The sequence below is a fragment of the Trichechus manatus genome, unplaced genomic scaffold (genome assembly GCF_000243295.1).
Source record: "Trichechus manatus latirostris isolate Lorelei unplaced genomic scaffold, TriManLat1.0 scaffold00041, whole genome shotgun sequence".
Taxonomy (NCBI): domain Eukaryota; kingdom Metazoa; phylum Chordata; class Mammalia; order Sirenia; family Trichechidae; genus Trichechus; species Trichechus manatus.
The window spans coordinates 10,285,111-10,349,936 of NW_004443977.1; the positions used below are offsets into that span (position 1 = coordinate 10,285,111).

The 64,826-nt window shown below is 49.8% G+C and overlaps 7 protein-coding genes across 28 annotated transcripts; 3 read left to right on the forward strand and 4 right to left on the reverse strand.

Annotated features, from left to right (window-relative positions):
- Positions 1 to 15,848: 15,848 nt before the first annotated feature.
- Positions 15,849 to 21,505, forward strand: ZFAND2B (zinc finger AN1-type containing 2B). 5 transcript variants are annotated; one of them, XM_023731317.1, is made up of 9 exons: positions 15,849 to 16,022; positions 16,295 to 16,389; positions 16,626 to 16,757; positions 16,892 to 17,043; positions 17,324 to 17,419; positions 17,497 to 17,557; positions 17,641 to 17,708; positions 18,041 to 18,113; positions 21,401 to 21,505. In XM_023731317.1, exons 1-9 carry the CDS (start codon positions 15,968 to 15,970, stop codon positions 21,503 to 21,505), a joined length of 837 nt encoding a protein of 278 aa, XP_023587085.1. In that variant the 5' UTR covers positions 15,849 to 15,967. The 5 variants fall into 5 exon arrangements, with proteins under 5 accessions (XP_023587085.1, XP_004376387.1, XP_023587082.1 ...); XM_004376330.2 differs by lacking the exon at positions 21,401 to 21,505 and adding an exon at positions 18,328 to 18,743; XM_023731314.1 differs by lacking the exon at positions 21,401 to 21,505 and adding an exon at positions 18,328 to 18,724 and having other exon boundaries at positions 17,641 to 17,735.
- On the reverse strand, positions 18,866 to 26,670 carry ABCB6 (ATP binding cassette subfamily B member 6 (LAN blood group)). 2 transcript variants are annotated; one of them, XM_004376332.3, is made up of 19 exons: positions 25,752 to 26,670; positions 25,276 to 25,413; positions 24,843 to 25,029; positions 24,536 to 24,637; positions 24,149 to 24,332; positions 22,900 to 23,021; positions 22,360 to 22,469; positions 22,077 to 22,142; positions 21,780 to 21,905; positions 21,533 to 21,609; positions 21,380 to 21,443; positions 21,193 to 21,278; positions 20,919 to 20,976; positions 20,631 to 20,735; positions 20,046 to 20,220; positions 19,805 to 19,917; positions 19,475 to 19,569; positions 19,325 to 19,393; positions 18,866 to 19,138 (listed from the first exon to the last, which is right to left on the reverse strand). In XM_004376332.3, the coding sequence occupies exons 1-19, from the start codon at positions 26,298 to 26,300 to the stop codon at positions 19,027 to 19,029; spliced, it is 2,538 nt and encodes an 845-aa protein (XP_004376389.1). In that variant the 5' UTR covers positions 26,301 to 26,670; the 3' UTR covers positions 18,866 to 19,026. The 2 variants fall into 2 exon arrangements, with proteins under 2 accessions (XP_004376389.1, XP_023587081.1); XM_023731313.1 differs by lacking the exon at positions 25,276 to 25,413.
- Positions 26,671 to 26,955: 285 nt separating this feature from the next.
- On the reverse strand, positions 26,956 to 36,171 carry ATG9A (autophagy related 9A). Of its 3 annotated transcripts, XM_023731319.1 has the most exons (16): positions 35,989 to 36,171; positions 34,976 to 35,033; positions 34,435 to 34,566; positions 34,285 to 34,328; positions 33,710 to 33,774; positions 32,742 to 32,903; positions 32,410 to 32,551; positions 31,417 to 32,165; positions 31,181 to 31,334; positions 30,909 to 31,088; positions 30,265 to 30,513; positions 29,880 to 30,058; positions 29,657 to 29,774; positions 28,646 to 28,868; positions 28,307 to 28,452; positions 26,956 to 28,018 (listed from the first exon to the last, which is right to left on the reverse strand). In XM_023731319.1, the coding sequence occupies exons 3-16, from the start codon at positions 34,535 to 34,537 to the stop codon at positions 28,013 to 28,015; spliced, it is 2,520 nt and encodes an 839-aa protein (XP_023587087.1). In that variant the 5' UTR covers positions 34,538 to 34,566; positions 34,976 to 35,033; positions 35,989 to 36,171; the 3' UTR covers positions 26,956 to 28,012. The 3 variants fall into 3 exon arrangements, with proteins under 3 accessions (XP_023587087.1, XP_004376391.1, XP_004376390.1); XM_004376334.1 differs by lacking the exon at positions 34,976 to 35,033 and having other exon boundaries at positions 36,078 to 36,124; XM_004376333.2 differs by lacking the exon at positions 35,989 to 36,171 and having other exon boundaries at positions 34,976 to 35,822.
- Positions 36,172 to 36,311: 140 nt separating this feature from the next.
- Positions 36,312 to 45,435, forward strand: ANKZF1 (ankyrin repeat and zinc finger peptidyl tRNA hydrolase 1). Of its 10 annotated transcripts, none has more exons than XM_023731322.1 (13): positions 36,312 to 36,936; positions 37,585 to 37,697; positions 38,077 to 38,179; positions 38,298 to 38,488; positions 38,897 to 39,009; positions 39,103 to 39,250; positions 39,532 to 39,760; positions 39,949 to 40,104; positions 40,791 to 41,271; positions 41,419 to 41,530; positions 41,665 to 41,832; positions 41,970 to 42,055; positions 45,166 to 45,435. In XM_023731322.1, exons 1-13 carry the CDS (start codon positions 36,795 to 36,797, stop codon positions 45,311 to 45,313), a joined length of 2,190 nt encoding a protein of 729 aa, XP_023587090.1. In that variant the 5' UTR covers positions 36,312 to 36,794; the 3' UTR covers positions 45,314 to 45,435. The 10 variants fall into 10 exon arrangements, 8 of the variants coding, with proteins under 8 accessions (XP_023587090.1, XP_004376392.1, XP_023587088.1 ...); XM_004376335.2 differs by lacking the exon at positions 45,166 to 45,435 and adding an exon at positions 42,277 to 42,457 and having other exon boundaries at positions 40,785 to 41,271; XR_002824087.1 differs by adding an exon at positions 43,887 to 44,071 and having other exon boundaries at positions 36,793 to 37,697; positions 45,166 to 45,300.
- GLB1L (galactosidase beta 1 like) lies at positions 42,692 to 49,246 on the reverse strand. 2 transcript variants are annotated; one of them, XM_023731328.1, is made up of 16 exons: positions 48,530 to 49,246; positions 48,181 to 48,347; positions 47,782 to 47,932; positions 47,538 to 47,598; positions 45,975 to 46,069; positions 45,709 to 45,883; positions 45,562 to 45,620; positions 45,333 to 45,454; positions 45,183 to 45,223; positions 44,850 to 44,968; positions 44,463 to 44,537; positions 44,255 to 44,344; positions 43,999 to 44,112; positions 43,594 to 43,725; positions 43,146 to 43,361; positions 42,692 to 42,973 (listed from the first exon to the last, which is right to left on the reverse strand). In XM_023731328.1, the coding sequence occupies exons 1-16, from the start codon at positions 48,596 to 48,598 to the stop codon at positions 42,719 to 42,721; spliced, it is 1,941 nt and encodes a 646-aa protein (XP_023587096.1). In that variant the 5' UTR covers positions 48,599 to 49,246; the 3' UTR covers positions 42,692 to 42,718. The 2 variants fall into 2 exon arrangements, with proteins under 2 accessions (XP_023587096.1, XP_023587097.1); XM_023731329.1 differs by lacking the exon at positions 43,146 to 43,361.
- A 932-nt stretch (positions 49,247 to 50,178) lies between these two features.
- Positions 50,179 to 54,949, forward strand: STK16 (serine/threonine kinase 16). Of its 5 annotated transcripts, XM_004376337.2 has the most exons (8): positions 50,179 to 50,231; positions 50,603 to 50,792; positions 51,338 to 51,557; positions 51,867 to 52,000; positions 52,169 to 52,289; positions 52,414 to 52,509; positions 52,931 to 53,052; positions 53,182 to 53,672. In XM_004376337.2, exons 2-8 carry the CDS (start codon positions 50,707 to 50,709, stop codon positions 53,318 to 53,320), a joined length of 918 nt encoding a protein of 305 aa, XP_004376394.1. In that variant the 5' UTR covers positions 50,179 to 50,231; positions 50,603 to 50,706; the 3' UTR covers positions 53,321 to 53,672. The 5 variants fall into 5 exon arrangements, with proteins under 5 accessions (XP_004376394.1, XP_023587099.1, XP_023587100.1 ...); XM_023731331.1 differs by having other exon boundaries at positions 50,210 to 50,231; positions 51,867 to 52,289; positions 53,182 to 53,320; XM_023731332.1 differs by lacking the exon at positions 50,179 to 50,231 and having other exon boundaries at positions 50,369 to 50,792; positions 51,867 to 52,289; positions 53,182 to 53,320.
- Positions 54,950 to 55,081: 132 nt separating this feature from the next.
- Positions 55,082 to 58,867, reverse strand: LOC101350966 (tubulin alpha-4A chain). Its single transcript, XM_004376338.2, has 4 exons — positions 58,777 to 58,867; positions 56,825 to 57,047; positions 56,372 to 56,520; positions 55,082 to 56,125 (listed from the first exon to the last, which is right to left on the reverse strand). Exons 1-4 carry the CDS (start codon positions 58,777 to 58,779, stop codon positions 55,154 to 55,156), a joined length of 1,347 nt encoding a protein of 448 aa, XP_004376395.1. The 5' UTR covers positions 58,780 to 58,867; the 3' UTR covers positions 55,082 to 55,153.
- Positions 58,868 to 64,826: the final 5,959 nt, after the last annotated feature.

Genomic DNA, 64,826 nt, shown 5'->3' on the forward strand with positions numbered 1-64,826 from the left:
CACATGGGAAATTACCACGCTTTTTAAAATGGTTAAGTGCTTGGCTACTAACCAAAAGGTTAGTGGTTCAAAGCCACCCAGAGGTGCCTTGGAAGACAGGCCTGGCAATCTGCTTCTAAAAGGTCACAGCCTTGAAAACCCTGTGGAGTGTAGTTCTGCTCTGCAACACATGGGGTCGCCATGAGTCAGAAACAACTCTACAGCAACTGGTATTAATAATTAAAGAAAACACATATTTGAACAACTAATAATATACATTGGTTGAGTTATTTAGTGTGTTTCAGTCACAGAACTGAGCGCTTTACACGGATAATTTAATTTTCGGCTTAGCCCTTTAATATAGGATACCATTCTTTTCCCAGTTTTAGAGGAGGAGATTGAGGTTTAGTGAGGTAAACTGACATGCCCAAAGTCACACAGCTGGTTGTGATTACAGTATAAATGAGGTATAGCTGCATTAAGAGTTTGAACACACAAAGATTTGTTTGTTTTGAAAGCATTGTTGCATCCCACAGACTTCAAGGCGAGGGAAAAAATGTCAAGAGACAAAACAAACTTCTCTTGCAAGAGTAATTATTCTAGACTCTTTAAGCAAGTAGAATTAGGAACAGAATAATATTAAAAATTAATGCAATTCTCAATATTAGAATATCAATCTATGTTCAGTGGAAGCAAAGAAGATGGATACAAACAGGAATGCTCCCTTTAAACAAAAACTAAAGCTTACTAGAAATTTTTTAAAAAATCGCATGCAGAGAAACAACCTCCCCCAAAAAATAATATTCAAAAAAGATCTCCTCAAAGTTATCAAACAAGACATGAGATTATTAGAACAAAAAAGACAGAGGACTGTATTTTAAATTAGATTATGCCTATCTCCTTAGCATTCTTCTGAAGTATTATACCAGAAAGAGCTTTTTCAGCAGCTAGAAAACTTTCCACAAAAAATACACTTACAACTCAACAGTGACACCACTGATGAACTTTATTTAAGATTGTTCTTTAGATGAAGGTTTACAGAACGACTGTCTTCTCATTAAACAGTATACATACTCTTTTATGACATTGGTTAACACCACCACCACATGTCAACACTCTCCTTTCTCGACCTCGGGTTCCCTATTACCAGCTTTCCTGACCCCTCCTGCCTTCTAGTCCTTGCCCCTGGGCTGGTGTGCCCCGTTAGTCTCGTTTTGTTTTATGGGCCTGTCTAATCTTTAGCTGAACGGTGAACCTCAGGAGTGACTTCATTACTGAGCTAAAGGGGTGTCTGGAGGCCAGACTCTCGGGGTTTCTCCAGTCTGTCAGGCCAGTAAGTCTGGTCTTTTTTTGTGAGTTGGAATTCTGTTCTACATTTTTCTCCAGCTCTGTCTGGGACCCCCCAGTTGTGATCCCTTTCAGAGCAGTCAGTGGTCGTAGCCAGGCACCATCTAGTTGTACTGGACTCAGTCTGGTGGAGGTCATGGTAGTTGTCATCCATTAGTCCTTTGGACTAATCTTTCCCTTGTATTGTTTTCTTCATTCTCCCTTTCTCCTGAAGGGGTGAGACCAGTGGAGTATCTTAGATGGCTGCTTACAGGCTTTTAAGACCCCAGACACTACGCACCAAAGTAGAATGTAGAACATTTTCTTTATAAACTATGTTATGTCAACTGAGCTAGATGTTCCCCCACACCATGGTCCCCACAGCCCTCAGCCCAGCAGTTCAGTCCCTCAGGGAATTTGGATGTGTCTATGGAGCTTCCATGACCTTGCCTTGTACAAGTTGTGCTGGTTTTCCCAGTATTGTATACTGCCTTACCCTTCACCAAAGTTACCACTTATCTATCATCTGTTTAGTGTTTTTCCATTCCTACTCCTCCCCTCCCTCATAATCATCAAGGATTGTTTCTTTTCATGTGTAAAGCTTTTCATGAGTTTTTATAGTGGTGATCTAAGAGATCACTTTTTTAAAAAGAGAAAATAATTTCATTTTCAATGATTTATATTTTCATTTTTATCGGTTTTTTTTTACTTTAAAATGATACTTTATTGATTTTATCTTCTAGTAATGTATATTAAATTGATGGGATGTATATTTAATCTTTATATTTTTATGAACTTTTTAAAAAATATTTTGTTGTTGGCTGCAGTTGAGTTGGTGACCCCATGCACAATGGAACAGTGCTGCCCAGTTTTGTGCTATCCTTGTGATGGGTTAGAGATCAGACCATTGTGATCCATAGGATTTTCATTGGCTGATTTTCAGAAGTAGATTGTCAGGCCTTTCTTCCTAATACATCTTAGTACTAGTTCAGCATCGCAGCAACATACAAGCCTCCGCTGACAGACAGGTGGTGGCTGCACATGAGGTGTATTGACCAGGAATCAAACCGAGTTCTCTCACATGGAACTCTACCACTAAACCACCAGTGCCCTCTCCATATCTGAGCAGAGGCACTTAAAAGCCAACTGGAAGCTCTCTGGGCATAGACAGGACTTGCAGGTTGGCAGCGATGTGGTAGGGACAGACACTTTTTTGGGGTTCCCCAAATGTCAATATCCGTGGATCTTTTCTCTTAGGCTGGTCTGTTCCCCCAGAGAGTAAACTTGTAATCTCCAGCGTGGGAAGTGTAAGCCTGGCTGCCAGGGCTCTAGAAGCCAGACAAAAGGAGGCTTGGGTCTCTTCTTTCTGGTTCACTCTCTTCTCTCCAGAGAGTATACTAGCCTTCTCTTGGGGTGTGAGAAGGCCAGTCACCTGGCTGCCCAGGATTTAGGAGGGAATCTGGGGATCCAATTGCTCTTTATATAGACTTTAAACTCATTCTGTTTTCAGCCGCATCCTTCCATCCCCAGCTTCAGAGTACTTGAGGCTTCCAATTCCCAAGCCTTTTGAGGTTCTGCAGTCCAAACCTGCTTGCTTCTGGTTGGTCAGCATTTAGGTTTTGGCTTCCTCCAATCCCCAGTCAATTATCCCTCTTCTATTAGTTTTCCATCTTCCAAAATGTTTTTTGTTATGTTTCCAGGTGTGTGTCTTCTCCTGTTCTCTTTATTCCTTTATTTACTGTTATTTTAGAGGGGTTTGGGAAGTGAGAAGACATAAAATATGCATGTATAATCTACCATATTTAACAGAAAGTCCCTTTTCCACCTTTCCGGTCTCTTATGCACTCAGTTCCCGTGTGCTGTCACTTGTGAGAATAATCTATAACGTTTGCAATGCTCTTCCCATGCCATTCCTTCTGGCTAGAATACTTTTTCCATCTTACCTGCCTGGAGAACTCCCAGGATCCCTCCCCAACTTCACCCCTGGGCATTACTGGTTCCCATTTCTGTGTTCCCATAGTCCTTTGTACATCCATTGGAGCATGGTTTTCACACTGATGGTAGATGCCCATTAGTGGGTCATGAAATCAATTTAGTGAACCTCAAACAGCAGTTATTTTGTATTTATGTATACTGCAATGTGCTGTAAGATGAGATTACTGTGGATCATGGTTGAAAAAGTTTGAAAGCCACTGTATCATGGCACCTCTCACTTTGACTTGATTCTTTTTGTGTCATTACTACTAGACATTGAACAGCTAAGGATAGAGACCATGAGTTATTCACCTTCCCTATCCCCACAGCCTAGTACAGAATCTGACAAGGCTTGGTCAATATTTGTTGTTGTTGTTGTTAGGTGACATCAAGTTGGTTCCAGCTCATAGTGACCTTATGTACAACAGAACGAAACACTACCCGGTCCTGCGCCATCCTCACAATTGTTATGCTTGAGCCCATTGTTGCAGCCGCTGTGTCAATCCTTCACATTGAGGGTCCTCCTCTTTTTTGCTAACCCTCTGCTTTTCCAAGCATGATGTCCTTCTCCAGGAACTGGCCCCTCCTGATAACATGTCCAGAGTATGTGAGACAAAGTCTCACCATCCCTGCTTCTAAGGAACATTCTGTCTATACTTCTTCCAAAACAGTTTTGTTTGTTCTTTTGGCAGTCCGTGGTATATTCAATATTCTTCACCAACACCACAGCTTAAAGGCGTCCGTTCTTCTTTGGTCTTCCTTATTCATTGTCTAGCTTTCACATGCATATGAGGTGATTGAAAACACCATGGCTTGGGTCAGGCGCACCTTAGTCCTTAAAGTGACATCTTTGCTTATTTAGTGGGATGGATATACATGAAATCGCTGTGTAACCTGTAAAATCTTATAAATTTAAACTATTTGTCTAAACTAGGAGTCTAAAATTAGCTCATGGGAAAGCTAGGGCACCTGAGGACAAATGGCTGAGTATTGTTACAAAGATTGTATATCACATACCTGAGAAAGCAAGGCAGACCTCAGCGAAGACAGAGTCAGAGCCATGCTAGTCTACTAATCTCCTGGAATGTAAAGCCAGTTCCAAAGAGTTCTCCCATCCTGGTTACTTCTCTTATTATTGTTGTTGTTAGGTACTGTCGAGTCAGTTTCAATGTTAGTGACCCTGAGTACAACAGAACAAAACACTGCCCAGTCCTGCGCCATCCTCACAATTGTTGTAATGCTTGAGCCCATTGTGGCAGCCACTGTGTCAATCCATCTCGTTGAGGGTCTTCCTCTTTCTCACTGACCCTCTACTTTACCAAGCATGATGTCCTTCTCCAGGGACTGGTCCCTCCTGATATCATGTCCAAAGTACGTGAGACGAAGTCTTGCCATCATGGCTTCTAAGGAGCATTCTGGCTGTACTCTTCCAAGACAGATTTGTTTGTTCTTCTGGCAGTCCATGGTATAGTCAATATTCTTTGCCAGCACCATAATTCAAAGACATTAGTTCTTCTTTGGTCTTCTTTATTCATTGTCCAGCTTTTGCATGCATATGGGGTGACTGAAAACACCACGGCTTGGTTCAGGTGCGCCTCAGTCCTTAAAGTGACATCTTTGCTTTTTAACACTTTGAGGAGATCTTTTGTGGCAGATTTGCCCAATGTGACACATTGTTTGATTTCTTGACTGCTGCTTCCATGGGTGTTGATTGTGGATCCAAGTGAAAGGAAATCCTTGACAACTTCAATCTTTTCTTCGTTTGTCATGATGTTGCTTATTGGTCCCGTTGTGAGGATTTTTGTTTTTTTATATTAAGGTGTAATCCATACTGAAGGCTGTAGTCTTTGATCTTCATCAATAAGTGCTTCAAGTCCTCTTCACTTTCAGCAAGCAAGGTTGTGTCATCTGCACATCGCAGGTTGTTAATGAGTCTTCCTCCAATCCTGATGCCGCGTTCTTCATATAGTCCAGCTTCTCTGATTATTTGCTCAGCACACAGACAGAATAAGTACAGTGAAAGGATACAACCCTGATGCACACCTTTCCTGATTTTAAACCACACAGTATCCCCTTGTTCTGTTCAAACAACTGCCTCTTGGTCTATGTACAGGTTCTGCATGAGTACAATTAAGTGTTCGGGAATTCCCATTCTTCACAATGTTATCCATAATTTGTTATGGATGCCTTTGCATAGTCAATAAAACACAGGTAAACATCTTTCTGGTATTCTCTACTTTCAGCCAAGATTCATCTAACATCAGCAATGATATCTGTCGTTCCACATCCTCTTCTGAACCTGGCTTGAATTTCTGAACTTCCCTGTTGATGGACTGCTGCAGCCACTTTTGAATGATCTTCAGCAAACTTTTACTTGTGTGTGATATTAATGTATTGTTTGATAATTTCTGCATTCTGTTGGATCACTTTTATTTGGAATGGGCACAAATACCAATCTCTTACAGTCAGTTGGCCAGGTAGCTGTCTTCCAAATTTCTTGGCATAGATGAGTGAGTGCTTCCAGTGCTGCATCCGTTTCTTGAAACATCTCAATTGGTATTCCATCAATTCCTGTTTTTTTTGGCAATGCCTTCAGTACAGCTTGGACTTCTTCCTTCAATACCATCCATTCTTGATCGTATGCTACCTCCCGAGATGGTTCAACACTCACCCATTCTTTTTGGTGCAGTGACTCTGTGTATTCCTTCCACTTTCTTTTGATGCTTCCTGCATCATATAATATTTTCCCCATAGAATCCTTCACTATTGCAAATCGAGACTTGAATTTTTTTCTTCAATTCTTTCAGCTTGAGAAATGCTGAGCGTGTTCTTCCCTTTTGGTTTTCTAACTCCAGGCCTTTGCACATTTCATTATAATACTTTACTTTGTCTTCTTGAGCTGCCCTTTGAAATTTTCTGTTCAGCTCTTTTACTCCATCATTTCTCCCTTTCACTTTAGCTACTCTGTTCAAAGGCAAGTTTTAGAGTCTCTTCTGGCATTCATTTTGGTCTTTTCTTTCTTTCCTGTCTTTTTAATGATCTCTTGCTTTCTTCATGTATGATATCCTTGATGTCATTCCACAACTTGTCTGGCCTTCAGTCATTAGTGTTTAATGAATCAAATCTATTTTTAAGATGATCTCTAAATTCGGGTGGAATATACTCAAGGTCATGCTTTGGCTCTTGTGGACTTGTTCTAATTTTCTTCAGCTTCAATTTGAACTTGCATATGAGCAATTGGTGGTCTCTTCCACAGTTGGCCCCTGGCCTTGCTCTGACTGATGATATTGAGCTTTTCCATCATCTCTTTCCATAGATGTATTCGATTTCATTCCTGTGTATTACATCTGGCAGTGTCTATATGTATAGTTGCCGCAAAAAGGTATTTTCAGTGAAGAAGTCGTTGGTCTTGCAAAATTCTATCATGCGATCTTATCAGCGTTTCTGTCACCAAGGCTATATTTTCCAAAAACTATTCCTTCTTTGTTTCCAACTTTTGTATTCCAATCACCAGTAATTATCAATTCATCCTGATTGCATGTTCAAGTTCAGACCGCAGAAGTTGGTAAAAATCTTCAGTTTCCTCACCTTTGGCATTAGTGGTCAGTGTGCAAATTTGAATTATAGTTGTATTTACCGCTCTTCCTTGTAGGCATATGGATATTATCCTATCACTGACAGCGTTGTACTTCAGGATTGATCTTGAAGTGTTTTCTTTGATGATGAATACAACGCCATTCCTTTTCAAGTTGTCATTCCTGGCATAGTATACCAGTCCATTTCAGCTCACTAATACCTAGGATATCGATGTTTGTGCATTCCATTTCATTGTTGATGACTTCCAATTTTCCTAGATTCATACTTGGTACATTCCACGTTCCTATTATTAATGGATGTCTGCAGCTGTTGCTTCTCCTTTTCAGTCATGCCACATCAGCAAATGAAGGTCCTGAAAGCTTAACTCCATCCATATAATTAAGGTTGACTCTACTTTGAGGAGGCAGCTCTTCCCAGGTCATATTTTGAGTGCCTTCCAACCTGAGGGGCTCATCTTCTGGCACTATATCAGACAATGTTCTGCTGCTATTCATAAGGTTACCTTTCTTAGACATTTAAATATCTTACACTGCTGAAGTATTTGATTATTGATAACCCATGGAAAGATCTGGGGTTTTCCATAAGCACTATGAGAAAATCAGCACTTAAGATTCATTCCTCTTTTTAGTTAAGATTTTGGGGAGGCCATGTTGGACTTAAGTGGCACAAAAATCTGGGTTCAGATCCTGTCTCTGAGCAAGTAAATTAATCTGTCTTAACCTTAACCTTGTCTTATCTGCAAAATGGAGATCAATAACAAATACTTCAAAAAGTTTTCATGAGGAATTACATGAGCTATCATTAAGGGCAGGACATGAAACTACCTCACGCCATATACAAAAATTAACTCAAAATGGATCAAAGATCTAAATGTAAGATCTAAAACTACAAAACATTTAAACAAAAACATAGGAGTAAATCTGTTTCTTTAAGAGTTAATTGAATGAAGCGAAATTATTGGTGAGTGGGACCAAGTCCTTCATAACAAGAGATAGCTAAATGTCCATCAACAGATGAATGAATGAAGAAAATGTGGTCATTCAACAATGGAATATTATTCACCTATAAAGAGAAATGAAGTCTTGATGCATGCCACAGCACCGATGAACCTTGAAAACATGCTAAATGTCTTAGTCATCTAGTGCTGCTATAACAGAAATACCACAAGTGGATGACTTTAACAAAGAGAAGTTTATTCTTTCACAGTCCAGTAGGCTACAAGTCCAAATTCAGGATGTCAGCTCTAGGGGAACGCTTTCTCTGTCGGCTCTGGAGGAAGGTCTGTGTCATCAATCTTCCCTTGGTCTAGGAGTTTCTCTGCGCAGGAACCTCAGGTCCGAAGGACGCACTCTGCTCCTGGCACCGTTTTCTTGGTGGTGTGAGGTTCCTATGGGTCTCTGCTGGCTTTTCTCTTTTATATCTCAGAGGAGATTGGCTAAGACACTATCCAGTCTTGTATACCTCGTCAGTATAACTGCTGCTAATCTATCTTATTAGATCATAGTGATTGAATTTACAACACGTAAGGAAATCACATCAGATTACAAAATGGTACACAATTATACTACTGGGAATCATGACCCAGCCAAGTTGACAGATATTTTTTGGTGACACAATTCAATCCATGACACTAAGTGAAATAAGTCAGTCACGAAAAGACAAATATTATATGACCCCACTTATATGAAATAGGCAAATGTATAGAAACCAAAGTTTATTAGCAATTGCCAGGGATGAGGGGGAGGGGAGAAAGGCGAGTCATTGCTTAGGGAGCACTAAGTTTCTGTTAATGGTGGTAGAAATTTTTGGGAAATGGTAGTGGTAATGGTTGTACAACACATGATGAATGTAATTAATGTTACTGAATTGCACATGTAAAAATCATTGAATTGGTAAATGTTTTGGTATATGTGTGTACATATATATATATATAGCCACAAATAAAAAAGAGAGAAAAGATTAAACTGAAGAGGAAAACTACTGAAACAGATATCATTAAACTAGTATTTGAGTAGAATTGGTGCTGAGACACCCTTCTTGCTGGCCATCTTCACTTTGACCCTGTCTGCTTTAAACCTGCTGCCCCTGAAATAAGAGCTGTTGGGCCATGATTACACCTGCTAATTTGTACAGGAGCCGATTTATGCTGTTCTGTCAGAGGCTACAGCTCAGAGTTACCCACAGCTGCAGCACAAAGCTGCTTAGCAGGTCTTTGTTGTTCTAGAATAAAAGAGACTTAAGCAATGCTGAATTGTTAGTTGATATCTTCTGAAACAGTTTTTTCAAAGTGGAATGTTAATGGATTTCTCTCAGTGTTCCGTATTCAGAAAGCAAAGAACCTACATTTAAACTATGTATTGGGGAATAATAACTGGTTTGGATTGAATTGTGTTGCCCCAAAATATGTGTTGAAATCCTATCCCTTACACTGTGCATGTAATCTAATCTAATCACCATCCATAATACAATCTAATGTAATGTAATCAATCAGTTGAGGTCAATTAGTGTAGGATGGATCCTAAACCTAATCACTTCTGATTTATGTAAAGAGCAGCATAGACACAGAGGGATTCTGGAACATACTGGAGAAGACAAATGCCATGTGAAGATCATCAAGAACCAGGGCATGCCTGGGGCTACCCCCAAGGAAGGACATGGCTGAGACCTTGAGTTGGACTTTTAACCTCCAGACCTGTGAGAAAATCATTTTCTGTTCTTTCAAGCCACCCTCTTGTGATATTTGTGTTACAACAGTACTAGCTAACTAAGACAGTGACTGCGATTTGTTCATTACCCTTTCTAAACCTTGGGAAGATAATACCACCCATCCAGAAAGCTTCTGGGCTATTAATCAGCATGAATAGCTTAGTCGAACTACTACCCATCAGTCAGGAGATGTTTTGCCTGAGTAAACGGATACTGTGGGGGCTTTGCTTTCTCTTGTGGTTGCCAGGGTCTCTGAGGTAAGCCTGTTATGGCAGTTAAAACATTCTGGCTCACTCTTAAGAGAGATCGATTTTATTTTTAGGGTTCCCCAAGCCTTTGTTATCTGAGCATTCACATAGTGGGAAGGAGAGAGGCAGTGTTTTTCTTTGTTTAGTCTGCTCCATACAAGGTTCCAAAAACTGGAAGCCTGCAATTCTAAGCCACTAATGAATGTAGAGAGAGAAAAAACATGAATAAATACAATTTTTGAGACCAAATAATTATAGTTTAACATGAATTATTCTGACGGTTATATATTAAAACAAAATAAAGGCACTTATAAAGCCCTGGAAGTAATTTAAAATTAAAAATAAATTAGCACAATGTTGATGCAGCAAAACATTAGTATATCAGGAGTCTTCCCAGAGCTGAGGGGGTCTCAGTAATCATCTCTTTGCTGCCACCACAGCAGCCACTACAATATGCAGACAATACACCAGGAGAAAAGCTCTAACTGGCTGAATCAAACGCTCATTTTTATTAAAATAAGCTGGCATAATAGATGTATCAGCAAGGAAGTTTTGGGTCACAAAACAGAAAATCTTGGTAACAACAAGGACATTTACTCTGTTACATGACCAGAGTCCAGATGTGGCATCCAGAGCTGGTTAATTCATCAAGAACCCTGAGGAACTTTTCCATCTTCCTTCTCTGCCATCTTCAGCATGTTGACTTGTCTTCTCTGCCTGGCTTCCTCCACGATCACAAAACGGCTGCCCAAGTGCTGGATGTCACAGGTAATGTTGAAAGCAGAAATAAAATTCTCATACAAATAGATAGTACATACATATCACAGAGAACTGGTAGGGAAGATAAAAAGTTGATTTTTTCTTTTTTTTTTTTTTTGCTTTCTGCAGTTGGAGGTTTTATTTCTCCCCCTCCCTTTTTTTAAAATTGTGCTTTAGGTGAAAGTTTACAGAACGAATTAGTTTCTCATTAAATAATTAATACACATATTGTTTTATGGCATTGGTTGCCAACTCTGCAACGTGTCAGCACTCTCCCCTTTTCACACTCAGGTTCCCCATTTTCATTCATCCAGCTTCCTGTCCCCTTCTGCCTTCTCGTCCTTGCCCCTGGGCTGGTGTGCCCATTTAATCTCCTATACATGGTTGAACTATGTGTGTTGTTATTGTTTGTTTTATAGGCCTGTCTAATCTTTGGCTGAAAGGTGAACCTCAGGAGTGACTTCAGTACTGAGTTAAAAGGGTGTCCAGAGGCCATACTCTCGGGGTTTTTCTAGTCTCTGTCAGACCAGTAAGTCTGGTCTTTTTTTGTGAATTTGTATTTTGTTCTACATTTTTCTCCCGCTCTGTCTGGGGACCCTCTATCATGATCCCTGTCTGAGCAGTTGGTGGTGGTAGCCAGGCACCATCTAGTTATGCTGGATGTCTGAATGTTTTCAGGACAGAAATATATACATCAATAAACAAAGAAGAAATTACTAGGTTACATACATAACTGATTAACATTCTATGGACAAAATATCGTAATACCTTTGAGGTTAATTTCTCTTCAAGGCTATTTAAAAACAACTTCTTATCAATTTCTGCAGGTTGATATTATAGAGCTGTAAACTCTCTGCTTTTATCAGTAGTGGATTATTAGTCAAATATACGATGAAAACAAAGTTATATTCCCATGAGTATCAGAAGAAGGTCAAGCAGGCTTCTTAGAAAAACTCTAACATTCTATTTAAAAAAAATAGAGCAATGATTATTTTGCCTTTTTAAGTTTGGGATAAATTTTTATTTTGGAAATAAATTGTATTACATGTCTTAAATTAATCACAAGAGGAATGGAGGCAGTTTAATTGACTCAGAGCAGTTTTTTTTTCAAAGTACAGTTACAACCAATTAATGGGATGGTGGACTAGGAAATCAATGTACTGTGCATGACCAGCTTTTTAAAAAATGGAATAGAATATCAAAGTGTGTCAAACATAATAGGATCAAGTATCAGGTTTGTGTATGTGTATGTACTGGGTTATAAAATGTAGTTCCCTATATGGGTAATGATTAAAAAGTTTGAAAAATATGACCTAGACCATTCAAGTCTCACTGCAGGAGCTGTGACACAATTGCTTAGAGGATAATGATTAAAATCAGAGTTTTGTCCTCAGGGAGGAAGTTGGGGAATAGGCTGGTGGGTAGACAACCAGTGGAGTGGGCTACAGTAGGAGACTGACAGGGTGGTACTTGATTCTGTGGTCCTCATCCCCAAACCCGATGAGCTATTATAAATACTGTACACAAACTTGACTGCTGTCTGACTTTAAATGACCCACAATCACTTCAAGCTCAGGATGGTTCGGTTATCATAAAACCCATTTGTTGTCCAAGTCAATTCTGACTCATGGCAACCGCACATATTTCACAGTAGATCTGCACTTCATATGGTTTTCAGTGGCTATAATATTTCAGAGGAGCCCTAATGGCACAGTGGTTAAGAGCTCAGCTGCTAACCAAAAGGTTGGCAGTTCAAATCCACCAGCTGCTCCTTGGAAACCCTATGAGGGAGTTCTACTCTGTCCTATAGGGTCTTTATGAGCTGGAATTGTCTCAACAGCAACAGGGTTTTTTTGGTAATTTTTCAGAAGTGGATTGTCAGGCCTTTCTTCCCAGGTACGTCTGGGTGGCTTCAAACCGCCAACCTTTCAGTTAGTAGCTGAGCACTTAACCGTTAGCACCACCTAGGGACTTCCCTTATAAAAACCATCCTTTATTTCCTCTTGTGGCAGAGACTACTAGTTGTCTCCCCAATATCTGTTCTCCCTCACTGACATAATTGAAATTGCACCTGAGCACATGGTCACCAGGCCAAACACTACATTTCCCAGCTTCCCTGGAAGCTAGGTATGGCCATGTGACTAAGTTTTGGCCAATGCAATGTGCACAGGAATGATGTATGAAAATTTAAGGTCATGTCCTTAGAGGGTGGGTTATGGTCTCCTTTTCCTGTCCTTCATTCTGCTACCTGAAACACGGACCAGCTGGGACCACATGGACAAAGACAACACCTTAGGGATGGTACAGCAACAAAATAGGAGATGTCCAGGTCCCTGCTGCCAGGTGCTGTCATACCAGTCCCAGATTATTACACAAGCAAGAAATTAAACTACTTTCTTATTTATGCCACTGTTATTTCTGAGTCCCTCTTATGGAAACTTAACCTATATCCTACCTAATACCATTTTATCAATGGAAAGATGGCAGAAATGTGAAGTGTTAAGGTACATAATCAGTTGGCATGTCAGATTTTAAGGTGTGTGGACTTTAAACCATACTCCCAAACAACATATTTGCCTTCCTGTCTGGGCTCCAAAACTCAGCAGGCTGAGGATCAGATAGAGGGTCAGAGAAAAACAACTCTGGCCAGTGTCGTGTACTGCTTATATTAGATTAAACCATATGAAATTGTCATTTTTTTAAGTAAAAAATGGTCAAATATTAGTAATTTCATATGCTTCAATCTAATAGAACTGATGCTGGATCTCACAGATGGTGGAGTCTTAGAATTCACACAGGCTGAGATCTTCAATAAATGTGCTTTCTCTAGATAGTAGACAAGAATTATCTTAGGTGAAGGAAAGGACAACACACAATACGGGGGAAGTCAGCACAACTGGACTAAACCAAAAGCTAAGAAGTTTCCTGAACACAACCAACACTTCGAGGGACAGAGTAGCCAGGGCGGGGGTTTGGGGACCATGGTTTCAGGCGACATCTAGATCAATCGGCTTAACAGTTTTTTAAGAAACTGTTCTGCATCCCACTTTGGTGAGTGGTGTCTCAGATCCTAAAAGCTAGTGAGCGGCTATCTAAGACGCATCAATTGGTCCCAACCTACCTGGAGCAAAGGAGAATGAAGTACACCAAAGACACAAGGAAAGTATTAGCCCAAGAGACAAAAAGGGACACATAAACCAGAGACTCCATCAGCCTGAGACCAGAAGAACTAGATGGTGCCTGGCTACCACCAATCACCCTGACAGGGAACACAACAGAGAATCCCTGACAGAGCAGGAGAAAAGTGGGGTGCAGAACTCAAATTCTAGTAAAAAGACCAGACTTAATGGTCTGACTGAGACTAGAGGAACCACAGAAGACATGGCCCCCGGACTCTCTGTTAACCCAGAACTAAAACCATTCCCAAAGCCAACTCTTCAGAAAAAGATTAGACGGGACTATAAAACATAAAATGATACTTGTGAAGAGTGTGCTTCTTAGTTCAAGTAGATGCACTAGACTAAATGGGAGGCTCCTGTCTGGAGGCGAGATTAGAAGGCAGAAAAGGATGACTGGTTGAATGGACACAGGAAATCTGGGGTGGAAGGGGGAGGGTGCTGTCACATTATAGGGATAGCAACTAGGATCACATAATGTGTGTATAAATTTCTGTATGAGAAACTAACTTGAGCTGTAAACTTTCACCTAAAGCACAAAAAAAAAAAAAAAAGGAAAAGACTAAAATAAAAAATTGCTCTCTAAAGGACCTGGGCAAAAGCTGAATTGCCATAGCCGAGGGCCCTCAGGTGCACACCTGGTCTCCTGTACGTCATTGGACTGACTCCAGGTTATGACCAGAGATTCTGACAAAGCCGTGAGCAATATGCTGAATCTAAGGGGACGACTCAACTGTCTTAAGAGAGACAATAAAAGTGAAGCCAATGAGACAGTAATGGCAGTTAGCCACAGTTTTGTTGGGGGTTGTAAACTTTGGGAGGAGACGAGTCAGGTAATGACATGACTTAAATCCGTGGGTGTGAGCTACACGATCAACCTCTTTTCATGGCGCTCACTGTGCCCTATCATTCAGGGTATGGCTGGTAACGATCTCTTTTCCTGTCCCTCAGTCAGTACAACAGTATGGCAGACAGCCACGTTATAGCTTATATATTACAGGCCCAACAATATGGTGAGCACTGATTCTCTCGTCTTGATTACAAATTCCCAGGAGAGAATCAGACTGACCATATGCAGCAGATGCTCCTGGTGCCCTGTTACATCTGGTTGACTCTGACTTCTGCTGCAGCTATAATGGACAGTTCCTAAGAGCTGAGATTTCCCACCTCAAAGCCCAGCCACAGTATTTCTGCCTCGGGGCTTTCCCCCAAAGACTCCAAAACTCAATCTACTTGCACATAGGAGCAGACTGGCTGTTAGAATGGGGGTGGGGGTAGGGGGCGTGGGGAGGGAGGTTACCATCCCCAGCAGCAATCCTCAATTTGTAGAAGATATGAGTCAGTTCAGCATCCTGTCTTAGAAAATTCTGGGGTGCATTCTACATGGCTCCTCTGCAGGTTCCCAATTAACCACAGTGATAATAACAGCTCAAGAACACACTCTTCATTGGCTTTTTTTCTTCCCTGTCTCCCTCCTCCCCACTATCTTACTCTGGCTACCTAGGTTTACCTCTCACCTGAATTACTGACACTCAAATTCCTGTCTCAGGCTATGCTTTTGGGGAACCCAAACTAAGAGACTCTGTAGAAATGATGTGCAGCTTTGGAGAGAAATCTGCACTTTACAGAGATATGAGAGTCGTTAGCTCGTGGAGAATAAGTGCAGTCGTGGCCACAAACGAAAACGGCCGGAGGGAGGCCGTGGAGTGACAAGCCGGCCAAGGACCGATGGGTGAAAGACCCCAAACCATCCCAGCCCTCCTTTCCCAGAGTTAACATCCGTCCTCGCATTCGCCAGAAGTTTCGCCCATCCTCGAAGACTCAGAAAGACCCCTTTTGGAACTACGCCTGGGCCCTGGATCGTTGGGGCGCTCCAGGCCACCTCCTCACCTTAAGAGAGTCACCTAACTCCCCCGTAGCCCCTGAGGCAGGAGGGGCGGGACTCTGCGGGGGATGCTCCTCCCTCTCGGCGACTACGCTAGACGTGCCTGCCCTGCGTAATGACGTCAGCGCGCTTCGCGCGCCGGGGGAGGAGTGGGAGCGGCGGGGGGATAGGAGTGGAGGTCTTCTGTAACCCGGCCTGGGCGGGGACAGGGCAGGGAACCCCCTCAGAGTCCAGGGTCGCGGCCCGGACCCGAAGCGGGAGCCCTAGAGACGCTCAGTACTCACTTCCTCTCCGAGCAGGCCGCGCCAGGCCCGGCGATGGAGTTTCCGGACCTCGGGGCTCACTGTTCCGAGCCGAGCTGTCAGCGCTTGGGTGAGGGGCGGAGCGCGCGGGGGCGGGGCCGAAAGGGATTTGAACTGCAGGTGGGCGCAAGGTGGGCGCGGGGCTGGCAATGCCTGGGAAGGACGGGGCTCGAAGTTGGGTGCGGTGGCTAAGGAGGCGTGGCTAAGGAGATAGTGCGCTAAGGAAGGGGTGCAGTTTGTTACAAATAGAGTAGGGCTGTAAGGAATGCGTTTCCTTTCCCCGGAGCGATGGGGAAGGACCCGAGGTCCCGCTGGACCTGTAACCGAACCCACTCCCTGCAGATTTTCTGCCACTCAAGTGTGACGCCTGCTCGGGCATCTTCTGCGCAGACCATGTGGCCTACGCCCAGCATCAGTGTGGATCTGCTTACCAAAAGGTGAGGGGGTGGTGCTGAGGGGTCACTGGGGGAGAGGAGAGGATGTATGCAGACTCCGGGAAGCACCCTGCTTCGCTTTCCCTCTCCTTGTCTTTCTGAGATTCATTGCCCAAGAGCCTTGTGCTTGCTTGTGCATTTGTGGGGGACATATCTAGGATCTGGGAGATTCTCTCAGGACCAGAGATTTGGTTGGACTGGGAGTGGGCTTAGAACTGATCCCTGCTCTTTGTCCTTAGGATATACAGGTGCCAGTGTGCCCACTCTGTAATGTGCCTGTGCCTGTGGCCAGAGGGGAACCCCCTGACCGTGCTGTGGGGGAGCACATTGACAGAGACTGTCGCTCTGATCCCGCACAGCAAAAAAGGAAGGTAAGCGATGGAGGGGTAGCCACGACCAGACCAAGCTGGGCCTGTAGATTCGTGGGAACCTGAAAGCTGCTGTTATGGGATTGCGGAAAAAGGTCAGAGTCTCAGCCAAGACGAACCTTCCCACTCCACCTCAGATCTTCACCAATAAGTGTGAACGCTCTGGCTGCCGACAGCGGGAAATGATGAAACTGACCTGTGATCGCTGTGGCCGAAACTTCTGCATCAAGCACCGTCACCCACTGGACCATGATTGCTCTAGGGAGGGGCATCCTACCAGCCGGGCAGGGTAATTGAAACTAAGTCTTCTATTTGCCTTTGGGACAATTTCGTCCTTTTGAAATTGACTTAGCCCCTATCATTACAAGTTTGGCTTTGGCTAAGGGAGTCTTTCAGCTTCCTTTTCAAGCCCATATTTGCCAGTTCTGATATAGAGCCCAGGATGTTCTCCCAGACTCTTTGGAGGGAACTCCCCTCTTGATTTCTTGGGTGGCTAGGTAAGGCCTAGGGGGGAGCATGTGAGCTGATTTATGTTTGGAGGCATGCTAAAGAGTGTCTCTTCCCTGTAGACTTGCCGCCACCTCCAGAGCACAAGGTCTGGCTTCTTCTACAAGCACCGTCCCCAGCCCAAGTCAGACCTTGGCTTCATCTACCTCTCCCAGCAGGTAGGCCTGCCCATTTCTCCTCTTCCTTTTTTTTTCCTTCACACCTCTCACCTCAACCTCTTGAATGTCTGCCATAGAGCCACAACGCATTCTCCATCGCCGACGGCCCCTCCAGTGATTGCTTTACAGAACGGCTTGGTGAGCTGGGGAGAGGTTGGATGGACAGACGCAAACCCACAGAGTAAAGTCAACAGCAACTGGTCTTCTCTTTCCTCTTGCAGAGTGAGGATGAGGCTCTGCAACGAGCCCTGGAACTGTCGCTGGCAGAGACCAAGTCCCAGGTCCCTAGGTACCTACTCCTGGTGAAAAGGGGAAGGTGGGTGGTGGGCAAGGCCTCGGTTTGGAGGGACTGGGGACCACTCTGACCTGATGTAGGATAAGGAACTTGGGCTTACATTTAAGCTTATTAACTATATAACATTTGACAAGTTATTTAATCTATTAGAGCTTTAATGTCCTCCATAAAATGGGGACGGTACTAATACTAATCATCTACCTGGTAGCGTTGCTGTGAAGATTGAGATAATATCCAGAAGTGCTCAGCAAAGTGATGCCTAGCACAGATCAGCTGCTCATATTTTAGATATTAATGTCATCCAACTTAAGCTCCTCCTCCCTCAGTTCTCAGGAGGAAGAAGACTTAGCCTTAGCACAAGCACTGTCAGCCAGTGAGGCCGAATACCAACAGCAGCAGGTATGACAAGGGTGGCATAAAGATAGGGTCCTGCTGCAGGGAGGGAGGAAGAGGTCGTTTCTTACTTGGTTTCTTCCAAATGGTGGAGAATTTGGAATAGTGGTTATGCTTTTGTTTTCAGTATGACTCCAGACCATGATGAACTACTCTGAAGGGCTGTCCCCTCGTTTCCTTGACATCGTGCCCTGTCTCCCTTTCCCCCTCCTTGCTCCAGGCCCAGAGCCGCAGCTTGAAGCCGTCTACCTGCAGCCTGTGCTAGGGCCCTGGGCTTGGGGAGGGAGGATCAACTGAGGAGGACTATGGCCTCACACCTGTAGGGTCCACAGGGAGAGGAGGCCCTGAGCAGCCTGGAGTGGAGAGACAGGCAGGAGTGACGCGGAGGCTGCCTCCACGAGCATCAGGAGAAACAGCCTGTGGAGATGAGCTTACAGGAGGCCCTGTGAGGCTCTCCAGTTGCAAGGGAGAGAGTGGCTCTGAACTGTGCCCTGGCTGGCCCCTGGGTGGATGCTGGCCAGGTCCTCAGCCCCCTTCATCATGTCTTCCCCCCTCACACCAGGGCTGCCCCCATGTGCAGTGGGCAGGGAGGAGCCTGGGAGGAATAAAGGATCTTGGCAATCAATAAAGCATTCAGGTCTGTGCGTTTCTTTCCCTTCTCCACGCAGAATCAGAAGGGTCTTGTCAGGAATGCTCACTTGACCTCAGGTAGAGGCCCACTACAATACCCCACTGCCACAAAGCCACAGTAGTCACAGCACAGTCTACACTTTTATTTATCTGAAGAGGGCTTTTCCTGACAAGGCCCCTTTCCCTCACTCTGGCTAGCACCATGCCTCAAGACCAGGATGAAATATGGCAGGGAAAGGGATCCATGTTATTTCCTTCCAAGCTAACAGCGAAGTGGCCACAACTTTTGTCACCGTGCCATGGTCTGGGGCTTGGTGTCTTCTGAGACTTCTTCCTGTCCCTGCTGCTGCAGCTGCCACATATCAGCATATACCCCGCCTCGGGATAGCAGAGCCTCATGCCTGGGGTAGGGAGGAAAGCGTAAGCCCCAAACATCAGTTTTATCTTAAGGGTCTTCATTACCAGCCAAGAAGGGGGACAAAAGGGATGGGTAAGGGAGATAACCTCTAGAAACCCCTGGGACTTCATAACCTTCTCCTGGAGCTCCAACAGGGAACTTGCCCTACTCATCCCCCAGGGTCCCTTACCGTCCTCTCTCCACGATGCAGCCATCCTTGATGACGAGAATCTGGTCGGCATTGACCACAGTTGAGAGCCTGAGAAGTCACACACCGGTTACCCACCACACCACCAAAAGCAGGCCCACTCAGCTCTGCTTCGGAGCGGTGGTCCTGTACCTGTGTGCCACGACGATAGTGGTGCGGTTGGCACAGACTTTGGCTAGAGAGGCCTGGATGGCCCTCTCATTCGACGTATCCAGCGCTGATGTTGCCTAAAGAGAGGGTCGGGGTTAAATTGCCCTGCTAACCAAAACCCCCAATGGAAGGAGAATGCAGGTGGTCACTGGGCCTCAGGAATAAAAAGAAACTTGTTGGGCTTTGAGAACTGTTTAAGGTGTGCTGTGAAACCCAGATACATGTTCTGTCCTGGGTGGGAACCAGGTCCAACAGGAGTGGTTCAGGCAGCAGGCAGGGGAGGAGGAGGGGAAGGCTGCCGAGGGCCCTCACCTCGTCCAGCAGAATGATGTCAGGAGCCTTGAGGATGGTGCGAGCGATGGCAACGCGCTGCTTCTCCCCACCACTCAGCTTCAGGCCCCTCTCGCCCACCTGAGTCTCGTACCCTGTGGATATCCCCCACCTCCCTCAAGTTACATGTAATAAATTTGGTTTCTGTGACCAGATGAACAAGAAGGGAATGAAACAGGACTACATTGGGTGAGGCTGGGGTCTCTATGCAGGGGACCGTCACCTTCAGGGAAAGTCAGGATGGAATCATGGATGCCTGCAGCCTTAGCAGCGACCTCCACCTCATCACTGCTGGCTGTGATGCAGCCATAGCGGATGTTGTTGGCGATGGTGTCATTGAAGAGGACAGTGTCCTGGGGCACAACTCCAATGTGAGACCGAAGAGAGATCTGGGTCACCTGGGGCCAAAAGACCATATGCTCATCCCTGTGGGACTTCCCCAGGCCTACGAAGCAGGATGGGCAGGTGGGAGGCACGTGGGATGAGAAGCCCTGTGTAAAAGTCCTGCCATTGCCACCCCACTCCCAGTGTGGGCAAATCACTCATCCATCCTGAGTCTGTTTCACCATCTGTGAAAAGAAAATATACTTCCTCTACCTGCTTCATTGGATTGCTGCGGAAGATCTTTGTACCTGGCAGGGGACCACAGAAATCATTCTCACGAATGCTTATGGGCTGGAAAGGCTGGGATTTCCTGTCCCACCTTTTTGCAGAGGTGATATCTTCTACTCTCTCTGGACGCCCAGCACTTGCCATCCTTCCCCCCAACCCACAGACTCCTAAATCCTAGTCTTCCAAACTCCCTTACCTGGGAAATGTCCTGCCCATCTATTCGGATGCAGCCAGAGCTGATGTCATAGAAACGAAACAGCAGGCGCAAAATTGTGCTCTTCCCAGCCCCAGACGGGCCTACCTGGTGCATTGGAAAACAGAGGGAAAACATTCTCAGGCCCACTGGCTTTTCAGGCTCCCTCTCCAAGAGGCCACTGATGTCCATGGAGGCTGCCACATTCAGTCCTGTGGCTTGTCACCATGGAGCTCTGATTCCCCAGCCTGTGGAATGAGGAAAGCTCAAGGGGTCTGGGTGTCCTCTCACCAGGGCCAGAATCTGTCCAGGCATCACAGTGAAGGACACGTCCTGTAGAGTCTCCCGCCTAGAAGGCAGGGCAGGGCATGGTCAGCAGGTGTGCTGCATGCCCCATGCCCCTTTCCATCACCAAAGCTACTACTGGACCCTGTCCCATCCCTGCCCAGGCTCTCTTCCCCACTAGGAGAGGGCTGAAGTCCAGGGATTCACAGCAGGAGAGAGACAGGAAGACAGTTACAAATGAACAATGGGCAAGGACAGAGGCAAGTGGGGAGGGGCTCACCCATCAGCATAGCTGAAGTGCACATTCTCAAACTCAATCTGGCCCCTCTGAAAGCGAAGGGGCCCTGCTCCAGGAAGGTCCTTCACCTGGGAGGGTGCCACCGAGTGTCACCACTACAGGCCGGGTGTTCTCGAGACAGAAGAATCAGGCCCCCTGTTCCCCAAGCACTGCTCCTCTCACCACTCACCTCTGCCTCCTCTTTCAGCAGGTCAAACATGTTCTCCATGTCGATGAAGTTGGTCTGGATCATCCTGAGAGAAGGGTGGTGGTTGGGGCCCCTTGGAGAAGCTGGGGAAATATCAATGCACCCTGAAGAGGTGAGGGTCAGGGATCTGATTACCTATAGTAGGTGCCAAACCAGTTGAGGGGCATGTACAGCTGGATGATGTAAGTGCCAAAGAGCACGAAATCCCCGACCTGTGGAGACCCAGGGAATAGGATGGCATCACCCACCGGAGGCTGCAGGCTGCTCTCGTCACCCTGCCTACTTCCCACCCAGGAGCCTGGTGGCGCCTACACTTAGATCCTGAGCCCCTGCTTCCCTGTCCCTGGCACAATCCCCAGCCTCTCTCATGATTCTGCCTCACCTGCAGCTTCTGCTCACTGACAAAGTAAGCACAGAGCAGGGAGCCAGCGAGGAGCCCGAGTCCAATCACCAGATTCTGGGTCTGATTTAGTACCACGAGTGAAGCATTTGACTTCCACTCCAAATCCTGAGAGCAGTATGAAGGAGGGAGAGATGTCACATACACACTGACCGTCACCAAGTCCAAATCTGGGTCCAGGGATCTCCAATCTCACAATCCAAATTTTACTCCTCCCAGCCCGGCAATTCTGCAAGGCCAGGTCCTCGCTCTCAGCAGGCCTCAACCTGGCATCCTCACCTGATATTTGATGATGGCCTCTCGATAGCATTCCGCTTCATAACGCTCTGCGTTGTAATACTTTACCTGATGAACGTAAACCACCACAGTTCAGCATGGGCATAGCACTTGCGCCAGGATCTTTCCCTCCAGTCTCCCAGTCCCTCCTTCCCAATTTCAAACACCACACCCCACATACCCCCAGCTCTGGGGCTCAGAAAACCAGTATCAGCCCAAGTGGTCCCCAGTCACGCTCCTCCGAGATCTCCCTGCCTCACACCACTACCTCCAAGGCCTTCATTACCGTCTCAAAGTTTATCAGAGAGTCCACTGCTCGTGCCTGGGTAGCGTTCTCCTGGGTGTTCATCGCACGGCGAAACTTAGTTCTCCACTCAGTGACTACAATGGTCAGGGCTGGACAGTGACCGGGAAGGTGGGGGAGGGAGGGAGAAGAGATCAAGACCTCTTTTCAAACAACAGGGACCCAGTGTAGGAATCTGCTACCTGTGATACAGCATGGTGGCTCAGATTCCAGAGGGAGAGCTTTAAGCTCCCTGAGAGAAGAATCTAGGCCCAAGACATCTCTGCAGCCTGCACAATGGCTCACATGTGAAAATGGTTTCAGTAAACCAATGTAAGCAAACTGCACCTTGTTATATAAATGAGGTTTCTCTTTGATCTAATGTACCCAAGATGCCCTTCCCAGCTCTGCAACCAAGCTGAACTAAAGCTCAGTACGCAGAGGAGGAGGCCCACCCACCATGTCACCCCACGTAAGGGCAGAGCTCATGCCTGAGGGGTCCCTGGCGAGTCCAGGGAGATGTTTTCACCAAGCAGCACTCACTGAGGTAGAGGGTCATGCACAAGAACACAATGAGGCCAAACCAGGCGTTGAAGAACATGCTGAAGTAGATGATGCCAATGACGATGTCGGCCAGTGTGGGGAAGACGCTGAACACCAGGTAGCTAGGAGGGTCAGTTAAGCGACAGTGGACTCAGCTCAGCAACTCTCTCTCTAGGAGTTTCAGTACAGTGTTTTGTTTTCAACAGTTAGACAAAAATCATTTTAAATGTCCCTCAAGGGGGGGATGGCTAGACAAACCACAGCCCACCCAAATGACAGAATTTTCTATACCAATTATAATAAATAAATCTTCACACAGGGATGATAAACTAGCCCTGTAATGTTTCGTTAAGAAAGCAACTCTAAGAACGAAACCTATCTTACGACACCATGCGTTTTAAGAAAAACCTCCAGAGTATGGTCCCCAGACACCCTTTTAGCTCAGTGGTGAAGTCCCTTCTGAGGTTCACCATTCAGCCGGGAAGTGGACAGCCCCATAAAACCAAATGGGACTAATGAGGCACAGCAGTCCAGGGACAAGGACTAGAAGGCAGAAGGGGACAGGAAAGTTGGTGATAGGGAACCCACGGTTGAGTAAGGATAGTGTTGATGTGTTGTGAGGTTGTTAACCATTGTCGTAGGGCAACATGTGTACTGTTTAATGAGAAACTATTTTGTTCTGTAAACCTTCATCTAAAGTGAGAATAGCAGCACAATTGGAAGAGTGTAGTTGATACCACTGAACTGTGCATGTAGAAATTTTTGAAATGGTGCATCTTTGGCTATGTATAGTTTCACCAAAAAAAAAAAAAAAAAAAAGGTCAAGAAGGGAGAGGGTTGACATGTCGTGGGGTTGTTAACCAATGTCATAAAACAATATGTGTACTACTGTTTCATGAGAAATTATTTGTTCTGTAAACTTTCACCTGAAGTACAATAAAAAAATATATATATACAAAAAAAGAAAAACCTCCATAATACTACAGTAGTTCGGTGTGTCTGTAAATATACGTAAAAGCACAAAAAATGCAGAACTCAACATACTAAACTGAGAGATAACCTCTGGGGGCGAGTGAAATTCAAGAGGTTTGCTTTCTGTCCACGTTGAGTCGTTATGAGCATATTTGTGTATTAATCCTATAAAGGAACAAACAGGGGGAGAGGCAGCTTCTCAGGCTGGGTCTGTTCCCCTTCTGACAGTCCCTCAGTTCCTAACCCCTGCCAGGCCCCCTTCCCACTGCCCTGGCACCTGAGCAGCCCTGTGACACTGGATGTGCCCCGGTCCACGATCCGTAGCACCTCCCCAGTGCGGCGTCCCAGGTGCCAGCGCAGTGAGAGCTCATGCAGGTGGGAGAAGAGGCGCAGCTCCACCCTTCGCGAGGTGAACTGCTGTACGCGGATCCAGAGGAACGTGCGCAGGTTGCTCACGAAGCCTGCAGGGAGCCAGGGGAGGCCTCAGAGGGGCTTGGGACGCAGTGAAATCAGCCCAGCACCAGGAGGAGAGAGGTTTTTGAGAGCACAAAGGGGCCTGTCAGGGGACCAGGGGAGGTGCTCAGCAGAAGCATGGTAAGGAGGGCATGCCTATGGGAGGAGGGGGCCAGTACCACCCAAGGTGGGCGCAGAGTCCTCCTCATACCTGTACTGCCAGTGCCACCCCCCTGAAGGAACTTGAGAAAGACATAGGTGGTAACAGTCCGGAGCAGGGAGCTCCAAGGCGCCTTCTCGGTCAGCAAGTTCACTGGGGAGGAAACGAGTCAGAGCTCGCTATGGCACCTAGGATTCTTCAGGCAAAACTGCCCCAGGCCCCAGTCACAGCCTCTTCCTCACCACCCAGCTCCCACCCAGCTCTGTCCCACCTCCCTAGGTTAGGGCCACCCCACCCACCAGGCCAATGAAGGACCAGTGTGCTGAGCTGGCACCCCTTCCCAGGAACTCCCCCTCACCAATGTCCCTATAGAGAATGGGGACCAAAACATTCAGTCCCCGCTCTAGTCCCATGAGCCCCAGGCAGATGAGCACAACCAACTGCAACACTGGACTCCCCCGAGGCCACAGGTAGCCACTCAGTAGGCGGAGCTTCCTGCCCAGGTCTCTCCAGGTAGACCGCGGTGCCTCCTCTGCTGACCTAACCTAGGATAGTGAAACACACAGAGGAGGAAAGCAGTATAGCCAGAAATCAAAGAAACCCTCTAGAGAAGAATGTGTGTGATCATGGCTCCCAAGTATCTTAGACTCACAAGTGATCCCAGATGGGGTCAGAGAGACTAACAGGTCACAAACTGAGATTTAGGGTAGAACGAGTTCACTGTGGCAGAAAGGAATCTTGGTAGGGAATGAAATTAAGATAGACCCCAGGGTTCAGAAATAGAGCTATACCTGGCTCCTCTCTACATCTCCATCCTCTCCGTTGACCTGCAAGGTGTAGGACTGGGGACGAAGTCCAGGGGCCCAGAGCCCCAGGACAAATAGCCCTCCAGAGACCACATACCGCAGCACCCACAGGCTAAACTGGACCTAGAATGCAACACATGCGAGGAGGGTACCAATGAGGGCCAACATTCCATTATATTACTACTTACAGAGCTGGGGACTGGTATGGGGACACGCCCAGGTCCTCCCCAGGGGCCCAGCACTTAACAGGCTTAAAAAAACAAAAGAAAAAACCACCAGTGACTCAGCACAGGCACGCCCCACCAGCTGGCTATCAGCGCCCAGGCGACACCAGCCCCTCCCCTCTTTTTTTCCTTAAAGGCGTCCCAAAGCACGGAACCAGTATTACTGGACATGCCAGTGCAGTCTTTCTTCTCAAATCCAGCCACCGGTGCTTCTTCCTCTCCCACCAGGTCCCTCACCTGCTGGCCCACGTCCGTCCTCGCCCACCACCACTGTGGGCTGTTCCAGGACACCAGGGCCAAGTTCTCAGCTGCAAACGCCACAGTCCAGAGGAGCAGGAGTCCTGGGCTGTGCCTCAGCTTCATCCAGACGCCCATCGCCAGCCTCTGCCGTGCCTGGCTCCGTTCCACTATGAGTAGCCCCAAGCCACAGGCGCTGGCCAGAGTCCCCAATACGGAGGCAAGCAGTAGATAGCCCGGCAGCGGGGCCCCCCGGGCGGTGCCCACCCAGGCGGCTAGTCCGGCCAGGGGCAGCGCCACCTGAAGTGAGGCCAGAATGAGCTGCAGCCCGTAGGCAGCGACGCAAGGGCCGGCCCCCCAAAACAGCGCGTCGGCGCCAGCGGACCGCTCCCGACGCTTGCAGGGAAAGGCCAGCAGCAAGGCCAGAGCCCCCAGGGCAATCAGGGCCGAGGGCACGAGCGTGAAGAAGAAGCAAGGACTCAGGCCGTTCTGCGCCCAGGCCGGACCCACGGGCCCTTCGGCCTCGCAGTAGTTGCCCACAGTCACCATGGTAATAGGTGGCCGCCGGCCGAGGAGGCCGGGCCTAAGAGATGGGAGAACGAGACTCGCCGTTCGGGGCGGGGTAGAGCGAGGCGGGGCACGGGAGCCAAGGTGTCTAGGATCATTGAGCCGCCGAACGCCAGACCTCAGGGTCGCGGGGACGGACGCACGTGGACCCAGCCACACCGCCCACTCGCTTCGCGCAGGCGCCGCCGACACGCACTCACGCAGGGCACGTACGCCGTCTCCGCCCTTCCGCCCCTCCCACGCTCGCGGCCCGGGACCCTGCGCCCAAGCACACGCAGATAGGAATGCTCAGCCTCGGCGTCCAACTGGGGCGGCTCTATACGGCGACAGCCCCGCCCACCAGGCCCGCCCCCAGCCCCGATCCAGGGTCTCCATTGGTCGGATGTTTCCGAAGGGGCGGGAGAACGCTTTACACGCGAGGGAAGCAAAACAAAGGGTTTGAGTCGGGTTGGTCACGTGGGCAGGGCGGGAAATCTGACCGCATGTCCGGCTGGAGCGTGGGCCAGAAACGGCCCTCCGTCAGTCCAATGACAGCATGACCCTACCTCCTTCCAGAGCCCTAGGCACCTGGGAGATCACAAGCACCCCACTCCTCTTCTCCCCAGAATCTTTTCCGCGTGAGACAACAAGCCGAGACCTGGTCAAAGTCCCTTCTTTATTAAGGTTTATCAAGCTGTACACGGTCCCCGCCCCGTTCCACTGTGAGTTCGGGCAGCTCAGCAGACCAGAGCTGAGGGAGGGGTGGGGCAGAGGGCAGGGACTGAGTCCCAGCATGCAATGCGGCAGCCCAAAGCCTAGGCCGAGGCCTCCTGTCGCCCCTTACCCACCTCTAGGGGGCAGCGGGATGCAGGCCACAGCTCTCTTTGCTGGGAGGTAAGGGCAGCCAGGGGCACTCCAGCCCTGATCGTCCTAAGTGCAGGCGGCGGGGGTTGGGGTGGGGGTACAATAAGCAGCAATGGGGGCCTAACAAGGCCTCAGCCTCCTAGGGGCCCATCCTAAAAGTTGGAGGGGGCAGCAAAGAATTTCGATCCTGCTCCTGTGATTTAGAAACCTTCCCTCTTAGTGTCAAAAGGTAGGGTGAGGGGAGCTGGGAGCTAGGACATCCACCCCAACACAAAGCAAAAGCCGAACAGAAGGGGCAAGCGAACAGAAGGGGAGCAAGTGGCACACACGTGCCAGTGATGTGCGGAAGCGGGAGAGGTGAGCAGGCTGCAGCACTGGGAGAGTACTGAGGTGAGGTAAGGGCCACAGCCTGAGCTGTTCATCTACGCAGGGCTTGGGCGGCACTGGGTTTGAGGGCCCAGGCCCAACCACCCCACTCCAGTTGGCACAGGTTCTCCCTGCTTGGCAGCTTCTGTGGTGGGCAACCTTATGGAGAACTTGCAGGGGTGGGTGCAAAAGTGGCAGTACTGGGGCTGGGCTGGGGACCAGTTTCTAGCACCACACTCTGAGCCAAGGAGGGGCACGGGAATGAGGCTAGAGTCCTGTGTGCCCCTAGTTCCTGGGCCCCAAATTCCTCTCCTGGGGCTGTGGCAAGCCCAGTGTTGGCACCTCCCTTGGCCAGGCACGGACACACAAACACCACACACGTGGAGCCAGGCAACACTCAGAGGAGCCCTCCCATGGCGGGCAGATGGGACAGCAGGCCACTGGTGGCCTCCATCCTGGGGCGTAGGGACCCTCCTCAGGCTTGTCTACACCTGTGGAGAGAAGAGAGTTGGTAGTGGTGATAGTTTTCGACTGTCTGATCACCAACATAGAAGCCTGAGGATAAGGGAAGAGGAGAGCTTGATTTTGGAAAGGGAAGGGAAGGGAAGGAAAACTCCAGCTCTGGACTCCACAGCAGCTGGGAGAAGAGAGGAGTGTGTCTAGGAGAGGGACAGTGTAGTATCTCCACACTGGAGGCCCGTCCTCCTTCACACGAGAAGCTTCTGCCTCAGCCTGGCAGTTACTAGTTCTAGCAGTTTCTTGGGCCCTGGAGCCCTTACCTTATGCACCTGAGGGGGAAGCTCATCCTCCGAGCCCTCCTCAGGCACGGGCTCTGGATGCCTTGATGCTGACTGACCATCTTCAGCCCATCCTCCAAGGGGCAGCCGGGAGAAGTGAGAGGAAGCCCGGGGCACTGTGCCAGGATCTACAGAAGCAAGCAAGCAGACTCTTAGGACAAACGCAGACAAACAGCAATAAGAGGGGTTTTGGGGCTGCTGGGTGTGGGGGGAGCTAGTCCCCTTGGGCCTGGTCCCTCTGACCTCTTTCCACCCCTAGAGAGGCCCTGGAAGAGCTGTCCTTCCCTGCAGATTGTCTCCTCCTGTACCCCCACTGAATACCTGTGATGCCCCCGTAGCGCCTCTGGAAGCCCCCCTGCAGGGCGGTGGTCTCAGGTGCTCCAGGCCGAGGTGTAGCACAGGGATAGCTGGCAGACCTGGGGATAGGTTGGGGAGCCCGGGCGCCCTCTCCCCCATCTTCAGGGGCACTCTCCCCACTCTCGTCACTCTCTCGGCGGTGCCACACATGCCGCTCAGGTTCCGCCTGAGCCTGCTGCTTGTGGAGCTGGAGAAGTTGGGGGCTCATTAGTAGGGAACAGAAAGATGTCTGTCTGAAACAACTGCCCCCCACCATGGTGCCGGCCAGTTTCCACTTACACCCTGTCACCTGCAATCCCTGTCCCAGACCATGTGTCATATTAATAACGTGTAGCATATGCATGATGCTTTACTGGTTAGGTTCTCAGCAGATCCCTGGAAGAAGCCTGTGGGTAGGTTGTGATGGCCCTCATATTTACCTAGTCATTTGACTCAAGAACAAATTGCTTGAGGGTCTAAGTGCCAGGCACTCTTCTAGGTGCTGGGGATACAGCAGTGAACAAAACGTCCCTGTGGGGTTTATATACTGGTAGTGGTGGTGGCAATAGGAGATAGACAATAAACAAATCAGGAGCAGATACAGTATGTCAGGTGGTGCTAAATGCTATAGAGAAAAACAGAGTGGGAAGATTTGAGGGGGTGGGCAAGGGAGGCTTTTACTCAGAGTGGTCAGAAAAGGTCTCACTGAAAAGGTAACAGCAGAAACTGAATAAGGAGAAGGAAGGAATCATATGGCTGTCTCAGGGAAGAGTAGTCTAGGCAAGGGAAACTACAAGTATGTAAAGACCCTAGAAAGAGAGTAAGCTTAGCTAAGAAGAGTATCAAGAGGGTGTATGTGAGAAGGCAGATTACACAGCAGGTAAATAGCAAAGGAGGAATCTGAATCCAGGTCTTGCTTCTTCAGTTCTCAAACCCTCTAAACTATTTTCAGCTGCCACCTGGGTTCTGTGGCCCTGCACCTTCCCGCCCACTCACCTGGTGCATATAGAGGGCGTGCAGGCTCATCTCGGTGGACGCATATTCTGACAGCACCAGGCTCTGCAGCTGTCCTTCCCACACACTGCTCCCGGAGCTGGCTGTCCTGGCATCCACCCTGTCCCTCCCAGCAGACAGATAGCAGTCATCAACGTTTCTGAGACCTATACAAGTCGCTGGGGGCTCCTGCTATGGCCTCCCGTCTTGGCCCACCTTTACTCACCCAGAGCCTGTCATGGTGCTGGGAGCCCGGCCCGTGGGAGCCTGACCAGGCTGCAGAGGGGAGAAGGAACGCAGGGCAGAGGCAACTTCAGCCCTGTGCCGGGAGGCCTGCAGGTCTCTGGGCAGTGGCAGGCCCCGGCAGGATGAGCCGGCTACCACATTTGCAATGAGGCTCAATGGCTATGAAAGAAAGGGGCAGGTAGAATTCTCAGGGCAGGAGCAAGGCCTCTAGCTCCCCTAGTATTCTGCACCTTAGGACACAATGGTACGGCCAGAACAGACAGACGGAAACTGACAGGGTAGGCCCTTCCACCCTGAACCCGGTTCTTAACTCCCAGCTCCTAGCAGCACCTCCACCCATCATCTCCCAGTCCCCAGGAACATACCTCAGACTCAGATTGTAAGGACTGGATGGATGTAAAGAGGGCATTTTCAGGGAGCAGACCCCCTTGGGCAAGGCTAGCAGCTGCTCCATCCCGCTGAACCTGTTCCTTGAGGAAGCCCAGGAAGGCCGTGCTCTCACGCGGTGGTTGCCAGCCAGGGTTAGTGATGGCAAAGTGCATGAGCGACAGCTCTGTCTTCCCATCCTCAGCTTGCTGGTACACTGAGGCCTCTGTCTGCCCACCAGACAGCCACTGCACAGGGGAGCAACAGTGAGCAGAACTGTGGCCTGTCCTCTCACAGGGACCCTTGCTGTACCTCTCCTGCTGGGGTGGGGGGCTTGCCTCTGGAGGACAGAGACTGCAGTGCGTGGTCATATCTTGTCTAGGGGGCCCAGTACCCATCCCAGGAGTAGCCCCATGCAGGGACAGTTGCTTCGGTTGAACAATTGCTAACGGGTGCTTGGCCAAGGGTGCAAGGCGAGGGCTAAAATCCAGCCCAGGCTCCTGTTTACAAAGTAGTGTGTGCCCTGGTACAGGCTGCTTTTTTGTGATTTGTTGGCTCAGAGAGAGTACCTTTTGGCAGTTTCCCAAAGACACTGTACATGTCAGCACTGTCCCTGGCCACCGGGACCCCTCCTCCCCAGTACCTGGGGATGCCCGTGCTGGCGAACATCCATCTGAGCAAAGGAGCAGGTATCTCCAACGCCAACAACCTCCACAGTGAAATTGCGGAAGAAGTCTATAATCTCCAGGGCCCGTGGGCGGAGGCAGAAGATGAGGATGAGGGGTGTAACAATGGGGCTCAGCAACTCCTCCAAGATGAACACCTGAAAGAGATGGGACCAAGGTCACAAAAGAGCAGGCAAGGCGCCCAGCCCTCCCCACCAAGCTAGCAGGCCCTAACTCCATCTCCACTCACTGCCTTGTACTGGAAGAGCTGGGCAAACTCGTCCCGGGTCTGCGAGCGGTGGGCATTACCCTGCCAGTGGTCAGGCATGTAGTGGATGTGAGCGAGGATCACGCGGAGCAGCTGCTCAGGGCAGAATACCAAGTGCTGGTCCGGGATGAAGGACCTACAGGGAGAGGGTCATGGTGAGATGGGAGCCCTGCCTGGGAACACTAGTCTGCTTGCTCCCGCCTGTTGCCCGGGCCCACCTGCACACGGTCACGGTGACCCCCAGGAGTGTGACGGTGGTGAGGACGTGCTCCACAGCCAACACATCTTCATCGTAGATGGTGAGGGCAATGAGAACGGCCAAGATGGAGCCAGCGAAGAAGGCACCATTCTTGGCCAGCAATGTCAGCAGAGGTGACAAGAAGCAATTCATGTACTTGGAGGCGGGTTTGTAGCCGCGGTTGAGGCGGGACTGCAGCTCATGCTCCAGCTCGTTGAAGTGGCGGAGGTAGCAGCGGCCATAGAGTGACCAGCAGCGGGCTCCCAGGGCCCCAGGCTCCCGCTTCAGCACCTCAGCGTAGCTGAAGAAGGCATAGAGGATTTGCCAGATGAGAATGAGGGGGCACAGCAGGAAGTTGGCGATGCCAATCCACAAGATGCGGTTGCTGAGGCGCTGGGCCAGCTCTAGCCGTTGCCCCCCACGTTTGTACTCAGCCTTGAGGCTCCATTCATTGAGAAACAGAGAGCCAGGTCCCCAGAAGAGGATCAGCTCGAAGTTGTACTTGAGACCACGGGTGAAGAAGACGGCCTCCCCAAGGCCAGGCAGGCGGAAGCGCAGAGGAAGGAGGGATTTATTAACCAGTGCCACCATGTAGTTCTGGAAGCGGAGGATGCGGTGGTAGATGTCCAGCTCCGTCAGTTCACGCTTATGGATGCAGATCTGGTGCTCTTTCTGGGTCTGCACAATCCGGGCCTGCACTTCCTGCCACGTGCAGTACGGGAGGGCAGACTGTGGGGTGGAGCAGGGAGGGGGGAGGCAAGGTATGGAAGGTGGGGTTGCTGCTCAGCCCCTTAAACTCTGTTAGATGTGATGCTCGGGGTCGTGCGCTTAGCTGAGTGGAGTCAAAGCAAATGCACCCTGACCTGCCAATGAAGGATGAAGACCCCTGATGCCCAGGAATACATCCCACTCTTCCCAAGCTGCAGAAGACATCCTAAGCTGTTGTGCTAACTGCCCAACTCCCCAGTCTTACCATAGGGATGCGCAGAGCATGCAGGTAGAAGGAGTGAATCTCCCAGTAGCAGCAAATGTTATAGATGAACTTGATAAGCCGGTGGATCCAGAAGACACCAGCGATCACCAGGATGGTGATAAGGGAGCCATTTTCCTGAATCCTGGTAAGGGGAGAGAAGGGATGGAGGGTGGGCCTTAAGATGTCTTGGCAGTCATGCTACTGTCCCAAAGGATTCTGCTAGGCTGAGCCTGGGTCTGTGCTGGGGTATGAGTAGCTGCCTCATACTCCACTCCATTTCTCACCTGCTAGAGCACTACAGACTCTGATGCTCTTTGACCTGTAAGCTTTACCTGGCACTACAGACTTGGGCAGGCAGAAAGGCGTCTGGCAGAGTGACCTTGACAGGCTCGGTAGGGTGAAGACTGTGGTTCACCATCTTGTTGGCAAATAGGATGTCGTAGTCCACACAGCTGACCAGGAAGGTGGTGAAGGCAACCACAAAGAGGAACTGCCTGGGGAGTTGGGGAGGCACCAGTGAATAATGTGGGAAAAGAGAAGAGTCTAGAAGCAGCAGGACCATACTAGAGGTCAGCCTCAGGGGAGATGGGAAGGGCTGAAGAACCCCCAATGGGCCCTCCCTACTGCTTAGCTCCAGGGGACCTTCTCAGGCCCAAACCAGTTTTTTTTTTTTTTTTTTTTCCCCTTCTTTCTCTTAACCTCAGGCCCTACAAAATCAGCCTGCTTTCCTCACCTCATGGTAATCTCTGCCACCACCCACTGGACTCTTTCAAAGCTCTTATGGTTGTGGTCTCTGGCCTCCCTACTTAATGATTTCCTTTTGAGATGGTAGTTAGAAATCCTTTAGGGATTTGCGCTCTTTTCTTATTGAGGGAGAACTTTCCAACCCCTGCCTCTTTGGCAATGGCACATGGCTCCTTCCTTTTAGAAGGCTTTCTGCCTAGCAGCAGACCTAAGATGCAACTGAGGCAGAATAGAAGCATTTTTCTCAATAAGTGGCTGGCATCTCTGAGACCTTCTGACTGGACCATGCCCATTCCACTGAAGCGCTAATGAACTGATCAAAGTTTGAGTTCTCTTTACAGAAGAGATAGAACTTAGAAAGCTTTCCTTAAAGGGAAGATAAGAAAGGTGAGGCTCTAAGTTTTGGTGCCATATCCAGTTCCTGAACTATAAAGGTGTGTAGAGTTTTGAGCCTGGGACTGAGTTTCATTGGCAGCTAGGGCCAGGGGGGAGTGTAAGGAAAGGAAAGACTGAGGTATAGTCCTTTGCTATCTCATCTATCCCTTCTTATACTTACATGAGCTCAAAGATCTCCCCGATGAGCATACAAGTAAAGCCATTCTTCTGGTGTAGATTATAAACGTGTAATCGTTAAGAAAAAGTAGTCGGTAGAGGCAGCAATTAAGAGCACAGACTTTGGTGTCACACACCTAAGCTTAAGTCCTGGTTCTCTGACTTTCTAGCTTTGTGACTCTGGCCAAATTACTTAACCTCCAAGCTTTTTTCCACAGTGGTATATTGCGAGTAACAAGACCTGTCTTTTAGAATTATTAGGTCTGAAATAATACGTGCAAAATATTTAACATAGAGCTGACACAGAATGAGTCATAAGACATGAATTATTATGATTATTAGCAACCCATCAAAAAGGAGAATCACCCTTAGAGAGGTTACTTATAAATTAACACCACAAAGTGCAAGGGTACATAGCTCTCAGTAAATATGGGGCATCATTATTTATAACGATCGTTGTTTCCCCACCCTCTCATCCCCCTTCTAGGGATTAGAATCAAACCCACTCCAGCTTCCCATCAGAGACCTGGCCTAGAGATGCTAAAGATCCCAAAGTTCCAACAGAGTCACAAAGGATATTCGAGAGAAGAAGAGGTCAAGATTTTCAATGTGGTGCCAAGGTGCTGTGGGCACAAAGGCAAGGATGTCAGAGCCCTGAAGGAACGTGAGCCCCTTGCTCCCTCAGTGTCCCCCCCATCCCAGGTCTGGCCATCATGTCCAAGAACTCACACTTGCTCCCCTCAGGGACATGCACCAACAGGTCCTCCTCTCCTGGGGGTGAATCGCTATAGGAGGCCTCTAGGCGTTGGTATTCAGTGTCAAACTGCGCCATCACCGCCACCCCCTGTCCACCTTATCCACCTGCCGGTGATGAGGGAGAAGAGAATCTGGTTCAAGCCCAGAGGCTGCCCGCCTGCTGGCCCTGCCTACTTGGCCAGAAGGAGTGAGAAGGAATCCTTGGGCTTGGTCTCCACTACCAGCCTCCTCAGCCCAAAGGCAGAGGAGGAGGAGTAACCCAAGGAAGGCAGCAAGCTCAGGGCTTGGGAGGCCTTAACTCTGGTCAGTCATTCCCAGAGCCTTTACTGAGTTTCTGTTTCTCCCTTGCTGGCCTGAAGCCAGACTCTGCCCTTTGAGGGGCTGTTTCACCTTCTATTCAGTGGACAGAAGGGTCCCTCCCCCTGCCCTCCTGGAGAAACCCTGGTCTCCCAAGAGACTAGTAGTTTGGAAGCACTTAGTAAAACAAAGGTTTGAGACAAGCACATGGCCCTACCAGCTCCATGGACAGTGTCCGTTCCACTCCAGCCCTCGATGCCCTGGCTCTGCAGCTGCTGGAGGAGAAGGTGTCAGGCCCCAGAGAGTGGGGAGTGGGGATAGAAAGGGACTGAACTCTCCCACCCACTCCCACCTCCCATTAAAAGGAGGCCAAGCATGGGGCAGGGAGGCTGCAGTGGGGAAGAGGTACTGTTTCAGCTTAGGACTATGAATACTTCCTCTGGCTGTACGACACGTTCGACTCAGGGTTCCAAGAAGTGACTTATTGACCTGTGGAGATTGGGTCAGTGCAGGCCTGAGGTCCAGTGGCTCCTCTGAACTATCTCCACATTGCCTCACCTCAGCTTCCAAAATTAAGCAAGCCTCTCAGGATCCAGAAAGCCCCAAGCCCAAAACCCAAGAAAAGCCTTTTCTGAAGAGGCTGTTTCTGGTCAACCCCTTTCCCTGTTTCCCTAGCACCAGACTCAGCAGACAGGCTCTCTTGGAAGGGAAATCCTCACCGGGTCAGTGGAGACCCCAGATCCTGTATGAATTTGTGCGTTCTCTGGAGCCAGACATGATCTCAGTGGCACTCGCCCAGTTAGTGCAGACCCCAGGGCCCACGGGTCTTGGCCCAGTCTGGCCCCAGTGAGATTCTCTGGATTAGGGACCGCCCTGAGTCCAGAGACGCTGATCAACCCCTCAGGGAAAGCACCACTCACCGGGTCTGGATGGACTCGGGGCCCATGGAGCCTCGGCTGGGCCTGGGCTCGGGGGCTCCTGTGGATGTTGGAGCGATCCAGCCGGGCCTACAGTTGATAGCCCGGGTGGGCAGGGTTGCCTTCCCACATCCAGCCGCCACGACCCGAGCCCCAGGGTCGCCTGGTCCCAGACCTAGAGCTCGGCTCCCAACAGCGGACAACCTCCCGCGCGGTCCCGCTGCCACAGCGCGCCCCCACCCGCGCGCCCCTGCTATCAAAACATTCTGACTGCGCGTCCCCGCCCCGCCCGCGGCGCCCCTTCCCCCGTTACCCGCCGTGAGCTCCCTTAGGGCTCCGTGGGCACCCCTGGCTCGCCCCGGTCCAGGTCCTGGGATTCCGGTTACCGGTCTAGCGTTTCACCTCAGGAACGGTGACCCGGGTGACTCCCGACACTCGCTCGGCTCGGCCGGACCATGAGCGCTAGGCCCGGCGTCTGCCAGTCACTGTCACCCGCAGCCAGCCTAGTCAATGAGCATAGGGGGTGGAGGCGCGACGGCCAATTCTCTGCTCTGAGGGCGGGACTAAAGGCTCGAGGCGGGTCTTGCACAGCCAAAGAACCAATACTGGGCTCTACGTGGGGCGGGGCCGAGGTGCGGTTGATGTTGTTTGTCCCCTTCGCTGCTTCGTAGCGACGGGACTTGTGTTAGACAGAAGTCCAGGTTTCGAACTGTAGACGTGCGTGGCGCTCGGCTCCCTGGGATATTTGGGGTAACTTGTACAGGCGGCGGCTAGTTTATGCAGTTCAGTAGATACCGGAGCTCATTGTTCGGGTAACGAGGAGCGGTCGGTTACGGAGCATCAGTGATTTTTAACTCTGTTGGACTCGATTTGGTAGCTGAATGCTCCCCCATTTCACTCTGGTGTGGTCCTAGGCTGAGGGTTTGAAAAAGCGACCTGGGTCATGTATTTACCACGGATCTAACTCCTGAGTACCGGGGTGAGGGCCGAGGTACTTCGCGGCGTAGAGGAGACAAGTCTGGTAGTCAGGAGACGCAGCAGTAGGATCTCGCTTTAGGGAGTTCTGTTCCTTTCGCCTTTCTGCTCCTGCAGCAGTTTCTAAATAATTTCTGCTCAGCCATGTCGCCCGCTTCAGCTGCAGCCCCGGCTCCTACGTCGATCTCCCTGTTTGACCTCAACGCGGATGCTCTGGTCCTTCAGGGCCTGAGCTTGGTGAGCCACGCTCCCACGGAAGCTCTGGCCCAGGCCCTGCACTGTCCAGGTATCCGGGAAGGTTTGGGGTGGACCCACGAGGAAAGTGACGGGACTGTTTGGAGCTTGTCCTTATAGGTATTCCCCAGCTCAGGAGCCCACACTGACTTCTCTTTCTGCTGGATAAAATTGATCTCTTCAGTTGATCTCAGGGTAGTTTCCACCACAGGCCCGTGAATTGTCTCCAAACAAGTCTCTTGCCTTTGCCTGTGGTTCCTCTCATTAACACCGATACCTTCAAAAATTATTTATGTATTTGGTTTTACACAATTTTAGTTGGTTTCTGGTTATGTGTTTTCTTGCACGTCTCTTTAAACTACGTGCTGTAATTGGAAATGTAAACTAAAAAACTGGCATTTGGGATGTGGTTTTTGCAGTGAAAAAGAATTTTAACCATACCAAAAGGTATTTTCTGCAGGATTCCTCTAAACTATCTCTTTGGTTCATTTAAATTCAATGTTTGATTTGTATTCATTTTACATATATCTTTTCAGGAGTATATTGTATAAGGTGATTGCTATTCCACTTGTTTCACGATTGCTGGATTATAAATTCCTTGAAGATAAGGACATGCCATCTCTTTCTTTTGTGTTCTCCTCTGCTTTGTACTGTGGATTTGGACTCCTTTTCTACCTCCAGTTATCCTCCCCATATTTAGGTTCAGGTGAGAGAGCGAGCCCAGAAAGAAAACTACTCAAGTGTCCTCCGGATATTTCAGAGAAGTTATATTGTTCAACCTGTGATCGCACCTTCCAGAACCACCAAGAGCAGGTACAGGGCTAGAGTGAGGGCTAGATGTTGGAAGTATAGCTGTAATGGTGGGTGGGGAGAGGTAGACGTTTGTCTTAAATTAATGAAGTTCTGTGCTTTGACTGAAAACCCTGGCGGCGTAGTGTTTAAGGGCTACAGCTGCTAACCAAAAGGTTGGCAGTTCGAATCCACCAGGCGCTCCTTGGAAACTGTGGGGCAGTTCCACTGTATCCTATAGGGTCACTATGAGGCGGAATTGACTCAACGGCAACAGGTTTGGCTTGGTTTTTGGTATGCTTTGACTAAGGAAGCCAGTGTTACTTGTCATACTTCCTGGAGCACCATGCCTGCTCTTGGCTACCACATTTCCACTTTCTGCCTTCCTCTTTGCTTCCTACAGAGAGAACATTATAAGCTTGACTGGCATCGGTTTAACTTAAAGCAACGTCTTAAGGAGAAGCCCCTCCTGTCTGCCCTGGACTTTGAAAAGCAGAGCTCCACAGGTGATGACTGATGGGAAACCTGAATGGGAGTAGGACACTGGGTAGAGGAAGGCTAGTTTAGAAGCTTGGGGAAAGGTCAAAGTTGGAGTATGAAACTTGTGTATCATATTGCCCACAGGAGATCTTTCCAGCATCTCAGGATCAGAAGACTCAGACTCAGCCAGTGAGGAGGACTTGCAGATAGTGGATGAGAAGGCTGAATTCGAGAAGCCTAACCAACAACGAGGCTTCCACTCCCATCAAGTTCTTTTCCAAAATGCCCAGGGCCAGTTCCTCTCTGCCTACCGCTGTATCCTAGGCCCTCGCCAGGCAAGTGACAGCACAGGTTGTATGGTCAACTCCAGCCTTTTGTACGATCTGCCTAGATTTCCCTTTAGCCCAGTCTGTTTCTCACTTCTTCCCTCTCTTCTTGTCTGGGTATAGTTATCACACTTGACAGCCGTAGTCTTGGGTTAAACTGACCTGAATCTGGGAAGGATTAAGTGTAATGGAATTAAGTTTGGGAACAGACTGATCTAGGTTTCAATTGTGGTTCTACCACTTGCTCTTGGCTACCACTACAAGCCTTAAATTTCCTCATTTGTAAAATGGAGACTGTCCTCAGGGTGATTGTATTAAATGAGATAGCACTGGCACTTGGGAGTCTTTTCAATATTGGTTTGTCGCTTTCAATGAATGCAACAGGTAGAATGTTTGTGCTTCTCCTCTTTCACCCAGGTGCCCCCAGAAGAGGCAGGACTGCTGCTACAGAACCTGCAAAGTGGAGGTCCCGGATACTGTGTGGTGCTTATGGCTACAGCTGGGCACTTTGCTGGTGCCGTTTTCCAAGGGTGAGAGGGTGCTGTGTGGGGTGAGGACGGAATGGATCCTGTTAGCCTGGGAGCACCAGCTGGTCTGTAGTATTGAATCTGTGCTGTCTACAGAAGAGAAGTGGTGGCACACAAAACCTTTCACCGCTACACTGTGCGGGCCAAGCGGGGCACAGCCCAGGGGCTTCGGGATGCCCGGGGTCGGGCTCCTCACTCTGCCGGGGCCAACTTGAGGCGCTATAATGAAGCTACACTATATAAGGTGAGTTAGACCTCCCAGATCTGGTGGTCATCTGATCCACACTTTTTTCCCCTCAGTTCAACTCAGTAAATGTTACAGTGTAAAGGTTTTTTACTCCTATATCTTTCCAGTGTTCGTCATTTCTGGGTAAACAAAGGTAGAAAAGGAATCCCCAGGGGCCTTATACTCTCATTCTTTCTCTCTCTCTGTTATCCCCTACCTCTGTGATCTATGGGTTTTTTTGGTTGGAGATTTTCAAAAGCAAGTAGAGATGTGCAGGGCTGAGTTACTCTCTCCTCTAGGAGGTTCGTGACCTGCTGGCCAGGCCAGGCTGGGCTGAGGCGCTTAGGGAGGCTGGGACCATTCTGCTGCGTGCCCCCCGCTCTGGCCGATCCTTGTTCTTTGGAGGCTGTGGGGCACCCCTGCAACGGGGGGATCCCCGACTTTGGGATATCCCCCTCGCCACCCGTAGACCCACCTTCCGAGAGCTGCAGTGTGTGCTCCATAAGCTGACCACTTTGCATGTCCATGGTGAGCCTCTGATCCAGATCCCCAGACCCCTAGATTCCTTAGACCTTCCTGTACTTTCCAGCCTCAGATTCTCATGTGTGCATCCAAAGATTTTCTAGCACTTAAACTGCAGCCCAACCACATCTTCATTGAGAAACCTGGGCTGGCTTCTCAGCTATGCTTGAGAACCATCTTTTGTTTTGTGGCAGGAGAGGACCCCCGGGAGACAGTCAGATCAGACTCACCTCAAACACACTGGAAGACAGTGAAAGAGGAGAGGAAGGAGGCTATTGAGGAAGAAAGAAGAAAGGTCCCCAGCAATGAAAATGAGGCACTTGGGAAGAATGCAGAGTCTCCCAAACAGGGTTTGAGCAACATTTGTCAATTGTCAAGTCCCTATATGGGTGTCTATCCTGAAACACAGTGGCAAATTCACTACCCAGATAACTCACCCATTTCCCTATTTACAGACGGGTCCTTCATCCCAACATACATATTTACACACACACCAGTGTCTGCTTGTAAAATGGGATATGTCATAGCAATTACTGAGACATATTAAGTAACTGTCTTCCCAAGTGTATTATCTCTTGTTCATTGATGTATCCAATCATCTTGACACAGAATAGATACTTAAATAGTCACATTGCAAGAATCTATTCTTTGCCTGTCTTACTGGATACTTTGGTTTTGGGCTAAGAGTTGCTTTCCTGGCCGCAGATCCTTGGCCTACATGACAATAACTGCTACCAGCCTTTCCTTTATTGCACACCATCCTAGGGCGAGAATTCAGGGACTTTTGTCCCTGCATATCTCCTTCTGGGCCTGTCCTCATCTGGGCTGACAGCCTCATTTCTGCATGTGATACTAATGGATTCAGCTCTTGATGTGCTACTTAATCTTAGGTGACAAAATAAAAACAATTTCATTTCAGGATCATCTAGATTATCTCTTTATATACATTTTTATGCACCTGGGGCAACCCATATCCTTCCACCCTCTGCTTATCCTTTAGATGGGTCTAACAAGTCATATTTTTCCCTACGTTCAGGGTTGGAGGGAGAGGACACCTTCCAGGTGGAGTTGGAGCTAGTGGAGATGACACTGGGGACTCTGGATCTTCGTGAGTTTGAGGTATTGCCCAAGCAGAGCAGGAAGAAAAGGAATAAGAAGGAGAGAAGTCGGAACTTGGAGGCTGGGGCACATAGGACTCTCCCCCAGCAACCTCAAGAAGATGAGGCCCTCACAGAGTCAGCCCTGGCAGATACAACCCCCTTGGGGCCTTTGCTGGATGAGGCCAAGGCCCCTGGTCATCCAGAGCTCTGGGATGTGCTTCTAGCTGCTTGCCGAGCTGGAAATACTGGGATGCTGAAGCTCCAGCTAGCTGCCAGCCTCACAGACCCTGGAGTTACGTCTCTGCTCAGTGCCCCCTTGGGCTCTGGTGGCTTTACACTCCTACATGCAGCAGCCGCAGCTGGGAGAGGTTCAGTGGTTCGCCTGCTGTTGGAGGCAGGTGCCGACCCCACTGTGCAGTAAGTGAGGGCCCCATCCTGAGCCATTTTGGGTCTAGAAGATGGTCTGGAGGCTAAAGTTGGCACTGGCTACTTGATGGTATTCCCTTGGTCTGGTTAGGTGATGCTGAGGCAAGTTGAACCCATTTTTGGGGGTTTCACACCCAGGGACTCCCGGGCCCAGCCACCATATACGGTTGCAGCTGACAAATCAACACGTAATGAGTTCCGAAGGTTCATGGAGAAGAATCCCGACGCCTATGATTACAACAAGGCTCAGGTCAGCTGGAAAAGGAAGGAGAAGCAGAGTGGGAAAGCATCACAGATCTTGGCCAGATCTTTTCTATTTTCTTGCAGTTTTACTAAGGCTAGCTTGTATGGATCTTACCTAATACCTTCCCTGAAATTATCTAGGTGCCAGGGCCACTGACACCAGAGATGGAGGCACGGCAGGCCACACGGAAGAGGCAGCAGAAGGCAGCCCATCGGCTCCGGGAGGAACAGCAGCGGAAGCAACGGGAACAGGAGAAGCAGGAGCAAGAACAGCAGCAGAGATTTGCTGCCCTTAGCGACCGAGAGAAGGTGAGGCTGGAGGTTTTCTCTTCCACAGCAAGACTTCCTTAGAGGTCTAATCCCTTCCCCAGTAAGCAGCTGCCATTTCTTTGGTACCTCATCTGTGACTGGGACCTTGTCCTTAACACAACTGCTCTTCTCCTCAGAGAGCTCTTGCTGCAGAGCGCCGACTAGCTGCCCAGTTGGGAGCCCCTACCTCTCAGATCCCTGACCCTGTGATCATCAATGTCCGGTATGAGGGGGTAGGTGTGATTGGGTGGAATATTATGTTGTAGGGACCATTTTGGGCAAGTGGAATGGGTGCCTACACAGTATCCACAAGGGTTGTTGAGGGGATTTGAGATGTTCTGGGAACCTTTGGAATGAAAACAGAAGTGTCAGGAAGGGCAGAGAAGGCTTAGATTGGAAAGATTTGGGGGTACCTGTCCAGCCATTGTTCTTCATCTTCTTCAGACGCTGCTGGAGTTGTGGGACATCCCTCCAAGGCCTCATTCCCTTTCATTACCTTGATTTCTCTTTCTGCTCCACACGCTGCCTGCAGGATCATCGCTCTCGGGCTGGGAGGCCCTCTTCCTGATCTCTTACAGCTCCACCTGGGGCCAACTCTAGACCCTGAGAGGGCACATTCACACCAGCTCTAGGTTTCTTCCCCAGGAAGCCAGAGAGTATTTGGAAAATTAGGGTGAGGGACACTCAGGAACCAGGGCAAAGACAGGGCCACAGAGGTGTGTGGAGCTGGTACTGTCTCTGGAACTTTAATCACAATAAAGTTTGGCAAAGAAACTGCACTTGTGCTTCCATCCAGGCCTTCTGGCCTTTGGTTCCTTATGGTCACCGTGGCCAGCACCAAGGGATCCTGACTACTTCATGTCCCAGGTCCAAGGTTACCTTTCTTTCAGTGCCCACTTAACTCCATTTGTTCACCAGCTGAGAGGGAATAGAGGTATGTCCTATACAAGGTGCTATTGAGGATAGGCCTGTCCAGAAATTGGATTTGGGGCCTGGGAGGCACATTTTCTAGCTCCAGCAATGTGATTTTGTTGAAGGTTCCCCTAGGAAACAGCAGGGGTTTTGGCACATAGAGGGTCTGTTGTGGTCCCCGCTTTGTCCAGTACCGGCCCAAGTTAAACCCATTGATCCAGACTTGGCCCTAGGGAGGGGAGTGGGGAAAAGAAAGGGTCAGCTCACAAGGGAGTAGAATCACCCCTCCCCCCTTTTTGGGTTTCCAGTCAGAGGAGTACTTTCTGCTCCCCCTCCATCCATTATTTTCCTCTTTTACCACCATACCACTACCACCCCCCAATCACCACCATCGGCAATACCTTGGACCATCCAGGTAGATAGAGAAATGTGTCCCCGACTAAGCCTAAAATTGGAAACGTTGCAGAGTAGAAGGTGGGGCCAGAGGGAGTCGAAGGTTGTGACCTTTTCGGCAGCTGGATAGGAAACCACCACTTTACAAGATTATCAATTTTCAGAGGGAACATGAGCCACTGGGTAAGGACTACGTGCCCCATAAGTGGTGGCTCTAATAGGCCCTGTGGGGAAGGCAAATGAAAATTCATCATCCACTCATCTCTGGGGTCAAACTAGATCACTAACCAAGCCCTGGGATATAACTGGTAACCATGTCCAGATCCCTGCAAGCCACTACTTCTCTGCCTGACTCCAAAGGACGTGGCTCTGGTTATTCTGCATTAGGCCCCTGTCCTTCTAAGGCAGGACGGTCAATAAGGGTACGGGGAGTAGGTGTGGGCAAGGCTAGCTCACCTTGAAGTCACTGCTGTTAGACCCGAAACTGAGCCTCCCCATGTTTTCCACCAAGACATCCAGTTTGTCCCCCATTTTCCCCGTCAAAAATAATCTGTGTTTTATGTTTCGTTCCAAAACACCCTGAAACACCTGTGGATAAGAGAGGGCTCTATGAGAAGAAGGACTCAGCATCTAGCTCCGGCTGTTATACAGGAAGCCTTTTTGGAGGGCAAAGAGAATGCTAGCCCATCTATCAGTTAACACACGCATCTTTTCTGGAACTCTACTCTTAATCAACTTTCTCCTCCCAGCGTATCCCTGGACCCCCTGCAAATGTGAGCAGACAGGTGGAAAAAGATAGCTATGGGAACTTAAAGCTAAAGCATGCTGCGGAGGGAAGTCAGCCTGGAATCAGGCTCTCACCCCATTCACCATCACGTAGGCACGGTCGTGGAGTCCATTGTTTGGCACCCAGAACGATGTTGGCTCTGTGAAGGTATTGACCAGATGGGTCCGGTACAACATAAAGCCATGGTCCTGGGTATGGAAAAACAAGTACTTAAGATGAACTGAGAGATAAGAAAAGATATTGTGGGGAAGAAGGGTAGCTGGAGGGAACCTTTGGCTATGGCTGTTGGGGAAGGTTTCCAAACCTATCAGGTGTGAGTTTATGCCTTACCTGCTTGACAGCCTCAAAGGTCATTGGCAAGATTGAACGGATGGGCCCTTGGGGGCACAGGAAGTCTAGGAATGCCAGCAAACTCCCATCCTATTAGAATATAGGGAAAGGGTCAGAATAGGAGGGAAGTATCAGGATAGAGGGACAGGACAGGATGAAATGTTAAGAGAATAAAGGAGAAATAGAGAAAAGATGAAGAGGAACTTACCAGGTGCAGAGTCAAAGGTCCAAGCATCATCTTGGGGCTGGGGGCAGGTAATGGTCCCAAGGGAATTTCCTGGAACTGAACCCAAATTCTCTCAGGAGCCATGGGAAAGCGACAGGAACAACCCCTATTCCAAGGCCCAAGAGCAGGAGCCTCAGGTAGCTAGGGTCCAGGGAAGGGTTTCAGGGGTCATAAAAACCCTGTAATTTTGCACACGTGTGTGTATCTCTCCAAATAGTCACACGTTGGTGGGAAATGCTTTCATGGGACACTCAGAGGGCTCTGTGGCTCAGGCAAGAAACACCGCTTTATGGGATCCCTTTACAAACAACTTGACCACTCCCCCGAAATTAATAAAAACCTTTGGAGCTTGATGAAGTGATAGGGCACCTTGCTGATGACATTTCGAAGAGCAAAAAGCTTAGGTGTGGGGTCTCCTGCTTCAGAGAGGGGTGCATCATAGTCATAGCTGGTAGTAATTGGAAGGAAGTACCCCTTCTCATCAGCACCTGGGGTTGAACCAATTTAATTAATTAATTTAACATAAATTTCAGATGATAGGCAATATGCAAAGAAAGGGTTTGATGTGGTGAATTTTGCCATTAGAGGTAGCAGCAGTGGCCATACCCAGTTTCTAGACATCCTGAACGATCCAGCCCTCAGGTTCTAATTCCTTGCTACCTCCCTGCTTTTTTTTCTGCCCCAGGGACCATCTGGACTCACCATTCCAGTATCCAAAGTTGGTACCTCCATGGAACATGTACCTGAAGTGGGGGAGGGTAGAAGGAAAGGTAAAAGCTGACCCATTAAATCTTAACTTCAATCCCCAACTCCCAGTTACAGATTCACATTGACCCCAGTGCCTCCAGTTACATGTTCACACTGGCTCCCAACTTCAGCATGTTCTCTAGTCCCTTGGTTACAGCTGGAATGGACCGTGTGGAGTGATTCTGGCCCCAGTAATCCAGCCAGCCTGTGTAGTACTCAGAGTTCACCTAGAGTGTGAAGTGAAAGGAAAAAGGGGTGAGTGAGATGGGAACCAAGCTTGACCTGTTCCCATCCCTGACTCTTGCTTTGAGTCCCCACCCTCTGGCCCCCTCACCAGTGGCCCATGGGGTTCATACTTCCGAAGCTGGGTAAAGATTTTGGTCATGTTGTCAGCTGCAGAAAGGAGGCAAAGGTGAAAAATAAATATCATAGAAGAGGTGCCCCTTCCCCTGACCATATTCCTATCCCTTGCTCAGGAGACCTGGGCCAAAATCTACAGTGGTATAGAGTCCCTGGAGGGTGCCACATCTGAGTCCTTCAGGCCCATCTGTGGTGAAGAGCAAGATCTTGTCTCCTAATATTGTACGGAAGAGCCCAGCCAAGTGTCTCATGTAGCTGAAATCGCAGGCCTTATAACTACCATATTCATTCTCCACCTGCCAGGAGGAAGGGAAAAAGGAGTTCAGCTGTGAAGTTAAGGACTCCCTCCACCCCCTTCTCCTTGCTCAGTCAACTTTCCAGTTGTACCTGAATGCTAATGATGTTGCCCCCATTGTGGTACAGCCATGGATATATCTTGGGCAGCAAGACCTGGAACCAGGAGTCCACTGCAGCAAGGAAGTCTAAAGGAAGAAGCAGCGCTCTCTGAGCCCACAGTGCTCTGCTCATTAGGGGCCACCACAACCTCTGCACACACACATACTAACTAGCATCAATGCTAACAACTTCGTGCTGACGGTACTCAGGACTGCAGTCTCCATCCCACTTACCCAAACCAAACCCGTTGCCACTGAGTCGATTCCGACTCATAGCGACCCCGTAAGACAGAGTAGAACTGTCCTATATAGTTTCTAAGGAGCACGTGGTGGATTTGAACTGCCGGCCTTTTGGTTAGCAGCCGAGCTCTTAACCACTGTGCCACCAGGGCTCCTCCATCCCACTTGTTAGGTGTCGTCAAGTCGGTTCCGACTCTTGGCAACCCTGTGTACAACAGAATGAAAGACTGCCCGGTCCTGTGCCATCCTCACAATCATCGTTATGCTTGAGCCCACTGTTGCAGCCACTGTGTAAGTCCATCTGGTTGAGGGTCTTCCTCTCTTTCAATGACCCTCTACTTTACGAAGCATGATGTCCTTCTCCAGGGACTGATCCCTCCTGATAACATGTCCCAAAGTATGTGAGATGAAGTCTTGCCATCCTCACTTCTAAGGAAGATACACATTCTGGCTATACTTCTTCCAAGACAGATTTGTTAATTCTTCTTGCAGTCCATGGTATATTCAATATTCTTTTCCAACTCCATAATTCAAAGGCATCAATTCTTCTTTGGTCTTTATTCACTGTCCAGCTTTCACTTGCATATAAAGCGATTGAAAAAGACCATGGCTTGGGTCAGACACAACTTAGTCCTCAAAATGACGTTTGCTTTTCAACACCTTAAAGAGGTCTTTTGCAGCAGATTGCCCAATGCAATGCATCGTTTGATTTCCTGGCTGCTGCTTCCATGGGCGTTGATAGTAGATCCAAGTAAAATGAAATCTTTGACAACTTCAATCTTTTCTCCATTTACCCCACTAAATCTGGGAAGCACTGACTCATGTCAGAAGAAACTGAACCCTAAGCATTCATATATTTGCATATCAATGTAATTTGAACATAGGAGACCTTAAAGCAGTGGTTTTTTTATAAACTTGTTTTTTTAACTGTAATGAAAATGTTAAATATATCTTATAGAGCTATTATTATGTAATCAGCTTATACCAGAGATTGCTATGAAGTAACGTGAATTTACAGAAATGCGTAATGTGTAATCTGTACCCTAAAGTACATTCCAGCCAACAGTTGAAAGATCCCTGGTTTACATTAGGTAGCATGCCTTAAAGTCTCAACTCCTACTTGTGATTTTTGTGATTCATCCTCAGATATGCATGCATGTTATTACTTCTGCCTGACATTTTTTTCTCCCCACTTCCTTCACCTGGCCAACTTCAACTCATGTTTATATCTTACTTCTTCAAGAAAACCCTCTCTGATACCTGAGCCATTTGTCGTTGTCTGCCTTTTTCTGTTAAATCTTTTGTCTCAACTCACCTGGATCTGAGGTTCTCAGATGAATTTTAGGTTTTCGAAGCAACCAGGATGGGAGACCCCCCTGAGACAGACATAAACACAAGGAAGAGTGTAGGTTTTGTTGTTCGGGGGTGGAGTTGGGGGTGGGTAAGAAGGGAGAAATTGAATGCAGTGCTGGAAGTGGTCCTACGGTGTGGGCAGATGGGAGTTGTCTAGGTATCACACAAGGGTGGCTTTGGTTCTTCTACTCCTTCCCCTAACTCACCATCTCCCACTCCGCACAGATGTAAGGTCCTGGTCTCAGTATGACCAACAAGTTCGCCTTATTTGCCTCATTCAGAAATGCAATGAGGTCCCGGCTGCCATTAAAGTTATAGACCCCAGGCTCTGGCTCATGGTAGTTCCAGGGCACGTAACTGGAGGAAGGAAGAGGTTAACAGGGCCCAAGGTGGGGAGGTGCCAGAGAGGCCTAAGGGCTCAGGCCCTGCAGGGAATCTCCAGGAAGCAACTGGAAAAAGGCCCGGCCCGCCCTTTCCCACCCTTTGCTTGGGAGCACTGGAGCTCTAACCCCTCTCCCTGCTGAGCCAGTCTTCCCGCCCCAACCCTCTCCCGAAGGGGTGGTACGAAGGGTAAACCCCGCCCTTCCACGGCTCTCGGGACTTACAACTGTATGGCGTTTAGGCCGCTCATTCGCATTTTGAAAAGTCGGTCTGCCCAAAGCACCCGCGGTACCCGGAAGTAGTGCAGGCTGCCAGATACATAGCGGAACGGAACCCCGTTCAGGAGGAACCTGTTATGATCCCGATCCACTACGAAAGACCGAGTGTCTGCCTGCAAAGGGAAGTAGAGACAGTGCTCAGCAGAGGTCTTCTGGAGTGGGGATCAGCGTCTGCCAACAGCGGAGAAAATGGAAATAGCCATGCCGGTTGTCGTCATTTTTACCTTCCCTACATCTGCAGGATCTGATCCCGCCTCATCGAACCCGGCCGGCCGGCTCAACCCTCTTATCTTACCTGATGCAGCAGCAGCGTCAGGAACGGCAGCAGCAGAGAGGAAAGGCAGGGCGACCTCTTGGGAGCCATGGCGCTTGCAGGGCTCCTAAGCTTAAGACTGCGGTCCGACCGTCACGTGGCGGATTCCTGGGAGGGAACCTCAGCGAGCAAGGAGGCGGAGACCACCCCAAGTTGCCAGACGATTACCCTGGACTTTTGTCTCCAGCCTGCAGCCACCCGCCACTCTACTAAATTGTAAAATCCTCTACATCTCGCTACTCAAAGTGCGGTCCACGAACCAGCTTCATCAGCATAACCTGGGAGCTTGTTAGAAATGCAGAATCTCAGGTCCTACCTCAGACCTATGGAACCAGAATTTGTATTTTAACAAGATCCTCAGGCGATTCTAAGCACATTCAAGACTGAGAAGCACAGCTTTACTAGAATGAACTCCCTGAAGGCAAGGAGTGCCTGGTCCATCTTAAATCCTTCAGAGCCCGACACACAGCAGGTTAAATCTAGATGAATGAATGTCAGAACCAAGAGGCTAAAACCGGTTCAGAACCAAGGGAAACCTAGGACAATCTTCCCCAAAATCTGGGTATGAAAAGGGAGAACCAGGTTACAAGAGGGATGTTTTTCCTGGAGAGCCCTGTTTGAGCAAAAGGGCTCATCCTGGCCATTCATTCCATCTTATCCCCTCACCATCCCCCTCCCCCAGACTTATCCCTGCCTGCCTGAGCAAGAGATTTTAAGAATAACTGCTTGATGCCAAGGTTTGGGAATTTGTGAGCCTCCATTCCGCCTGCTTTCACAGTCCCAAGCCTGGGATGTGAGGACCAGAGTAATAATAATTATCATTACTGTTTAACACTTACTGAGGGCTATGTGTTAGATATTGTGCTAAGCACTTCACATCTCACTCTGAGGTAGATAATTATCATGCCCATTTTACAGATGAGGAAATTGAGCGACAGAAATACTAAGTAACCTGTTCATGGTTAGACACTAGTAGCGCTGGGATTTGAACTCAGCAGTCTGGCCTCACGGTTCAAGCACTTAACCATACAACCTTCAGGGCTCTAGCGTGTATCCCAGAGGTACGCTGTGGCATGAGATAGAAAGGCTGAAGGATAAAGACTAGGGAAAGTGAGGCTCAGAGAGGTTGAGTAACTTGTCCCAGGTCACACAGCTAGTAGGCTATTAAATTCGGATTTAGACCCTGGCAGTCTGGTTCACGAGTCTGATCTTAACCACTAAGACTAGGGTGGTGGGATACAGGCCAGAGGCCCGAAGGTTGTACGGCTTCAGAGCTCAGAGCTCCAGCAGTCCAGTCCGCGAGCACTTGCTTCTCCCTGCATCCCCTTCCGGGCTGTACAGTAGACCTTCGCTTTCCGGCCCCAGCGCGCCGGAGGTATGAGACGTCCTACCTCGGGCATTGGGAGATGGGAGGTCCTGGGGGCCTCGGGCCGGGCCCAGCTTTGCTCCCCTTTGGCGCAAGTGCCTGCGTCTTGACCTCTATTGAAGGTCACTTGGGACCCCTCGCCTGGGTCCTGGGACCCGTCCTCCCCAGGCCTAGCCTGTCCCGGGCTTCGCAGCTCTGCGCCCCCACATCGTCCGGGTGCCCAGCGGTTGCTATGATACCGCGGGCCGTTATGCCGGCGCAGACTGATGATGTAACCACTGTTTCCGGCCGCAGGCGCTTCTCTCTCGCCCGAGCCAGGTCAGTGGGAAGCTGGGGTTGGCGGACCGTGAACTTTGCGCGTGGTTGCCCAGGGTGGGCCCTGCAAGGGGTGGGCCTCATCCTCGCACCTCCCGCGAACTACCCTGCCCTGCCTTTGCGGTCCGACGGGCGTGGGAGCGGGGGTCGCCCAAAGGTGGGCTTAGGTTGGCGGAAGCGGTCTGGTAGTTGCTACGGGGCCTGAGACTTTAAGGCACCTGACCGTAGCCTTCTTGGAGCAGGTGTCGCCAGGGCCTGTTTCCTCTAGCCGGGATCATAGGTCCTCAGATCTAGGCCTGTGCTGTCCGCATTGGTACCTCAGGAGTCTTCAGGACTGTGCCAGACCCGCAACTTTACCTTTCTGTTCCTTACAGCATGATCTGCTGGGCCCTTAGTGCATCGCCTGGAAGAGTCCACTCATCCTGAACGAACTCCTCGGTAGCCTCAGGCCATCTTTGAGGAGGATGACTGAGACACTATGGGCCATGCGCTGTGTATCTGCTCTCGGGGAACTGTCATTATTGACAATAAGCGCTACCTTTTCATACAGAAACTGGGGGAGGGGTGAGTGTTTGGAAATCACTTAGTGAGTCCCCAGGTTATGGTGATTGAAGGACGCCAGTCCACACGATAGGGGTATAAGGGTTTTAGCTCTGCCCTCTGAGTCACCTGACAGGGCCTAGCTGCAAGTAGTCAAGAAGGTGAATTCTGGAGCCAGGACTCCTAGATCCACCTTGTGTGACTTGGTAAGCCATGGTTTTGACATATGCTTAATGGGGATAATGATCATGTCTCACTGATGGAATTGTGAGAATTGAGATGATGCATATAAAACGTCTAGCCCAGTGCCTGGTCCGTAAGCACTTGGTAAATGTTGGCTATTATTCATTTAACGTTTATTGAGCATCTGACAAGTACAGAACTCTGTGTTGTGATCATAGGACCTCCGAGATGACTATGTCCCTGTTCTTGAGAAGCTCAAAGTAGAATAGTCTTCAGATGGGTTTCTACTAAATGGGAAATACAGCCCTCTTCCCCCAGGGAATTCTTCTGGGTCTAGGCATTGTGGGAGATGACCATGGTCCTTCACTGACCCCTTTGGCCCACAGTGGGTTCAGCTATGTGGACCTAGTGGAAGGGTTACATGATGGACACTTCTACGCCCTGAAGCGGATTCTGTGTCACGAGCAGCAGGACCGGGAGGAGGCCCAGCGGGAAGCAGACATGCATCGCCTCTTCCATCACCCCAACATCCTTCGCCTCGTGGCTTACTGTATGAGGGAGCGGGGCTCGAAACATGAGGCCTGGCTGCTGCTACCCTTCTTCAAGGTCAGAAGGACTCCTGGATACGGAAGGGGTTGCAGTAGAGCCACTTACTAAGGGCTGTGTGAGCAGTCAAACATGTCAGGAAGCAGGGACCATGTCCTGGATTTGGCCACTCAGATTTGGGGTTTAGAGGAACCCAAGTGGGATACATGGAGTCACCATGAGTCAGAATCAACTCAGCGGCACTTGGTTTTTCGGTTTTAAGTGGGACTGGGGTTTGAGGTCTGTGTGGTGAAAAGGTTGATAGGTTTTGACATAGGGAGCAGAAGGCTTGGAAAAACATTTCTGACTGTGGGGAAACTTCTGTTGCAGAGAGGTACACTGTGGAATGAGATAGAAAGGCTGAAGGACAAAGGCAACTTCTTGACTGAGGACCAAATCCTGCTGCTGCTGCTGGGTATCTGCAGAGGCCTTGAGGCCATTCATGCCAAGGGTTATGCCCACAGGTCAGTGGGAGGATCCTGTACTTGCTGGACAGAGAGGAAGAGCCTCACTGAGAGAAATGGGAGGTCTCTGCTCTCCTTCCAAGAAACAGCCCCCATGATTCTTTTGGCCCCTGGGATTCTGGCCTTCCTGTCCAGGGATGCTCATGATTCACTTCCACTTCACTATAGAGACCTAAAGCCCACCAATATCTTGCTTGGAGATGAGGGGCAGCCTGTTTTAATGGACTTGGGTTCCATGAATCAAGCACGAATCCATGTGGAGGGCTCCCGCCAGGCCCTGGCCCTGCAGGTAAGTTTTCAGATTTATTTGTCCACCTGTTCTCCCATCTTCAGCCCCTTCTGGGGCATGCCCCAATTTGGTCTCACGACTGTGGCCTGTGACCCACTTTTGAGCTCTGGGGCCACTGTTCCAGGACTGGGCAGCCCAGCGATGCACCATCTCCTACCGGGCCCCGGAACTCTTCTCTGTGCAGAGCCACTGTGTCATTGATGAGCAGACTGACGTCTGGGTGAGGAGCATATGGGTGGGAACCTGGGCGGGAGAGGATTGCCACTCTGTACCCACTGTGCAGTAGAGGGTGGATCTGTGGTTTCTACTGCATGGGGCCCCAGGAAATATGGTATGTCCCCATCCCCCTTGGCTTCCTTCCTGGGAACTGTCACTGATACTGTACTCAACTGCTCAAGAAGTGGTATAATCCCTGCCCTCGAGCAGGGCGGGTACAGCTACATGTTAGGGCTAAAGGCAGTGGCTAAGCAAGGGGTACAGAGGGCTCCAGATAACTGGCAGTTTCTCTGGCCCCTGGTGGTACCCTTTGGCTGAGGTTGGCATAGTCTTGTTAGCTTACATAGCCCCCTTTCACCACAGCAGTAAGGGATGGGTGTTACCTCCATTGTTTCCTTTCCAGAGAGTAACGAAGCTATGCTCAGTCCCTAGGCTGTGTGCTGTATGCCATGATGTTTGGGGAAGGCCCTTATGACATGGTGTTCCAGAAAGGTGACAGTGTGGCCCTTGCTGTGCAGAATCAACTCAGCATCCCACAAAGCTCCAGGTAAGCAATAACAGGGACACCAGAAATGTTTCAGATGTCTCCCTCTAGTGTTAGCTGCGTTGGGGCCTTAGCAAGGGGGGATGGATCACCCTCTGGTCCTCCAGTCCGCCTGCCCTCCTCCCTCTACAGGCATTCTTCTGCATTGCGGCAGTTGCTGGCTTCCATGATGACTGTGGATCCCCAGCAGCGCCCTCATGTTCCTGTCCTCCTCAGTCAGGTGGAGGCACTGCAGCCCATACCTCCTGGCCAGGACACTACTCAAATCTGAAGAAACCAGTGGCCCTGTTGAGAAAGTGGACCCTTGTGCCTTGGAAGGAGGCTCCTGTGCCTCATTACAATCTCCATCCATTCTATCCAGGACTGTTCTCTTATAGTTGGGGACAGGAAGGGTAGGGACAGTCATCTCAGTCCTGCATCTGCGCTTCTGCTCTTACCCACAAGAGCAACAACTGGACAAGATTTCCTGACTGCATTGGGGGTGGGGGGTAGGGGAAAGGGAAGCTGATAGAACATGGTACATGGCTCTGAGCAGGACTACTGAGCTCACATCATGATCTGCCTCCAAACCTGGGAGCAGAAGAATGTATAAACAAGAATAAAGCAAAAGCTGGTTGGTATAGTTCTTCGTTTCATTGTTCCTGGAGTGAGAGAAAGGGTGCAAGGGGCCCCGAGTGTGGTTGTCATTTCCAGGGGAATAGCATGGGAAAGACTGGTATCAAGTCAGGACAAGGCGTGACTTCATCATCCCATGCAAGCGGGGAGGTATCCTTCCCTTAGATCTAGCTGGTTGGCAGTGAGCTTGTCTTAGCCCAAAACTTAAAGCTGCACTGGCTTGAGCTGGCTTCCACCTGAGCCAAGAACTGGAATCAGGGCCCCCTAAAATCACACTCAACTAATTCCTTCCTTCCCTGCCAGGGGTGGGTAGCTTGGTCAAAGCAGCCCAGCTGGTTTGCCAGGCAAGGGCTTCTGGGTGGAGACTCCCCAGGAAGCTGTGGGACAGGTCTCCCAGCCTCACCCTGGGGGCAAGGGGAGTGGAGATGGCAGCCATTTTGGCACAGGTCTCTCCTGATGGTTCTAGCTCACAGGTGATTAATGATTAACGAGGTCAGGGTGGCGTGGCAGTATCCAGCTGCCACTTCCAGCCTGCTCTGCTGAGTAAACGGGCCCTGCCTTAGCTGGCCTTGAAACCTGTTCCTCAGGGAAGGGCACTGCGTCCCTGAATCACCAGGGAGGGAAGGGTGATTCAGGCCTCTCCTCCTGAGATCAAAGTCCTTCCCCCCAACCGCCAGCCATGCCCACCCTCACATGCTGATGTCAGCATGGGTTCTGGGATACCTATTAGCAAAGTTGAAATCTTCCCCAGGGCCCTGGCAGGAGGCTCCCACCAGCTAGCATGGAGGCTGGGAGGTTGAGGCCAGAAAGAAAGCACAAACAGAGGGGAGACGACCTGACTTTTAATGGCACAGCCCCAAGCCCCAGCAAAGCAGCAAGACAGATACTAAGCTACGCAAAGCTGCTGGGAGGCACAGTGACACAACTCCAGGAGATACACTTGTCCCTTCCCATCCCCCAAGCTTATGACTAGGCTCCATGCCCAGGATTTCTGGGCCAGCCCAGCCCCACTCCCAAACCCTCAAAATGCAGAGAAGCCTGGGCCAAGCCTTGCTTCCAGAGCTAGTGAATACAGAAGCAGCAGGAAGAATAGCAGTCCAACTCTCAAATACAGAAACCACTGGACTTAAACTCCTACTTGGAAAGGAAGTGAAGACTCAGTATCCTTAAATAGCTTGTGGCTGGACAGAGAGGTCCAGGATTGGTCCTCATTTCTCCCTATCCTGGGTGCCCCTAGGCCTTACATCAAGGTCCCTGGGCTTATGCTTCCTGGGCCTGGAAAAGGCCCCTAGGCAGGTCTCACCTTCAGCCACGGGAGGGAAAGAACGGTCATAAGCAGCAAATAGGGCGGCAGCAGAAGCAGCAGCAGCACAAAGGGAAGGCAGCAGAAGCTTAAGCACTCACAGAGGTGACAAGAAACCGTGCAAGGAGACTGTTTATTTCGAAAGGATTTTGCAATAAACATAGTGAATAGACTCCAGGAGCTGTTCTATTCTTCCCCCTCATCCTCGTCCTCATAGGAGTCGATGCCCACTTCCTCGTAATCTTTCTCCAGGGCAGCCATATCCTCCCGGGCCTCGGAGAACTCACCCTCTTCCATGCCCTCACCCACATACCAGTGCACAAACGCCCTCTTGGCATACATCAGGTCGAACTTGTGGTCCAGGCGGGCCCAGGCCTCAGCGATGGCGGTTGTGTTGCTCAGCATGCACACGGCGCGCTGCACCTTGGCCAGGTCACCCCCGGGCACCACAGTGGGTGGCTGGTAGTTGATACCAACCTTGAAGCCTGTAGGGCACCAGTCCACAAACTGGATACTGCGCTTGGTCTTGATGGCAGCGATGGCGGCATTCACATCCTTGGGCACCACATCTCCACGGTACAGCAGACAGCAGGCCATGTACTTGCCGTGACGGGGGTCGCACTTCACCATCTGGTTGGCAGGCTCAAAGCAGGCATTGGTGATCTCTGCCACTGACAGCTGCTCATGGTAGGCCTTCTCTGCAGAGATGACTGGTGCATAGGTGGCCAGGGGGAAGTGGATGCGAGGGTAGGGCACCAGGTTGGTCTGGAACTCTGTCAGGTCCACATTGAGGGCTCCATCAAAACGCAGGGAAGCCGTGATGGAAGAGACAATTTGGCCGATGAGGCGGTTGAGGTTGGTGTAGGTTGGGCGCTCGATGTCCAGGTTGCGGCGGCAGATGTCATAGATGGCCTCATTGTCCACCATGAAGGCACAGTCTGAGTGCTCCAGGGTGGTGTGGGTGGTCAGGATGGAGTTGTAGGGCTCGACCACGGCTGTGGACACCTGAGGGGCCGGGTAGATGGAGAACTCCAACTTGGACTTCTTGCCATAGTCAACAGAGAGCCGCTCCATGAGGAGTGAGGTGAAGCCAGAGCCGGTGCCCCCTCCAAAGCTGTGGAACACCAGGAAGCCCTGAAGTCCTGTGCACTGGTCAGACTGAAAGACAAGAACGAGAAAGAGCAATGTTGGTATAGGGGAGGGGTCTGAGGAACTCTGTCTTTGGGCTCCATAAAAGCCTAACATATTTTAAGAGTCAAGGTCAAGACTACTGAGTATCCCACAGCTGCAGTGTCATCCTCTAGAACATGCACAATTAAGAGCTGACCCCCTGAAATGGATCTGAAAACAATGTTCCTAACTATTCACATAGTCTCAGAAGCTCCCTCCCTTCCAGATTCTCACCAGCTTGCGGATCCGGTCCAGCACTGGGTCAATGATCTCCTTGCCAATAGTATAGTGACCACGGGCATAGTTGTTAGCAGCATCCTCTTTCCCAGTGATAAGCTGCTCTGGATGGAAGAGCTGTCGGTATGGGCCATTTCGGATCTCATCTGGAAGGGCATAAACCACATGGTTAGGGCAAAAACCACAAGGCCATACTCAGCAGAGACCTCCCTCCTGCAGCATGGTAGCTGTGGTCAGTTGCATAAAAGAACTCATCCTTCCGCCAGACTTGAGATAGCAGAGTGGGAGAAGAACCCAGATCTGCTCCCCAAGCCAGCCTGAGATCAGCTTGCCTTCTTCAGCTTCAAAGAGGGCTAGGAAAGCCAGGTTTAGACCCCTTCTTTCCAGAGAGAAGATCAGAGTCACCCTCAAATTCCACCCCTCCTAGATTCCTGCCCCTCTTCCTCTCACCAATTACAGTAGGCTCCAAATCAACAAAAACTGCCCGGGGCACATGTTTTCCAGCGCCGGTTTCACAGAAGAAGGTAGTGAAGGAGTCGTCCCCTCCACCAATGGTCTTGTCACTGGGCATCTGCCCATCAGGCTGAATCCCGTGTTCCAGACAGTAGAGCTCCCAGCAGGCATTGCCCATCTGGACACCTGCCTGCCCCACATGGACTGAGATACATTCACGCTGAGGGATAAAGAGGGGACACAGCATAAGCCCCACACCCGCAAGTCCTCACCTCATGAGCCTCCCTCCTACCCTATCATCTACCAGCGAGGATGACTCAGTTGGCAAGAGTGGGGGCTTTGCGCTGGGCAATGGTCAGAAGAGGCTGGCAGCCTGCCCAGGCTCCCCCACCTTAGGACTTCCCCACTGGAGGCACCCAAGAGGGCAGTGCAGACCGTTTGCCTCCTTCTCAGTAGGAAACGTGTCAAGTGAGAGCTTTGGCGCCATATGCCCCTGCCACATTCACAGGACACTCAAGGAGGACAGGAGGGCGAGGCATACATTGCAGTAACTTAGATGAGACTTTTCAGCCTGATCCTTACTGCCCACAAAGTCAGCTTCGCAAGAGCCTGCAAAGGGGCAGAAGGTTATCCAGAGCTGACTTTATAGCTAGAGGCCCCCGACTTGATTCTTTCCTTTGGAGATGAACAACTCCAGTTTCATACAGCCCTCTCCCCTCTTCTTTCCTGTGTGCCTTCAGCGTCCAGTCGGCATCAACTGACCATAATGAATACCCCCTTCCCCCACCTTTAAATCCCATCTGGCTCTGGGGATCAATCCATCTGGCTCCTCTCCCCACCTCCACCCCCGCACTCTGGGTGTCTTCACCACCTTCATCCACCGCGTCAGCCCATACAAAAATAGCAGCGATAAAACTAGGGGGCGCAGAGGGCAGGACAGGCAACAGGGGCTGCGGACGCAGGGGCACTCGCTGCCTTGGGCGCCGTCCCTACCAATCCGGTTAACCCCTGAAGCGCCAGAGTGGTGCGTGGTCGGCGCAGGGCCCGCGCAATCTCCCTTTCCAACCCCGAAATGGCGGTGTGAAGGTTACCAAATACCCAGAAAAGGAAGTGGAACCTGTGGTGAGGCCCCAGAGGTAACCGGGTTGGCCCCGGGGGTAGAGCTCCATCCTGCTTCCCGGCCCTGCATCCGCCCTCCCTCTAGATTCTTTCCAGTTACTTCCCAGTCCGGGGGTTGAATTTCGGCCTCCGCTCCCCGGCTATAAATACTACTTCCCCCCCACCCCACCCCACACGGACAGACCTCTTTCCCCTCCCCCCACCCCGCCCGGCCCGCGCTCTCGTTCAGCGCCAGCTGTCTCTGCCCGTCGGCGCACCGGGCTCCGGCTGGAGAGGCCGGCTCCCCACCCGAAGCCGAAGCCCATTCCCGCCACCCCGGCAGTCTCAGAAGTGGGGTGCTGAGTCACTGGGGGGGGGGGGCGGTGGATAGTAGGGATGCACACAGTGGGAGGAAAAGGGGACGCGGAACCAAGTAATCTGACCCCCTTCCACCTCCTCGGGCCAAGCACGTGTTCGGTCTGTTCCAGGGGCGGGGGTGGGGGGAATAGGGTGCTGGGCAGCCAAGTGGGTCTTCCCCAGACCTTCTGCGGTCCCGCGTGACTCCCCGCAGGAGGGTTAGGGCACAAATGCTTGATGGGGCAGGGGCAGATGGCCAGGAGGGCGCCTCTCTGTTAGTGAAGAATGCCGCCCTAAACCATCACCCACTCCCAGGTTCCAAAGGTGGACACCACGGCTCGGCCAAAGTCACCAGGCGGGGACTACGGGAATGCAAAAATCCTCGCACTTCGTTGAGACCTGGAACGCCCACTGGGAGAGTTCTGGGAGCAGGGGGTCCCCCGAAGGAGAGGGGAAATAGGGGACGGGCGCGCTGCCTGCGGGGTCGCACTCACCATGGTGAGTCCGGGCGATGCGTCTCACGTAGAGTCGGGGTGACGTGCCTCGGTGAGAACTGCGCTAGCTGCAGTGCCGCACCGCTCTTATAGGAGGGGGCGGGACTGGCGCGGTCGGCCCGCCCGCCCGGGGCTGGGTGATCCGGAGCCACGCCCCCACCGAAGGGTGGGCGGCCGCGAGGGGTGAGGCGGGGCGGGATCCCTCCCGAGCCGTGTCGTGTCCCTCACCTGCAGGACTTGGGCTAGGAAGAGACGCCGTGGCTTTAACCCTGCGCTTCCGGTCTTGAGCCGACAGTCCAGGCCGCGGAGTTCCGTGGCAGGGACGCAGGGCGCGGTGCCAGAGCGCCTCTCGCCTGCATCCGCGTTTTGGGTGCGCCGGTCGCCCAGGTGTGCAGACTTAGGCCGGATGGCGTCATGGCCGTCCTCCCGACGTGGCTGCGGCCGGCCTTGGCCGGGACCCTCCCCGCCCCACCTCCCGGGCGGCTCCGGCAGGCTGCCTAGCTTGGGCCCGGCCCTGGGTGCCCCTTTCCAGCGGCACGTCGCCTGCCGGTCCCCGGCCGGGACGCCTGGCCTTCGCCGACACCCGTGAGCTGTCGAGGCCCGGGAGCTGCACAACCTGAGCCCCATGGTACCGATCCCTTAGTCTCTCCTGCAGAGCCGAGCGGCCCCCTCCTGTCTGCGAGGTCCGACCCCAGGAATCTGCCGTGGCTAGCCTACCGGCCGCCTGCCCCGTCAGGGGCCGTCATCAACGCCGTCACTATTAGTGAGCGGAGGCCACTGCTACCTGCCCACTTTCCTGCCGCCAGAGCGCAGGACCTGGAGCACTCTGGACCTGGATTTGCATCCAGACTGCCCTGTGTAGCCTTGGGCAGGTGATACCTCACTGCGTCCTTGACGTCTTCATTGATAAATAGAAGACAGTCATTCTGCCCTGGGGGCGTTGTAGTGAGGTTATCAAAAGGGTTGGTGACTCTGAAGAAGGAAGAAGAAAATGGAGATACTGATATCATGGCTGATTTTTACTTTCCCATCCTCTTCTGTCTCTAAGTCGTGGGCAGGATCAGGGCCCAGCAGCTTAACACTCCTCAGCGCTGAGGCAGAGGTTCCAGCGGAAGCCATACTAACTTCCTACATTTCATTTCCATTTCTTGCAAAAACAGACTTTTTCAAGCTATTTCTGCTTTCCCTTGCTTGCCTCACATTTTCTAGCTGTCTCCCTCCACTGCGGAAATTGGTCAGGCAGTGCTTCCATGTGCTCTTTGGCACCTCCTTAAGAGCTCTGTCTCCTGGGCTAGTCATCACTTGGGGGTGATTCACACCATCCAATGTCCCCTGGGCCAGGGCTGTCTGACAATACAGTACAACACAATATGATATAATAACTAGTGATAGCAACTTGCTATCAACAGAATAGCTGGAAAGGGATACAGAGAAATACGACGAGATCTCTGTTCCCAGTAAACTTGCCATCTGGTTTAGAGGACAAGACTCATTCATAAGAAGAAAACTGACAAGGCCCATTTGGGAAATACAGTCATGGTCTTTACAGAGGAAGGAGCCCTTGGTGACCACAGGACACAGCCTCTTACAGGCCTTCCTTGTGCCTCTTTTTCCCCCTGCACCGCCACCTCTAGCAGAATGCATGTAGTAACAGACTTGAGCTGTCTTAGACAAAACCCTAGACTTCTTTTACCTTCAGGTTCTTCATTTGTAAAACTGGAATAACAACTTTGGGTTATGAGGGTCCGATAAACTTAGGGAGGTGTAAATTTTAGGAAGGTGTAAGTACACTGTGTTCCTGGGTGGTACAAACACTTAACACATTCTGCTACTAACCAAAAGGTTGGAGGTTCAAGTCCACCCAGAGGCACCTTGGAAGTAAGGCCTGGTGATATACTTCCAAAAAATCAGCCATTGAAAAACCCCATGGAGCATAGCTCTACTCTGACACACATAGGATCTCCATGAGTTGGAATCGACACGACGGCAACTGGTTTGGTTTTTGTGGAAGTACACTGCAAAGCACTGGGTAAGTGTCTTATTCATCCTTGTGTTCCCAGTTCCTAGCATAATGCTTGGTAGGCCTTTGCTAAGTGCATGTCAGATGAATAGTTTCACTAGAGAGTTGTTGCTGTTGGGTGCTATCGAGTCAATTCTGACTCATAGCAACCCCATGTGACAGAATAGAACTGCCCCTTAGGGTTTTCTTGGCTATAATTCTAACGGAAGCAGATGGCCTGGTCTTTCTCCCACAGAGCCGCTAGGTGGGTTCAAACTGCCTACCTTACAGTCCTTAACTGTTGCAATGCCAGGGATGGGGCTAAAATTAGGGTAAAACCCAAAAACGAAACCCATTGCCTTCGAGTGGATTCCAACTCATAGCAAGTCTACAGGACAGAGTAGAAACCCTACCCCCACAGGGCTTCTAAGGCTGTAATCTTTACACAAGCCAACTGCTACATCTTCCTCCAGCAGAGCGGCCAGTGAGTTTGAACCACTGACCTTTTCGTTAGCAGCTGAGCACTTAACCACTGCACCACCAGGGCTCCTTAAAATTAGGGTAGAACTCTAAAAAGTTGGAAATTGCAAACTGTCAGCCTGGAGGCCAAGTTTCTCCTCAGAAATGTTTTGTTTGGCCCTTACAGTGTTAACCTGCATAGTATTTAAACTATTAAAAAACCAGAAACTGTCATTGTGTCAGGCACCACAAGACCACCCCCATGTTTGGATATTCCCTGGAAGGACTCAGGGACTCAGTATGTAGTTGTACCCACATCTTAGGCTTATTACAGTGATGTGGTAAGGACATAGAACTGGATCATAAAGGGGAAAGACATAGAATCTGGGGGGAATCTGTGCTCTTTCCCTCCCGTAGGGCTCACACAAGTGCACTTTCCTCCAGCACTGAAAATGCCGCAACATCTCCCCGTGATGTTTCTGCCGAGAAAAACCCATTAGAGACTCAGCGCCCTGGTGGTGCAGTGGTTAAGAGTTCAGGCTGCTAACCAAAAAGGTCAGCAGTTCGAATCTACCAGTCGCTCCTTGGAAACCCTCTGGGGCGGTTCAGCTAGGCTCTATAGGGTCGCTATGAGTTGGAATTGACTTGACGGCCATGGGTTTTAACAGGAGTCTGCAAAGGTTAAGACTCGGCTGCTAACGGGAAGGTTGGCAGTTGGAACCCACCCAGTGGCTCTGCAGGAGAAAGAGCTGACACTCTGCTCTCTTGTAAAGATTACAGCCTAGAAAACCCTATGGGGCAGTTCTACTCTGTCACATGGGGTCACTACGAGTTAAAATCGATGGTATCTAACAACAACAAAAACAGTCACGTAGGGGAGTCCGTGGGTGGTGCAAAAGATTAGTGCACTTAGCTGCTAACCAAAAGGTTGGGGTTTCAAGTCCACCCAGAGGTGCCTGGCAATCTACTCCAGAAAAATCAGCTGTTGAAAACCCTATGTAGCACAGTTCCACTCTGACACACATGGGGTTGTCATGAGTCGAAATTGACTTGATGGTAACTGGTTACTGATTAGTCACATAGGCACCTCTGCCTAGTGCATACCAAAATTCCAGACTCCCAGAAGAAAAGCAAGTGTTCAGCATAAGCCCGATTGTTTACACAAACAGCCTAGGTACAGTGAACCATCCTCCTCAGTTAACTGATGACTGGGAACACTCTGAGAGCCAAGTTCCCTGAGACCAGCCAGGAGCCAACCTTGCAAACGGGCTTTTCTAATGATAGCAGTCAGGTCTGCTGTGTCCATTCTTTTCTGCACAGTCATATAAAAATCCAGATTCTACTTTATCTTGAAAAGAACTGGAAAATCTGGCTTTAACAGGCCAGCATTCAAATTTAGCAACTGTGGCAGGCAGGATAATAGCCCCCCAAAGATGTCCACATCCTAATCCCCAGAAACTGTGACTACGTTACCTTATATGGCAAAAGGAATTTTACAAATGAGATTAAGGGTCTTGAGATGTTGAGATTTTCCTGGATTATTCAAGTGAGCTGGGGGTAATCACCAACAACCAAAATGAAACCCACTGTCATCGAGTTGATTCCTACTCATAGCGACCCCATAGGATTTCCAAGGCTGTAAATCTCTATGGAAGTAGACTGCCACAAATTTCTCTCACGGAGCTGCTGGTAGTTTTAAACCACCGACCTTTCAGTTAGCAATCACTTTAACCACTGCACCACCAGAGCTCCTACTTGCAAGGGTCCTTATAAGTCAAAGAAGGAGACGGGAGAGTCAGAGTCAGAGAAGGAGATATGAAGACATAGCAGAGATTAGAGAGGTGTGATTGCTGTCTTTGAAGATGGAAGGGGGCCACAAGTCAAGGAATGTGAGCAGCCTCTAGAAGCTAGAAAAAGCAAGGAAACAGTTTTCCCCCAGACTCTTGCCGACACCTTGATTTTATCCCCCTGTAAGACCCATTTTGGACTTCTGTCCTCCAGAACTATAATAAATTCATGTTGTTTTAAGCTATTAAGTTTGTGGTAATTTGTTACAGCAGCAATTAGAAACTAACACAGCAACAAATGGAGCTGGGTCATGCGGCCTTCTTAAGATGGGCAACAAACCTGCTCCAGTTTGTCACAGTTCTCATTACTCTCTGTGTCTCCCTGTGACAGAAGCCAGGTGTCTGTTGCCATTTAACATACACGCAGCCCACGTTGCACATTTATGTTACCCTGGACCCTGTAGCAAGGAAATTAGAGAAGCCAGGGATGCAAGAAAAAATGCCCAAGACATGTTAGTAAAATACAGAATACAGATTCTGCTTCTGATTTGATGTATGTGTGCATGCATGACTGTGTGAGTGTGTATATATCTTCTCAGTGTATGTATCAAAAAACAAAAACAAAAACCTGTTGCCGTCGAGTCGATTCTGACTAAAGGTTAGAATAGAACTGCCCCATAGGGTTTCCAAGGAGCAGCGGGTGAATTTGAACTGCCAACCTTTTGATTAGCAGCTAAGCTCTTAACTGCTGTGCCACCAGGGTATATACAGATGCCCTGAATTAGGGCCGCAAGCTCTGGGTGGGTGTGCAAGTAGTGGTCCACATTACCAGATTGAAAACTTTTAGACATTCATACACATGTACAGAATCTAGAAATTAATGCCAGGCACTTCTTCACTCTTTCCATTGAATCACCTCTTAGTCCATCTACACGTCTGGCAGCCACACTCTCTCTCTGGATCTCTCTACCTCTTCCGCTTACCCATTGTTCTTGCCATCTTTTCTGACCCTTTCCCTGGGTCTCAACTCCATCCTGCAGTAATGCAGCAAGGTCCTCAAAGTTTAAAGTGTCTCTACTGATTCCATTTGGAGAGGCAGGGCTGTAGCCTTAGTGTACCTCCTTCAGTTGTTTCAGAGTGGAGCATCTACCAGCTGTCATCTCCGCAGCACAATCTTCCAAAGGTATAGCTCTATCATCACTGCCTTCATGTATGTATTCACTCCTCAACATTTTCCAGACAGGCTTGCTTCACACACTCCACTGAGATGCTCTTACCAAGGTCTCTAGCAATCTCCCATTTTCCAAATCTAAGGGTTATTTCTCCATCTTCATCTTTCTCAGTCTCTCAGCAGTATTTGACATAGTTGTTCCCTCCTTCTTCCTTGAAACACTTTCTTCTTGGCTTCCATAACACCACCTTCTCCTGGTTTGTGTCCTACCTCACTGGCCACTCCTTCTTGGTAGTCTTTGCTGAATTTATCTCTAAATGGTGCTCCCCATAGCTCAGCCCTGAGTTCTCTTCTTTTCTTCATTTACTTCTCTCCCTAAAGGAGCAATTGTTGAAGTTCAGTGGTGAGTATATGGGATTTTATTATATTATCCCTACTTTTGGATATGTTAAAAAGTTTCCGTAATAAAAATTTACAACATTTCTAGAGTTGTCCCAAAAGGAGCAGAACTAGCATATATACATTCCCGAACAATGATGAAAGAAAATAATAAAAAGAATTAAGTATCACTTATATACTGATGGGAAACCCTGGTGGCGTGGTGGTTAAGAGCTATGGCTTCTAACCAAAAGGT

Coding starts and splice junctions, on each gene's coding strand:
- GLB1L (XM_023731328.1), bottom strand. CDS start 48,598: ATGGCTCCCAAGAGGTCGCCCTGCCTTTCCTCTCTGCTGCTGCCGTTC. Junction 44,969..45,182: donor CAACTTTGGATACTGGAATG/GTGAGTCCAGAT, acceptor GTTCAACCCCAG/GTGCTGATGAGAAGGGGTAC. Junction 44,113..44,254: donor CCTTTGAGGCTGTCAAGCAG/GTAAGGCATAAA, acceptor TTCCATACCCAG/GACCATGGCTTTATGTTGTA.
- STK16 (XM_023731330.1), top strand. CDS start 51,243: ATGGGAAATACAGCCCTCTTCCCCCAGGGAATTCTTCTGGGTCTAGGC. Junction 52,290..52,413: donor GCCAGGCCCTGGCCCTGCAG/GTAAGTTTTCAG, acceptor CCACTGTTCCAG/GACTGGGCAGCCCAGCGATG. Junction 53,053..53,181: donor AGCATCCCACAAAGCTCCAG/GTAAGCAATAAC, acceptor CTCCCTCTACAG/GCATTCTTCTGCATTGCGGC.
- ATG9A (XM_023731319.1), bottom strand. CDS start 34,537: ATGGCGCAGTTTGACACTGAATACCAACGCCTAGAGGCCTCCTATAGC. Junction 30,514..30,908: donor GCCAGCACGGGCATCCCCAG/GTACTGGGGAGG, acceptor TCCCCTGTGCAG/TGGCTGTCTGGTGGGCAGAC. Junction 30,059..30,264: donor CCTTACAATCTGAGTCTGAG/GTATGTTCCTGG, acceptor TTTCTTTCATAG/CCATTGAGCCTCATTGCAAA.
- ZFAND2B (XM_023731317.1), top strand. CDS start 15,968: ATGGAGTTTCCGGACCTCGGGGCTCACTGTTCCGAGCCGAGCTGTCAG. Junction 16,390..16,625: donor GTGGATCTGCTTACCAAAAG/GTGAGGGGGTGG, acceptor CTTTGTCCTTAG/GATATACAGGTGCCAGTGTG. Junction 17,044..17,323: donor CATCCTACCAGCCGGGCAGG/GTAATTGAAACT, acceptor TCTTCCCTGTAG/ACTTGCCGCCACCTCCAGAG.
- ABCB6 (XM_004376332.3), bottom strand. CDS start 26,300: ATGGTGACTGTGGGCAACTACTGCGAGGCCGAAGGGCCCGTGGGTCCG. Junction 20,977..21,192: donor CACTTCAGCTATGCTGATGG/GTGAGCCCCTCC, acceptor CCTGCCTTCTAG/GCGGGAGACTCTACAGGACG. Junction 19,918..20,045: donor CATCCTGACTTTCCCTGAAG/GTGACGGTCCCC, acceptor GGATATCCACAG/GGTACGAGACTCAGGTGGGC.
- ANKZF1 (XM_023731320.1), top strand. CDS start 37,383: ATGTTTGATTTGTATTCATTTTACATATATCTTTTCAGGAGTATATTG. Junction 39,251..39,531: donor ATGAAGCTACACTATATAAG/GTGAGTTAGACC, acceptor TCTCTCCTCTAG/GAGGTTCGTGACCTGCTGGC. Junction 42,056..45,165: donor CCTGTGATCATCAATGTCCG/GTATGAGGGGGT, acceptor TTTCTGCCCCAG/GGACCATCTGGACTCACCAT.
- LOC101350966 (XM_004376338.2), bottom strand. Junction 56,521..56,824: donor TTTGGAGCCTACTGTAATTG/GTGAGAGGAAGA, acceptor ATGCCCTTCCAG/ATGAGATCCGAAATGGCCCA. Junction 56,126..56,371: donor TGGACCGGATCCGCAAGCTG/GTGAGAATCTGG, acceptor CTTGTCTTTCAG/TCTGACCAGTGCACAGGACT.